Source organism: Saccoglossus kowalevskii, chromosome 22 (genome assembly GCF_978046115.1).
Source record: "Saccoglossus kowalevskii chromosome 22, keSacKowa6.1, whole genome shotgun sequence".
Taxonomy (NCBI): Eukaryota; Metazoa; Hemichordata; class Enteropneusta; family Harrimaniidae; genus Saccoglossus; species Saccoglossus kowalevskii.
The window spans coordinates 23766753-23838841 of NC_140662.1; the positions used below are offsets into that span (position 1 = coordinate 23766753).

General features: G+C 36.5%; 2 protein-coding genes across 2 annotated transcripts; both read left to right on the plus strand.

The window, feature by feature from the left end:
- The first annotated feature begins 15742 nt into the window (after positions 1–15742).
- Positions 15743–33579, plus strand: LOC102800973 (solute carrier family 15 member 2-like). The gene is made up of 20 exons (XM_078011071.1): positions 15743–15836; positions 20716–20783; positions 21507–21588; positions 21946–22087; positions 22357–22449; positions 22743–22842; positions 23325–23493; positions 23707–23795; positions 23918–24004; positions 24177–24311; positions 24593–24625; positions 25426–25596; positions 26318–26533; positions 27205–27372; positions 30179–30225; positions 30570–30731; positions 31414–31531; positions 31677–31817; positions 32298–32405; positions 33334–33579. The coding sequence occupies exons 1-20, from the start codon at positions 15743–15745 to the stop codon at positions 33577–33579; spliced, it is 2469 nt and encodes an 822-aa protein (XP_077867197.1).
- Positions 33580–35869: 2290 nt separating this feature from the next.
- On the plus strand, positions 35870–52755 carry LOC144356213 (solute carrier family 15 member 1-like). The gene is made up of 20 exons (XM_085495837.1): positions 35870–36005; positions 41463–41542; positions 42118–42199; positions 42467–42608; positions 43040–43132; positions 43658–43757; positions 44069–44237; positions 44699–44787; positions 45201–45287; positions 45706–45840; positions 46114–46146; positions 46630–46800; positions 47350–47475; positions 48184–48366; positions 48512–48558; positions 50336–50476; positions 50731–50863; positions 51059–51199; positions 51746–51853; positions 52513–52755. Exons 1-20 carry the CDS (start codon positions 35870–35872, stop codon positions 52753–52755), a joined length of 2439 nt encoding a protein of 812 aa, XP_085351963.1.
- Positions 52756–72089: the final 19334 nt, after the last annotated feature.

The following is a 72089-nucleotide window of genomic DNA, read 5'->3' on the forward strand; positions in this document are numbered from 1 at the left end:
CAAGATTCTGTTAATTCCAGGCAAAGAAAGTACAGTCCAAATAGTCTGTAATGAAGAAGTTAAACCGGAATTATTGTCAAATCAGTCACATTAATATTTAAACTGATGACAAGACATGACATATAATAAATTGGCAGCGATCGCCACACCAGCTTAGAAGGATACAAATCATGAACATTATGATGGGGTGAGTGTGGGTGTCAAGAACCGGTCGATAGTTTGACTAATATAATGAATAATTTCCAATCGCTAGAAGAACGTTGAACCATGGTATGTGAATGCAATATAAGGTTGCGTGAACCTTTATAATGTTTCGTCTATTTACTAAACTACCATTGTATTCAGATAAGAATTGATTGGCATATGTTACTTTGCTATCATTTTATCATCTCGAAATATGCCTATTTCGATTCAAAATAACGAAATATGCAATATCTGAAAATATACTGTAGCGTTATGAGCTGCTAAATTGTATCCCATCTCCGCATTTTCATTCCTCAAATTTTCAGTCTCTCGAAACATTACCTGAGCAGTGAACCCACTCCCCAATGCTGGTACGGTCCTCACGTGGTTTTCCCATGCTCTTTACAAAGAACTTTCGTGACCTCCTGTATGCAAATAGATATAATGTAAAACTGAATCATATGATTTAGTGATGATTCCATCTACCTAGGTAGACTACAGCAACATAATATAAATTGACATTCGCTCAACACAAAACTTTACCAATAACGTTACCTACTAGATGAGCTCGTAATTTCAGGAAAGCAATATTTGAATAAAACATCTTAATAATCAAACACGACGAGCACACTTGTTTCTATAAATGTTGCGCATTGTGATTGAGGTAAATTCAGTGATGAGAGATTGTCTGGGCATAGTCAAAATATATTATTTATTTTCTTCACCTATTTTTGAGCAAGATTTGTTTCAGCTTGTTTTCGATTTATTCTACCTAACTTTCAACTTATCTACCAAAATCTAAACATAGTGCAACTATTACCACTTTGTCCACATGTATCGTATTAATCTCAGTAGCCCTTTTAAAATGCCATAACATGAATTGTATAAATGTTTCTAAAAATAACAGTACAGCAACATATTTTGCAAGAAATAAACTAGCTAACGTGTTTCTCAATTAATACTACACACACTATATTAATCTTAATGTACCTCATAAAAAAGCAAGGCATACAACATACTATACTACACTTATACAACTGGCAGATCTTGGAGAAAATATAACTAACACGTGGTTCTCCTTGTCGGCAGTATGATTGTCTTCATTTTTCACATTTATTGCTACGTCTGAAATGAAATTTAATGAACATCTTGAAAAATATACAGAAAATATTTATTGCAATTTAACTTAATCGATCACACACTGGTTAATATAACTACAACAACAAGGATAGACATATTCCCTCTTATATGCCTTGCTTTTTTGTTCACGATCATTGGGCAAGGTAAAACACATGTACAATTTATGGACAAATCTTAAATATACACGATTGACAGACTAATTCCACGTAATATCTTTACCTGATTATCACCTCGGTCAGTCACTGTGACACATGTTTACCAGACGTAATTAAGATATGGATACAATGATCTGTTAACTCCAGATGATTGTTCACCAGTATACACTGATTGTTATCCGGATTTACTGAAACACAACAACACAATATTGGCGATCCGTTCTGCTAGGATTGCCCTTAAAATCTCTTTTGTGTGTGTGATTTTCTGTATCTTTCGCTTAAACTTGGCAGGCAGACAGGTCACACCTTTACTCTTAATTAGGTGATAAAATATGGACAAAAATTCCCCGGCCTACCGTTGCCATAGCAACGGACAAAACACTGATTTTGTACCTCCTCCTACAAATCTAGGATTAAAAACTTCGGACTTGGCTCATTCTACTCAGCTTTTTATTTTGGCTAAATTGTGTATCGACGAGAGACCACTTACGCCGACATTGTTACACTGCATCAACTTAAGTCTTTGAAACGCAACTTTGACCTTTGAATGAACTGTAAATGCTGAGTTCAATCAAAGAATAGTCTTTGCGAACTTTATATATGGGGCCTCGGTTTTAGTTATAAACCGACGCTATCTTCACATTCCTACCATGGCAACAGCCGAAAAAATTTCGTTTGTCAACAACACGTAGCAACCATTGACTATCTAAATCCGGACATCATTTATATGTTTATATATAACAGTTTGAACACTTAGATGTGGCTAAAGGGCGGTGGTCGTCGCGCAGCGTGTGTTCGAATTTCATGTAAACAAACAGTGTATTTATTCACGTCGCTAGAAATAATGTTAACTATTGTCTGTTCGTGATGGCAAACAGACGGGTATGGTATGTGGGGTCATGTGACAAGGGGTATTTAAGTGGAGGACAGAAGGTTGAATGTCAGTCCAGGCCAGTTTCGCTACAGTGCAGTTTTCGGCGGTTTCCTTTTTTAGTCACACTTTGTTCATTCCTGTGCTTCTCGTGTGAATCATCATGAATCAGGCAGTGCGGCACTGTCAACCCAGCAGTAAACCTTTAACATCACGACTAGGTTTTTTCAAGCGCAAGTAGAAAAGACGGTTGATGGAACTAGCAGATCACGTAGTGTCGGGAATGCACGACAACGTTCACTTCGGTTAACCGATTGGGAAGACCTTAGACGAGATGTCAAAACATAAAAGACATACATCTCGGCCTATGTTTTGAACAGCAAAAAAGCTGGCAAGAAACATTCTGAAGCCAAGAAGAAACAGGGGGCAATATTAATTTTATTTACTATGCAGCCTCGTTGGCATCACACCCGGCACCACAGCAAGATTGCTAACAGATCACATCGAGTACTGTTTCGAGGGCGGAGAATTCAAAGAACTCATGAGCATCTTTCACGTGCCGTATTCGGTCATAGGCGTTACGTGTCCTCCAACTTCAAAGATGTCGAACATTAAGTTAAGTAACTCTTTATGTAACTATTTTAACACTTATGCCGATCTTGATTGTTTGTTTTTTGAGGCAGCATCCCTAATTTATGGGGTGTTAATTGTCGCGGCAAAAAAAAAAAAAAAATCAATCCTGTATGCATTGAGTTGTACGATGGAAGTGGTGTTACAGTCACTCCACTATTTGACTGACTTACTATTTTATGATTTGCGTCCCTTTGCCAGTGACTCTTGTGAGCAGGTTTAGAGTTGCGGTATTTTGTTTGTAAAGTGACAACCACTTGATCTCAAGTGTTGGACGTGTATGCCGTTTAAGGCTACTTCTCCACGGTATGTATTTGCGTCAACCGAAATTGATAATTGTATCTTGGAGGGGAGTACTGAAGAGATATGCATTCCCCCACGTTATTTGTCCATTGATTGTGGATATAATAAAGCAGGTAAGCGTCGGCTGGTGTTAGATTGTAGGAACGTTATTTTTTTCCTTGTTCAAATTCAACGTTCGTTGTTAAGACGTGTCTCTCGCTTGACAATTATTCGTTCGTGTGGATCATTTAATTACTTTTTATATTAAGTCCACGTACCATAACATCACGATCATCTGGAAACATCAGGGCTATTTTGGATTCTCCCAAGATTCAAGTTACGGTCGTAAGTATTGTGTATCCAAGGCGTTTAGCTTTGGAATTCGGCATTTCCATCGCGCCATGTTTATTCACAAAAATATCAAAGCGAAGGTAAGTTGTTGGTCAGTTGCGTGTGTGTGACTAGGTTATTGGTAAGCTTGCATCATCGTATTGATGAAATCAAAGCTGGTAACGGTCTATTTAAATCTAGAAGATAATATTTGGTAATCGTAGTCCTAAATAACTATTAAAATAGCTAGACGTTTCGAGCAATGGCTCTTTATCGATAGCATAGAAGAAAATGTTAAAACGTACAGGTAGAACATATGAACGTAAGAACGTGCATGAACTATAAAATAGAATCACAAAAAATTCCACAATAGAACATATAACGCGCCTTAGGTAGTAAGCTCAACAAATGAGTTGAACTGTTTGTTAATACCATGGGGTTCTTTAGTTCCAAGGCGGAATATACCTTCCTCATCGACACGCCTGAGCTGATTTTCGTTGCCATTGACAACACATTCACTAGAAATAGACATATCTGTAATGTTATGTCCACTAGAATTAAAATAAAGTGAAACCGGATAAAAATGATTTTGTTCTGTCTAGTTTGCCGTAGATGCTCAGCAAACCGATCACCCAATCGACGAACTGTGGAACCAATATAAAGTTTCCCGCATTTAATACATGAAGTATACAACATTCAAGGTAATACAACCGAACAAATATTTGACCTTTTTATATATCATATTTATCAGTCCGAGCAGCGTTTATTAATTTATAAACTACTTTTACTATTTAAATCTAGGGCTCTTTCCTATCGTGCATGTTTGAAGGAATCAGTAAAACACTGCAATTCCACAATAGGTATATTTGTGCCTGTTTTCATCATGTTAGATAAGCGAGTTAAGAATTCAATGCGCATGAATGGGACTACGCCATGCTTCAGTACATGACGGCTTTGGTGGTTTTTAATGTTAAACAAGAAGGTAAGAGTATGCGTGGTAAGTGTTCTGTGTTGCATTGTTGAAAGTTCAACCTGGCGAGCACTCGTTGAAGCTCACTGTATGTTATTATGAAAGATTGGAGCGGATAACCAGAAAGTGGTGAAGATTGTATGTAACAGTAAATACTTTGAAGGTGTTTTTTTTCATACACCGTGTGTGTTTTTATACTGACACGTCCTCAATTGGCTATGGTAAAAGTATTGACCAAGAAGGTAAGGAGGCGGGTGTAAGTGGTCTTTATAAGAACAAGTTGAAAGTTCAACCTGGAAGGAACTCGTTGCAGTTCACCGTATGTTATTATGAAACAGTAAAAGTTTTGAAGGTTTAAACGTGCAATTGTGCACAAATAACTAGATCGTGGCGAAGATTGCGAGAGTCGAAAGTAGAGTACCTGAGTTATAGGATATAGTGTTATGCGGTAGCATGTACGCTGGTATGCCCAAGGTGTGCGCCTTTGGGGCAGAATGTTCTAGCCGATGGGCTTAGTAAACATGATATTTACAACGATTAGATTGGAGTATTGGAGTATTGGAGTATTGCTTTTGACAGCAACAGCAAATTACGGAAGGAGTATCAGTAATGATGCTTTCCAGGAGCTTGATGCCCCGTGGGATCCACATTTTAGTGGATATATAGGTTTGCTTTTGACAGCAACAGTAGATTACGGCTGGAGAATCAGCAGTGATGTTTTCCAGGAGCTTGATGCTCTGTGAGATCGACATTTCAGTGGATGGGGTTGCTTTTGACAGCAACAGTCAACGACGACTGGATCATCAATATTGATGCTTTCCAGGAGCTTAAAGCTATGCGAGATCTACATTTCAGTGGATGGGGTCGCGTTTGACAGCAACATCAACAGTAAATTACGACTGGAGCACCAGTAGTGATGATGCTGCCCAGGAGCTTGATGCTCTGAGATCTACATTTCAGTGGATAAAGTTGCTTTTGACAGCATTAGTACATTATGCCTAGCTGAAAATGTCCCAATACTGAGACAATTGATGTTCTTTCCCAAGTTGGGATGGGGACAAAAGCTCTCAAAAACGGCTTTACAAAATTAATGAACGAGGTATGTGCGAAGTTGAGATGGGAGCCAAGCTCGTGGCACATTATTCATTCCCATGTGGCAGTCGACCTCTTTCGGACAGTGATATGGCCCGGCTGACAATATATATGCAATTAAAGTGGAACTATTGGAAAGATTACTACTAGTATCACATGTGAATACAGTACATGGTACAAAACAAAGCCACAATGGCGTATTTAATGACACTTTCAATTTCTATCTGGTGGCGTTACACATTTGTTTTGTTTAAACGATTTGGCATGAGAAGCCATGATGTAAGAGTTATTAACCGAGTGTTTTTTGTTTCAGGTCTGAGCCTGAGCCTGGAAGACGTCCTATTAGGCTGAAGAAGTATTACTTTGTTTAATCGCGCAGCGAAAATACTACTGTAACAATCAAGAACTTTGCGTATATCAAGAATGGAAACACAATTATCGGCAAGGAAGGGTCACTTTTGTATTTTTTTTCCTTATTTGTTTGAATGTTTGCTTAGAGTCATGTTTATACAATTACCCGGTCGCATGTTACAGCGGGTTACGGTTATCCAACCATCCATCTTTTTTTTTGATAGTCTATCCCAGCATAATCTTTGTTGAATCTAGAAAAGACTCTGTATCTGTAGAAATGTTTTGAAGTCGCTTTGTATGAAATACTCATTATGTACAGTTTTGTTAATTTTAAGAGTTTTTAATTTGCTATGTTATTTACGAAAACCACAAGTTATTTTTAGCTCCGCTGTCGACTTTGTCGAGCGGAGCTTATCATATGAGTGATTGTCCGTCGTCGTCCGCCGTCGTCGTCCGTCGTCGTCGTCCGTCGTCCGTGTCAATGTTTTACTTTTTCGACTTCTTCTTGAAAACTACAAGCCTGAATGCTTTGATACTTGGTGTATATGTACCTTGGGTAGACCTCTCTCAGATTTGTTCATTTCATGATGATATCTTCAGTTCTCTAATTTTGGTGAATAATTTTGTCATTTTTAGTAAAAAGTGATATGTTCGACTTCTTGTTGAAAACCGCAAGTGCAATTGCTTTGATATTACATATACAGGTACTACATGTGGACCTCTCTCAGATTTGTTCATTTTGTAATGATATCTTTAATTCTCTAATTTTGGTGAATATTTTTGTCATTTTTGGTAAAAAGTGATATTTTCGACTTCTTGTTGAAAACCGCAAGTCCAATTGCTTTGATATATTATACATATAGGTACTACATGTGGACCTCTCTCAGATTTGTTCATTTTCTAATGATATCTTCTGTTCTTTAATTGCCATGTGCATTGCTAACAGCGGAGCTATCTCAGCCGACAGGCTGCTTGTTTATTTCTCAGTTAAAACTGAGCAGTACAAACAGGGTAATACAGTCGTTATTTCTAGACTCGATTGAGTTGCGTGCCCTGTAAAAATGTTACGGAGATGTGTCGACACTGCATCAGTTATATTCACGTCATCTGAATATCTATTTAGGTCAAGCGTCTTCGTGAAGTGCGTGGCGATGATGCTTTAGAGTTCGGCATTCATTCTTTGCGGACAGGAGGTGCAACTGCCGCATCTAACGCAGATTTAGGGCCAGGGCCGGTCATATACCGCCAAAGTTGGCGTTGCTGTTGACTCGCTGACTAGTCATTTGTCAATTTCGCAAACTTTGTAGGTGTACGGGCCCGTTTTTTTTTATATCTACGTGGCCGCACCTGGCATGAACCTTACGTTATGTAAGTGTGTGTGTTGTACATTGTCGGATGTGACGAGTCTAGTAAAGACATAATGTTAACCGCGTTTCGCAGTATAGCGGTTAACTATTGTCTGTTCGTGATGGCAAACAGACGGGTATGGTATGTGGGGTCATGTGACAAGGGGTATTTAAGTGGAGGACAGAAGGTTGAATGTCAGTCTAGGCCAGTTTCGCTACAGTGCAGTTTTCAACTTGTTGTTTTGTAAGTTTGTTGTATAATACAGGGCGACACCCGCCACCTTCCCGGCCTGGGCACGTTCGACAGTGCGACGGGTACAGGTTTCCAGGTATTTTTTGTCCCCAAAGGGTTTCGTTTTATTCCTGGTTTTTCCTGGGCGGTCGGCGTGCCAGTAACGGGGGTTACTATTTTGTCGATGTTTTTGTCAGTTATTTTAAATGTTTCTTTGACCGAGTAATGTTAATGCCATTTGCCGAGCATCAATAGTCGATCTTTTTTGCCGTCCATGCAAGTTATTTTTTCTCTCATTTAGTTTATTTCAATTTGAACACTACATGCAATGTAATGGCAGCCGTTTTTAGTCGGCTTTTTTTAGTGTGTTTTGTTAAATAAATGGTTCACCGGACCGACTGCACATACGTGGCCGCACCTGGCATGAACCTTACCTTATGTAAGTGTGTGTTGTACATTGTCGGATGTGACGAGTCTAGTAAAGACGTCCCATATCTAACAGGACGCGGCGTTACGACCACCGCCCTCTAATTAACTTAGTATGTACACCAGGGGCGGCGGCACGAAATGTGCTCACCAACCAACCTGAAATCTAGACCTTCTGAAATGCTATTTCTTATTGAGGGGCAAATTGTGCTGACAAGGGTTTCAGCTTGATTTGGGGGAGAGAGACCCCCCAACATTTGTTATCACGTGAATGGTGTCAACCCTGCGTACTTATCACGTAATTAGGAGGGACAACACAAATATATTCATGTTTGAAATGCGTGACTCTGTGTACTGCGATTAGAAAGTTCGTATTTTATCGTTGTTTTTGTACATAACAGACACATTTGAATTAGTGAATAGGTGGTCAATATCAACTACTTTTTCGTGTTTGAATAATATTCTCTTTAATAACACCTCGTGATTATTCAAATTAGGTAGGTGATCGACACGTGGTAATATTCAGTAGTGACACAAGAGCCCGATTAAATCACCAGTGTACCAGAGATGTGTATCTCGCAAATCGATGATTGTTTTGATTATCATGATTACCATGTTTATTTTTTTTTCAAACACGATTTCTTATAATTATAATGAGAGCAGTAGTAACTCTGCCAGATTTTGTTTTTCTGAATCTGTATTACGTCACTTCCTCCACCACACTGCCACCAACGTTCATCTGAATTTATGCCCACATGTTGATATTGTTGATGATTTAATAGAAGCTATTTTGAATGCAGTATTAACAACATACTCAGTGGCAAAACAGAACACAAAAATTTCCATAGCTCATCGTTTTTGTTTCGTGGCCACAATTCGCAAAAACATCGAGTCATGGATCAATTTGATTTAACATTTTTCAAAAATTCCGTGATTCTTCTCGTTTTATATTTCGTTTCCCAATATTCAACGAAACATGGACAATCAATTTGTGAGTGAGATAAAGGAACATAAACTTATTCTCAACAACAGGTGCAACAGGTGGTAGACAATGTTTTCTTGTCAGATGAATTATCAAAAACGTTATTTTTAATCTTCGCAGAGGAAGTCATGACTGACAGCGCGATATAGTTGATTAGATATGATTATAATGTTTATAAACATATTAACATGTGGCATTACATTGATAATTCATATGTATAATATGTCGACACTGTAAACGTTAAAAAGAGTACGTCATTATCTTTTATAATATATGGAACATCTAATAGGTAATGGTATTTATTCAATAGAATAAGAAGTTTTGGACAAAGTATCCCTGGGAAAGTACACTCCCAACAATCAGTAATGAAGAAGCTAAAACGGACATATTATCAAACTATTCACATTAATTGTTAAACTGATGACACCACATGCCGTATAATAGATTGGCAGCGATCGGAACACCAACTTAGAAGGATACAAATCCGTGAACATCATGATGGGATGAGTGTGAGCGGCGGGAATCAGTCGATGGATTGACTTATTTCTAATTGCTAAAAAACCGTTGAACCATACTGTCTCACTAACATACTATTGTATTCAGATATGGGTTGATTGACAGATGTTACTTTGCTATAATTTCATGTAAATATGGCTTTGAAATATTGCGATTCAGTACCTGAAAACTTTATTTGCTTCAGCTGATGTCAAAAATAATGTGTTGTAAATATTGCCCAATGTGTTTGTTGTTTATTGTAGTATATGCTGTAAATAGATCGATATATAGTTGATTTTAAATTGTTGTTAAACGACTGGAGTACTTTGTGCTTTTATACGTAGTTTCAAGGTTATTCAAGGTCGCTGGATCAAGGAATTGGCGCCACCAAGTGATAAGTCAGTGACAAATGTTGCCATGTAAATTGTCGTATCTGTGCCAAAATACATTAGTAACTACAAAATAAATCATAAAACTTGATATCCGCCACTCCAAATGAAACAATGTAATCTATACGAACCACTTATTTAACCTAAACAATCCGCCTGTTTAGTGTAGCTTTGAACCAAGAAATGGTTTAACTGAAATAAATAAATAAAAAAATAAATTAACTAACTAATAAATCCACTCAATACATGCTAAACATGCCTACAAACACACGGTACAAACATAATTAAAATGTGATACCATGTCGTGTCACACCGGCATTTCTGTCGCCGGTTTAGCGATAAGAATAGTTTTCATAGCCACCAGCAATCAGTCTCAGATATAGCTGTGTCCTATTCCAAATCGCATTTTTTGTCACCATACAGAATAAATGACGACATCTCTCAAAGACGTCCGTCCACAAATCACTTTGACAGCCATCGAAAATACAATAAATACATTTTAATGCATCTCACAACGTCTGCCATTTCATTTCAAAAACTTTTAAACCATCATGACGTCCAGTCTCTCCAAATATTACCTAAGCACAGTTGATGCCTATTCAGTGCAGTCCTCAAGTGGTCAGTGCACTTTGTCTTTACTTACTTGACTTATTGATTTCCGAGTGTCCAGTATCGTTCTGTAAATAGTAACAGTGTCCATCTGAACGGGTGATTTAGTAAGATAATGCCGTTCTTTTGGACATACGTATCTAATAGGGCCACAGGAAATAAATTCATTGTTTCTTGAATTCTTCAAATAAAAAACATTTACCAATTACGCACATTCAAGTAGCATTTAGATAAAAAGTAACACTACATTGGATTGGTCGGGCAAGTAGGTTATGGTATTGCAGCGTACCGCCGAATATATTACACAGAACCCACTATATAAACCTGTTTATTTATTGTCTCTCCGTGTCATTAACGTCAGACATCGCGGGAATTTAAAATTACCAATTTACTTTTTACATAACTGAAATACCGTGTTCATTTGCGTCGTCTACGCTTTTACAGATTATTGTAGTGTTATATATTCTTACGTCACAGAATACAAAGCATTGCTAGCAGTTTCAAACAACAAACATAACTATTGTTTTTCACAACTTTATTTTAAAAAAATATCCCCCAAATGCTCACTGTGGTTGAAACATTTGCAATATTAAGTAAATAATACTGAATTGACATACTAAGTGATACACTGACTGTTTTCTGTACTCACGAAACAATACAATATATTAGTATGTCCCACTCTAATACAAGACAGTGACTGTGTCATTGTGACTTTATGAATCCGTACACAAATTCCATATATATATACGGCAAATTGAAAACTGTAATTCTGAACAACAACGTTAAATTTGAAATCATCATTTTAGTTGAGAACAAGTTCTGTTTTTTATGGCCCAAATGCTACTGATATCAAAACCACAATCGCAGATTCGCTTCTCGTGAGTGTAGGCGTGGTTTTAATAGTAGCACATGAACGAGGTCGACTATGTAATGTCGGGCAAGCACGAGTTGATTCATAATTAAAGTGTGTGACTAATATGTGATTGAATGAGTGGTTAGCAGCATTTGGTAAACCAACTTTTGTAAATTAGTAAATTTGTCCAATCATATCCGAAACGAAATCGTTGTCGTAATTGGTGTGAAATATTTTTTCTTGAAACAGATAAGGGTTTGGTCATTTATAATCGAGGAGGGATGTTTACGCGATCATGTATCCAGAATTTGTTTTTTACACTTTTTCGCTTTCATTACAGCAGTATATGCATTTCCATACCACGTTTTAATTAGTAAACGACTCACTGACTTTTAGATATAACTATTAATAAGCACCTTTAAGTTACTCTTTAACTACCCTATTTATGTCAAAGTATGGGCCCTTATCAGTTGTAAGGGTTTTATCCCATGAGTCAAATTTTGCTGACTTGCACAGTTTTACCGAAAATGCTTGCTGACATTTTGCCCACCAGTTACCTACCTCATATTGAAACATTACGTTAAACAAAATATGCACTCAAACGAGGGAGAATCCGCGTTTAGTATTATATTAGGATTGTCATTTATTCAAAAAACGATAAGATAATAATACTGACGGTAAATCTTCATTTCTGAAAATCTGCATTTACGTCACTTCTTCCGTAGCCTGTCCTTAATTTCCATCCAAATTGTTAAAAACACATGTTGATTTCACAAGTCGATATCGTGGATGATTTAATGAATATTGAGGTCAACTCAGTATTTACAACTCCCTAGGCTGCTAAACAAAACAATAATATAGCTGTAACCACTCGTACCAAAACATTGTCAACTTTCACAGCATTGTAAAACTTGATGGTCATTAGAGAATAATATTAGCTGATTGTACTCAGAACAAACAAAGAAACAACATATATCTACATCGACGAATTTTATATAAAAAATGAGCTATATCTAAATTGTTAGATTTCACGTAGTCTACATATCATTATCGTCAACAAATCTAGGCGCTGAGTTATTTGGTGATGTCAGAGAACCACAACCCAACGAGAATAACATTTCATGACTAAAATAAATACGATGTATCATCCGTGGACTTACTAGTGTTAATATTACTATGACACAATGGTATTACTATGATTCAATGAGGGCGTAGTCTAACATGGCGATGTTTGTAAACATATTCCGGGTGTCTTATTGTCATGGTGATCACAATGACGATGTTGTATTTCATCGATTTACACTAGAGAACGGATTTAGACTATTGTATACGTTAAAGCAGGTTAATCGCAAAACCATTGGGCTTACTTTTAAATTAGTGACAGTAAGTATCAAATTGTAGGCGTCGCGACATATCTTCCAATAGATTAAACAGTGACCGTCCAATCAGCGTGGATATCTACGACTCTGTCAACAAGTTAATGGGGCAAGTGTGTGTTTGTAGATCAAGTTGATACTACAACGATATCACTAGTGGAAGATTGCAAGAAATTACATGTTTGTAAAAACGTCCGTGTATCGTATTGATTTGCAAATAAAATATCTAACATAAAGGTGCTCTCCCTCAATAAAGTCACTTTTAGATTAGATTAGCTTACACGGAGCCAGAAATAGAGAAATAACGTGGGTAGGTTGTCTTGATATCAAGATATGCCTAATTAACTTATATACACTCACTTAGATAAGATAAGAGTAATGCCCACGTGACTGTTTTACAGCAAAACTCAGAGGTGTGTCACGAGACATGGGAGTTGTCCCGAGAGTTGGGTTTTTTTTTTATTGTACCTAGATAGACGTGCCTTAGATAGATTGAAATCAAAAATATTGTGAAAATAAGCGATCCAATTAACATTAATATTGAATTAATATCACTGAAACATTATCAAGTTACAAGATAGCCGGCACAGTCCCAGCCTCCGTACGATTTTGTTAAGCTCACCTGTACCATCGTGAGTATTTGGACAAAAATAAAAAAGACGGTCACCGACCTCTTTTGACAATGGTTATCGGCCACATTATGCCCCAGATAGTACACAAGGCTGTTTTTCAAATCGATTATTGAATGTGTTCATAACAACAGGATTTCAAAACAAACAAAAAAGGTCACCTACATTTTAAAAGTTATTTTTAGGTTTTTCCCTCTATTAACTTTGTAATTGGCGATATATCATATTTTCACATACATTGAATGTGACGTAGATACAGTAGCGACCACCTTCATATTTGTCGGTGAAATTCAAATAATGCAAGGACAAATAAAGGCTAGACATCTAGATCTCAAACTATATTTATTTCACATCAGCATTGCGTGTATATAAAAGAAGTGTTGCATCATGACGTATTGTACTTTGAATTCAAGGCAAAATGTTCGGGTTCCCAAAGCGTTGAATTCCCGTTTGGCATGACGCCACCGCGATTCTTAGTTCAATGCGAAGCTACTTGAAAGATTGTACGTGATTGGCTACCCAACCCGGACGCCTAACATTCAGACCAATAAGAGAGCAACTTGTTTTTAGATATGATTTTCAGATACGCGTATTGGCTTTGGCAATATGTTCCGACTTAGATCATAAATATTCTTTAGTGAAATGTACATCCCAACCAAAATTTCAGTATGCACATTTTATGAGAACAATGAATACAAATTCAGAAGGTTCAGTATCTGTGCACTCCGTACTCCATTAACGAATTGCGTAATAAAATGTCTAAGATTTTGGGGCATGCCCTCTTTGCATTTTGTGCAGAATTATAAGTATACAATATATAATAATATATATAATCACAGATGGTCTGAAACGGTGGACTCTTAAGTCAGATAACACGCTTTTACGTAATGTATTGCCATTGCTCCAGTAAACGGTTGGCGTGCCATGTCCAGAAATTAGTAAAGGGAACTCAATATTCATCACTAAAGCAATTAGCCGAGAAATATTTCCAGAAATATTGGGAAAAAACACAAAATATTTATCAGAATCATCGTTAAAGTATTTTACGGAATGCAAAACGCGTTATTTAAAAGCGGAACAGATGTCATATGATTTTCAAAGTACGATCTTTATGTTTATTCATATAATTTGCGAAAGGAGCACAGTCCGCTGACATGTGCATCGTTATGCACTACATTATGGGGACGTTTTACATCGAGGTTTTTAACATTTCAAAAAAACAAAAGCAAAAACTCGCGTTTTAAAACTATTGAAATAAGTATTTTTTGAAGGATATGTGTGCTTTCGCGATAACCAAAACTTAAAAAAACAAATACAAGCAAATAAATTTGAATGAAATAAAATATATTTGAAAAAAGCCCTAACTGGGATCTTATTTTGATCAAATTGCGTTTATCAAAAAATCCCGATAACCCACAGCGAGGTAACGCCGATGAGATTGAAATTCTAGTTATCGTATTCCCACGTATTTTATTTCAATTTGTGACGATGACGTCGTCTGCTAAATAACATTGTCACGTGTCCATGTCCATATAGACCATGAATTCTATGAGATTTGAATATTTGGCTATGATGCTATTTCTATTTTATGCATGCATTTATAAAAACGAACTTGCCAAGAGTTAATTTCTAGTTTTGTTCCATGCAGCAGAACGTACGGATATACCAATATGTGTTTCTTCACAACTTCGAACAAGGAAAATAATCCAGTAGGAAATACTGTATAAATTGTAGCGATAATTGAAACCAAATGATGAACTACAATTACAATACATTTTATTTTATAAAGTGTCCCTCCTCCTTTAGTGGTCACCACCCCTCTACAGTAATAAATTCTACCAGACAGCCTATTATCAGATTATGATAGTAACCTAGATCTGTAATATTAGGCGCAGAATAAGCGAGAATAACTGATCAGCAACCGCAGTGGCGTTCAAGCGGCGTTCAAATTCACTCACTTTCGAACAAATCATTACGAGTTACGCTGTATGTACTGTGCTTGTTTGCCAGCATGCTCCGTTTTTTAAACAGATCTTGATGACACTGCGTTGATGGGCTCATCGAAAAATAGGTGATCTATTATTTAGGGTTAACTCGTTAGTAAATACTACAGAAATACGTAACTGATAAATAAATACTATCGTAATAGAATATAAGACTGCGCAATTGTTGAATCCTCTTTCCCATCGAGGTCGGCGAGTAACACGCAGGACAATTTCGATCGTCTCTACGACGCGCGCACGGAAAGGAAACACAAGTAACAACTCCCTGCCACAACGACAAGCGGTTCAAGAACAAAGCGGATAGAACAAGTACCGAATTACATAATTTCAGATCGTTTAATTTTTAATGTTGGATCAGCTTGTTTATAACACGGTACATTGCTTTAACTGGCTACGACATGGGGAGAAAAGGCAAAGCAGATTTCTCAGCCCAGGCGGACATTGCTGGAGACCCGCCGCCAAAGTATATAAGTGAAGACGAATATAAAGACAGTAAGTTTGTACCTAAATCTGATTTTACGTTAAAATTGTAATTTTGGGTCAGATGTGTATTGGATACTGGTACTGACAATCAGAAATTAACTTCACGGAGAAGCAGTGTATTCATGTAAAGCGTCATGACAATTGACAATATAATATTAAGTAATTTCACTGCAATTTATTTAGGATGAATGTTCCAATGCATCACGTGACCAATTTTGTAGCACGTAATCTGTACGTCGACAGGGTGACCTAAAGAAATATGGAAGACAAATTTAATATAAACCAATAGTTTTCAGACAATGTTATTATTTCTAAAAAAGAAAAGTCAATCTCAGAAACGCAATATATATAAGTTTCTATGGACCCCCCCCCCCCTCAAACCCTGACCCTGCGACTCAAATTGACTTATTATTTGTTGACGGAAAAAATCTAGTGTCACGCAACTAAATATTCTACGAATTTGATGTTATATAGGGGGTTAAAATTCAAATGGTTATGTCACGTGAGACCGATACGATTCTAGTGCGAATGATGCCACATGCAGACCTGTTTTCAGTGCTGTCATCTGGGGAGGAATGTTTGTTTACCGGGCATGGGGCGGCATCAGCATCGCCCAACGTCTGAAACGGTAAAACCGACATTCTCAAATATAAACATCTTTTGGTAAGCAAGGCGCTTAGAAGTTGTCAACCTACTAGTTTGTGATAATATGTAAACACAAACAAAAATATACAATGGAAATTAATAGGAGCGAAGAAGATTCCCGACTCTAAGTTGGTTGAACAATTGACATGTAAAGTACATCTCTGTCAGCCCTAGGAGTAACGGCCTACAATGTTATCGCTAAGGTCGTGTGACGGATCTGTGGACGAACTGTTGCATCAGACAAGATTGAAAATAATGATGAAATACATATTTACGAAAGATGATTATCACAATAAATCAATATATTGACATTTAGGCAGGGGAAAAACCAATACATAAAGTGCGGTTATAACTAGTCGTATGAAATTTCAGGAATTTTACCATTAGACGATCAGCATTCTGTTTAACGGTTGTTATGTTGTTTCTTCAACGCCATCACAAACTGAATCTACGTTTTTTCAGCAAAAACTACTACGAGTGTGTTTAATTGACATGTGACACAAACACGCAGGCTACACGGAAAATATTTATTCAACATCGATGATGGCTAGTAGTAAACAAAATCAGTAGTACATTTCAAGCCGATTTTGTTTATTCTGGTCCAAACAATTCAGCTCCCTGGCTACTATAATACTGAAAAGTTCAGACAAGTAGTTCAAATGTTCAATTTATAAGCAGTGGTTATCTGTTGAACTTTAGAATTTAGAACTCTTCAAAATAAACCCTCTGCCACCCATTGTTGAAAAGCACGCGGCGGAGTGTTATCATTACTAGCTGTAACACGTATTTAGTTTGCCGCTGATCACACTACAAGACAGACAGTCTTTGATTTCAAACACTGTAACATTAATGATTTTACTCGATATAGTGTACAAATTGCAAATTGGTTGTGTCCAATGTCCAACACCAAATACCAGGAGAGGAGAGGAAGTTGGAATGGAATGGGTTTTTTTTTCAGAATAGACTCTTGGTGTTAAAAATTGCTACTATGAATTTGACCATATTTTCACAGACAACACATTAACAAATAGGCTTATTTTCAGAGTGTTTTCTGATGCTCATGCCTACACATGTTCGCGGAGGGATACCCGAAACAATCACAACGCTTCAATCTGAAAACATCAACATGTTCGCGGAGGGATACCCGAAGCAATCACAACGCTTCAATCAGAAAACATCAACACTGTTAATTTTGATCTAAAAAATTAGTCCGACACTTTACCAAAAATATACAATAGTTTAAACTCGGATTCATCGTTGCATATTAATTTAATGCACTTTCATATTTCGTTGTGGTGCATATTGAGCCAAAGTGGTTCCAGTGCCGCTGTGGTTATGCCATGCTGCGATAATACTTTAGTTGAAAACTTAACAAGTGTGTACAACGTTATAAACATTCAAAATAACCTAATAATGATATAAGTATCATAATGCAAGAATAATTCACAGTAAATGAATTAAAGCGCATCCGTTGAAATTTGTGACGTATATCGACGCGTTTTTTTTTTTACAAAATCGAGCACTCGTTGCACGACGAATATGACGCTTTAAACCGAGCTTTGTTCATCTCCTAAATTATTTTTATATTTGCGATCATCTACGAGCAAAAATTCACTAAAGATAACCTGTTTAATGATTAACGTTGACCTAGTCTTGTTTGAGTTGATAGAAGAATGTTTGTTGCAGACATACCTACGAGAGCGTAATTTCATCTAAACTATTAGAAATGAATCACGGTTTCAGCGAATTCCTTACATCTCTATCACTAATCCAATGGCCAATCTTGTACTCCTAACCAAACATCTAGGATACCGAAACAATCCTGTAAATTTAAACAGAATATTGAGTTTTTGAGGTTTAATTCTGTTTAGACCATGGTATGCAACGTTACCCAGACAACGATCACCCCCATTGATGTCCGTGAACTTCATGTAGACTGTGTTGTATGACAAGCTTTGATGACAGCGTTGTCGTGTTCAAGTGTAGATTAGCGATCAAGGCGTATCTTTGCCCGCCAAATCAATCTTAATTAGCATTCAATTTTGTAGTTAAAATGTGAATTTCCAACCCACAACCCAAGGTTCAGAATTTAGAGCTCGCGAGCTCAAGAATTCAACTAATGTAAAACATTGCTTAGTCATTCAAGTTACATACAGTATAAAGGTCAATCGACTTATCAGGATATTGTTTGTAAACAGTGTATAAATGTTGACAAAATAAAGAAGGAAACAAACAAAGATGACAGAACTGACTCATCCGAATCAACAACTACTGATATAGCCAGTTGAGTTAGAAGCCATGATATCAACAACAATTTTGCAAGTTGACAACAAGTTGTAAAGTTATTGAAATAGAACATGCTCCAGTTACAAGTTGTTAACACAAAATGGCGCACACCTCCATGCCGAACATAAGTAGGTTAAATATACAATGTGAGCATTACTATTTTAAGATGTAACTTGATTATTTGGAAAATGTTTTTTATTTAGAAGTTTCTAAATTAGACACAATTTTGATTCTTATATAGTGCAGGTCGTACTCTGTACTCTGTAATAACATTTGAGACCTACATATGGTTACCTATATGTAGATAACGATCAACACATCAAAGTCAAGGTATAGACATTCTTCGCTTACGTGGCAACAATTATAGAGCACCTCATCGTCTGCAGTGCTTTATATTACAGCAACATTGAGGAGGTTCGTTGCTACATACCATTTCAGCACAGTGCTAGGACAGTCTAGATTTGAGACTATTGCAATAAAATGACAACTTGTAATTAATATTAATTAAGTAGAATGCGATCGAAATATGTCAGTTTATAGTAGTGATTAAGTCTATATTCAGCTTCACGATAGACAGTGTCAGCCTTTATTACAGTATTTGCACGGAGCGACGAATATTGTTATCTTCATGGTATGATAAAACATACATATACACACATATTCTCATAACTGTAGTTATATCTCTAAGCGTGTCAACATGTGTGAACCTAACAAATGCACTCTGGGATCACTACTTATCAGCTGGAAACGCATACGCCCAATACATGAGTGAATTAAATAGTTTCCGTTCATTGACATGTGTTTGAGATTATATTTGTTTGAACGTGTTTGCCAGCCAAAGCCAGACACTGCAATACAATGCCACTGAATCATTTACTCATACATATATCTGTAGAGTAGGATCATAGGATCATGAATATTCACTAGTAAGGCCATTATCTCATTAAGAATAATTCACAAACAACGCTGGCAAGTAGTGTTATCGTAGCAAACACCGTGGTTCAATGTTAGAATTGTGATACGCCGGTATAGCAACAAAAACGTTATTAGTGATTAGTATCCGACACAAGCTATTCAAATGTGAACTTTTTCATTTCACATCGATATCCTAACATCAATTTGAAAGAGAATAATTTTAAATCTTAGAAATACGAACAAATTAGTCACCTCCATACAAATGAATTCTGTCTTTAATGGGATACTTCAATAATCACACTTTCTAATGTAACTGGAATTATATGTTAATTACATATTACAAAACAACTGGAAAGTGGTGAATGCTGTCTACAATGCTCGTCCACATACTTATGTTGTTAGCAGACAATTATATTAACAATGCCTTATCTTACCAACGAAGCATCTTTGATTGATCTGAAAACCAATATGTCTAGAGGACAATGATCTTCATTGTAGGAGGAAATAAATTGAATCGATTGCTGACTTAAACAGATTTTCTTATCAAGGACATTTGTTAACATTGATTGGTTGGTTTGATTGGCGGATCAAAAGAACCATTGTCACGGCAGCAAACCCCATGCATATTGGCACATGTGAAGTAGAAATAATATCTTATAATCAATAGTTATAAGTGCTAAAGCAAAGATACACGTCCAAAAAACAATAAACAACAAGTAACAATAAATTTGATATGAGAACCATATGTAGACAGACCTCAAGCACTACAAATAATGCGTTTCCAAAACAGGGAGCACATATAGTGTCGTGTAGTACCATGTATGGTACACCAGATAATGACATGAATGACTTCTGAGATTATCTTTGTAATACATTACTTAATTGAAAACATATCATTTTGGGCATTTGGAATATTGATCAGAATTTGCAGCAATTCGGAAGGCTTCATAGTGTACATCGAACTGTGAAAATGATGACACGTGTCTCAATTATATTTCTAAACACAAAGACTAAATTTTAATATATTGTTGTGTTTCTCTAGAAGACAGTGTTAGTGATCTGTCGTCTGTCGCTGAGGTGATAGAAGATATGGAGGGAGAAAAGGCTTCGGTAAGGAACATCTAGACTGGTGATTTAACTATTAAAATGAATGTATTAGTATGGACTATAGAATTACTATTTGTTATTTTTGTCTACACATAGATCCATCTGTTCAAGTGGTGTTTTATTAGTCTATCTATTCAGATACTACTGTTGAAGGATCCATTGCTTGAAATGTCTTTTCATATTGGATAATTACCAAAAATATACATAATATATTCAACGGTTCTAACAGCTGTCACCAATTTTTAGAGTGGTATATTGTTCATTTCATGTTAGTAAAACAATATGTCAATTGTATATTTTTCATAGTGATTAAAAGGAGAGAATTCATTATAAAATTAGCGATTGAATTATGAAGTTTATATAGCAATCCATCATTTCATTTGTGGCATGGAATAAATAAGTAATCTGAAGATATTTTTTTTCTTAGTTTTATCTCCTATCTTGGAATTGTGCATCGATTCTACGACTCGAATTGATACATATGCCTGGCAGTTATCACTCGTGTCTGATGACAGAACATATCGCGAGATTTTATATTCTGTATATTGTTGTGTTGATTGGTGCAACTAGACCATGTGACCTTTAAAAGCCACAAACGTTACCACACTCACATAATTATAAAAGACCAGTGGTAATATGTATTTTTGCTTTTTTGTTCTATCGTTCCCAAAAAAACGTCCCCCTCTCGTACCTTATATATATATATTGTAATATTTAATTCGACAGTGCTCTGAGAGATATCCAAAGCAAATTTATTTTATTCTTGGAATGGAATTTTGTGAAAGATATTGCTATTATGGCATGAAAGGTAGGTCGATGTTTATGCTAACAAACCAGTCAAGTCCAATACTCAACTGAATTAGTATTGTATTAAATAAAAATAGAATTGACTTTCATTGTTGCACAATTCAAGGTACATAACAAATGTGATTTAATTTAAATAAATGTGATTTTGCCATGTTTTTGGTAAATTTATTTGTTTTCTACTCATAAGAATAAGTAACTTTGTCATCGTACTGGGATTTAAATCACTCGAATTTTGTCTAAGAAGTCACATTTAAATTGGTCAATACACAAGAAAACAATTCAGGGTATTTATTATTTAAGAAAACATGTGATTTTTACTTGATGCATTCATGTATGTATTTGTTCGTTTGTTTGTTAGCTATTCTGATTCTTTACTTCACCGAAGTTCTTCTCATGAGTGACAACGATGCTACTACTCTATATCACACATTTGCTATGTTATGCTATCTCACGCCGATTGGTGGCGCTATGCTCTCAGATGGATTCTGGGGTAAATACAAGTAAGTTAATTATTTTTTATAATAATTTCAGTAGACATACAACTGACCCGCCATACTGGTTGTACAATAATACCCAGAAACTAGCCAGTTTAACATTTCATTATTCAATAATGAAGTATTATTTCAATTGTAGGCGGTGTATGGCAAAATTAATGTGGCATAAAATCAATCAAATTCGAAATATGGCTTTTGAGTTACACAAATAACAATAGTCGATACGAACAAAACACAATGAAATAGATAAATAAATGTTATACATTTTTTTCCAGAACGATATTTAGGCTCGCTTGGGTATATCTTCTTGGTTGTGTGCTTTTGTCTTTGTCTTCCATTCAGCAAGTACAAGCCGAAGAACCAACATTGTAAGTATTGTACATCGCCGAGTTTAGTACATTACATATAACTGAAAATAAATGACAGGAAACACAGAATATTAACGAAAGATACATGAATCATGGTCTTCATGATAATAACATTCTAGAAAAAAATTGTTGATCTGTGTAATTTTTCATGGTTTATAACAATATTTCATTTTATGACATACCGCGCATTGTATCAACAATATCACGTCTTACTGACATTATACTACTATCACTCAAATAATTTTCTATCAGTAGGATATTGCAATTAATGCACTTTGTTTTCCTTTACTAAGGGGTGGATGCGTATTTTCCTTGCTACTGATTGCCATCGGTACAGGAGGTATTAAACCATGTGTTGCGGCTTTTGGTGGAGATCAATTCAGACCAGATCAGGTAAAACTCAATTCTCAACAATTTAGTATAGAATTCAATTATTTCGATGAAGGAAACTGTGTGTAGTTGAACTGGTAGAAAATCTGATTAATCGCCCCCACAGATGATATTGGAGGATATTTAATGTCGTTTGTTCGAATACAGAAAACTAAGTGATATATGACTTTTAATATAAAAGTATGAACAATAGGAAAATATCAAACAGATAATATAGCACAGTTAACACTATGATATCCCCATGTCTAGCTTTTATTTTTATTATCAGTTTGTATTAATTTGTACACAAGATTAGTTCATTGTTTCAACAATAATACAATGTGTTTTAACATCAAAAATTTGTTAGCGTTGGGGAGGATCGGAGGGCGGAATCGAAATCAACTTATATGCAATATATCCTGACTGAACAGTTCTTGTGATAATCGTAGTGACAGTAGCAGTATCGACAACACATGGAATCGTGTAATTTCTTTTCTTTTCATCAGGTTTTGGAAATCCAAACATTTTTTCTGATTTACTATTTTGCCATCAACTGTGGAAGTTTATTGTCAACATTCCTAACGCCAATCCTCCGAGAAGATGTCCAATGTTTCGGCGGAGATTGTTATCCATTGGCGTTTGGTGTTCCTGCTGCCTTGCTTCTAGTCGCTATAAGTATGTCAACCATTAACCTATGAAACTCTCTTCCGTTTTGCCCATGCTACGTATGGATATAGATGTTTGGAAACTATTACATTGAAAAACGTCTATTTTTTTAAATTTCATTGTACAAAAATTACGCAATAATGGACAAGGCGTTGTTGTTTATTCTCTAAAAGATATTTCCAGTGATATTTAGCAATAAACACTATTATTATTTTTTTCTAGTAATCTTTGTATGTGGTCGATACACCGTTGGTTATATAATTCACCCAGGAACTGGCAACGTCGTTTGGGAATTCTGTAAAGCCATTGGGGTAATAAAATAATCTAATTCTTTTCACGCAGTCTCGCGCTGTCAATCACCTGTATAAGGTAATTAAAAAAGAAAAGAAAATATACATGTATGAAAATTAGTTAAAGTATATGTATATTTTAGCATGCAGGGGTCAATAAAGTAAAGTACAGAAAAGAATGGAAAGGGAAATATAGCCATTGGATAGAATGGGCGTCAGATACATACCCGGTAAGTTTATGAATACCATCTGTACCGCCACCGCCACTCACCTCACACTATACCGCTTTGTTCTCATGTCATGTACATATAAACAACGTGATGACCATATATATGTAAAAGTAATTGAGACGAATATACAATCAGCGGATTCTATATATCTTTCTCTTGTATGATCCTGTAGAGACAATTGATACTGGATACCAAATGCGTGCTACATATCTTGATTATGTATATACCACTACCCATGTTTTGGGCTTTGTTTGACCAACAAGGATCGCGATGGACATTACAGGCAACGCAGATGAACGGCAATTTTGTAAGTACCTTCACTAACATATTTTATCACATATTTGACCAGAGACTGGGATTTGTATTGTGTTATAAGCCGCAATTCACTCTGCAAATAAATCGTATAATTAGTATAAAAGTACGAATATGGAACGTTCATACATGATAGTGAATCGTGTGTCTATTCAATTCAATTCTATTCTATTCTATTCTATTCTATTCTATTCTATTCTATTCTATTCTATTCTATTCTATTCTATTCTATAAATCTATGAACTTTTTAATTAATTTAAAAATGTTTTATTCCAGGGAAATATTTCAATGAAACCTGACCAGATGCAAGTAAGTATATTTCGAGATATGTTTAATGGTGCATTCAGGGATTTGTTTCTAAACTTTCAATAATTTTACTAATTTTATTTTATTGTTAATTCCTTTCTTAATTCCGGTGCACATGTACCTTTGGTGGATGATTACTGCATAAATCCTTGCTGTAATATTCATCAACCTAAAAGCCGATAAACTAAAACTTGAGTAGGAGCTAAACTTGAAAGGAAATTATCTCTATATGTGTTCATTAACATATCCTACATACGTTTTCATATCACAATGCTACTGTTATTTGCTGAAATATCTGTTGTACATATTTGTAAATAGAAGTTATTAATCCTACCTAATATTGACTATATTCGCCTTTACTTGTCAGACAGTCTGCAAAATAGTCTTTCTGCATTTAATCAATTTGATTATTTTTTATTTACTAATACTGTATCAATATACTACGCTGCGAATTGCAAGCGTAACATCAGTTATTTATCCTTATAAATGTCTTACTTGCTGGTATTTTTGATTTAGAATTTTCTGGGGATAACATACTAGATATAAAACAGAAAAAAAAATTCTCGTAAATCAAGCATTTTTTCATGTGGTAAATTCTCATGAATGAGTAACAGAATATGTGACCTGTCGGGTCATGGATAAGGATGTATGCGACGTTTATGGATGCACGACTTTTTGTGTGCTAATTTCTAATATCATTTGAACAAATGATGATACAAATTGCCAGGCAAATGCTTGAAATCAGTTGTTTGAATTAATTAGTAAATTTAAATTATTTTCATAATTCTACATTATCTTTTCAGATTATGAACCCATTGTTTATATTGCTGCTGATTCCCATATTTGATAACTGTATTTATCCGCTGTTACGAAAATGCGGCATACGATGTACGTATCTACAACGTATGTGTTGGGGCATGTTTTTCGCTGGATTTGCCTTCTATTGTGCTGGATTATTACAGATAAAAGTAAACGTAGGTATTGGATTTATTCACGTTTTCGATACTTTGAAGATCGAGTGACAAGGTTACGAGGATTAGGGACACTTCTGTACCACGGTCACGATACAGTGTCACAAATGTGAGCTTTAAAATTAAATATTTATATAAAACATCTAAAACGTTAACTATTACATAAATACCAGTCTATAGTAAGAATTCTGTTCTCGGATATTTAATTCAGATTTAGTGGCGTAAATAAAATCTGAATAACTAACTATATAAACGTCTACTTTATTGGCTAGTCGGGAAGTTTGATACACCGGTTTTTGAACGCAATTGATTGTAACGTAAAATGCTCGGAATCGTGCAAAATAGTTCGTTCCACTGGGATTTGATCAACATTGCATACTAATACCCGATCTCTATTCGGTTATCCGTCGCTCGCTGTCATTTATCCCATCTATCAAAAGTCTATAAACAGAAACACGTGCAAGTGTGGACAAAATATACGGTCCGTACTATAAAACAAACGTTTGTGTACCTGCAGCAATATAACATCCTGTCATGTTCGCGTGTAAAGCTACCATAAAGCAACATCTAGTGTGTATATTATTGTATACGTGAGAAAGTTTTGATGGAGTAGTAAAAACTTTAAAGCAAAAACAGCAGTGAACATGCTCACTGATTGAGATTGCCGATTACACACAGTCATTACGACATTTCTAATCATACAATGCTGATGATATCTTTGCAGGAAACCAATGTAGTTACACCATGTATTATTGAAGAGTCGGGTCAGACCGGTATGATTGTTTTCAATGCAGCGTCGTCTAATATCAGTGTAAAACAAGGCGATAATGAGGTGTTTGAAGTGCCCACCAGAATGGTAAGTATATTACAGAGTGTTCGTATTATTCGCAATTCAGAAAGAAAGAAAAAACATAACGAGACATACTATGCTGCAAACTCAGTAGACAGAAGGAAAACATAAATATCAGTCAAATACTATGTTGTACAAAAAAAACAAAGAGTAAATTCATTTTAACGGGTTAAGGCTTAAAGTGGCATGGTCGTCGTACAGAGATTGTTCAAATTTCGTGTAAACAAACAACGTATATACGTCGCTATGGGTCCCACATCTGGCGCGATGCGACGGCTCTACCTGGTTTAACAAAAGCCGTCTCTTAAAAAAGGAGGAATAGCTCCCCGAATTCAACATAAATAACCGGTTATGTACTCAAACCGGAAGCAAATACTAGTATCTGTCTAGGCAGATTAACACCAATTGAGTAAGTTTAACGATAAATCAGAGATGTTTAGAATAAACTACTGGTTACGTGATTTATTGCGTGCAAATTGTCGAAGAACGTCGGTATTTCACGAGTTTATGATTTTCTACCTACTCTCCACCCCAAATCAAGGAAGTCATTAAGTTTATTTTGTTTGTTGGTAAATCAATGAGAAGTTGTTTTTATTTGAATCGTGGTTATGTGTAACCATGCGCTTTATAGTAGTTATAACCGTAGCGCTTCCCAATCGCCATAATATACTGACAAATGTTGGCGTAGACTGAATGTTCAATGAAACGTGAGTGGTATAATTTGTTCTCAGCGTTAAGCATTTTTTTTTCACTATTAAAAGAATTCAGATCATATCGAGACAACCCCGGGTATCTTCCAAATCTCTGTAAGCAGTGACACCAGCGATCAAATAGACTTCTCGATTGACTTGGTAGATTGCTCGTCTAACAGACTTATTGTCGCCGATTTTGAGGACGCTGACGGAGCTCTCATTCTAGACGCCATTTTGGTAAGTCAATGTTTATGTTTATATTTTTTCAAATGTATCGCTTAAGTAGCTAATACTCATTTCCAGAAGCTGATCACATTTTATGCAACCGATCTGACATAGTAGTCATAATTCAAACGCGCCCAGACGTTACCAGTTCGTGGTAAAACCGTGGGATCAAACTCAACATCATTGTCAATTATAGTTCCTGATGTAAGATAAGACAATTTGGTTTTACAAGTTATGTTAGATCATATAATGTGGTTTACAAGTTATGTATGGGTAGACAATTTCCATATGAACACCTCGGTATTGATTGGAATTTTCATATGAGCACCACAATATCGATTTATAATCTATATTTGATCACATCAGATCGGTTTGCATCCGCGATGAATACAACCGTATGGGTTAGTAACCTACATATGAATACTACCGTCACAGTTAGCAATCTGCATATGAATACAACCATATCGTTTTGCAATCTGCGTATGAATACAACCATATCGTTTTGCAATCTGCGTATGAATACAACCATATCGTTTTGCAATCTGCGTATGAATACAACCATGTCGTTTTGCAATCTGCGTATGAATACAACCATATCGTTTTGCAATCTGCGCATGAATACAACCATATCGTTTTGCAATCTACGAATACAACCATATCCGTTTACAATCACCGTATGAATACAACCATATTGGTTTGCAATCTGCGTATGAATACAACCATATCGTTTTGCAATCTGCGCATGAATACAACCATATCGTTTTGCAATCTACGAATACAACCATATCCGTATATCCGTTTACAATCACCGTATGAATACAACCATATTGGTTTGCAATCTGCGTATGAATACAACCATATCGTTTTGCAATCTGCGCATGAATACAACCGTATCGTTTTGCAATCTACGAATACAACCATATCCGTTTACAATCACCGTATGAATACAACCATATTGGTTTGCAATCTGCGTATGAATACAACCATACCCTTTTGCAATCTGCGTATGAATACAACCATATCGTTTTGCAATCTGCGCATGAATACAACCATATCGTTTTGCAATCTACGAATACAACCATATCCGTTTACAATCACCGTATGAATACAACCATATTGGTTTGCAATCTGCGTATGAATACAACCATACCTTTTTGCAATCTGCGTATGAATACAACCATGTCGTTTTGCAATCTGCGTATGAATACAACCATATCGTTTTGCAATCTGCGCATGAATACAACCATATCGTTTTGCAATCTACGAATACAACCATATTGGTTTGCAATCTGCGTATGAATACAACCATATCGTTTTGCAATCTGCGTATGAATACAACCTTGTCGTTTTGCAATCTGCGTATGAATACAACCATATCGTTTTGCAATCTACGCATACAACCATATCCGTTTACAATCACCGTATGAATACAACCATATTGGTTTTCAATCTGCGTATGAATACAACCATATTGGTTTGCAATCTGCGTATGAATACAACCATATCGATTTGCAATCTGCGTATGAATACAACCATGTCGTTTTTCAATCTGCGTATGAAAACAACCATATCGTTTTGCAATCTGCGTATGAATACAACCATATCGTTTTGCAATCTGCGTATGAATACAACCATGTCGTTTTTCAATCTGCGTATGAATACAACCATATCGTTTTGCAATCTGCATATGAATACAACTATGTCAGTTTACAATCTGCGTATGGATACAACCATATGGGTTTGCAATCTGCGTATGAATACAACCATACTGGTTTGCAACCTGAAAATGAATACAACCATATCGTTTTGCAATCTGCGTATGAATACAACCATACCTTTTTGCAATCTGCGTATGGATACAACCATGTCGTTTTGCAATCTGCGTATGAATACAACCATATCGATTTGCAATCTGCGTATGAATACAACCATATCGGTTTACAATCTGTGTATGAATACAACCATATCGGTTTTCAATCTGCGTATGAATACAACCATATCGGTTTACAATCTGCGTATGAATACAACCATATCGGTTTGCAATCTGCGTATGAATACAACCATATCGATTTGCAATCTGCGTATGAATACAACCATATCGGTTTACAATCTGCGTATGAATACAACCATATCGGTTTTCAATCTGCATATGAATACAACCATATCGGTTTACAATCTGCGTATGAATACAACCATATCGGTTTGCAATCTACGTATGAATACAACCACATCGATTTGCAATCTGCGTATGAATACAACCGTATCGGTTTACAATCTGCGTATGAATACAACCATATCGGTTTTCAATCTGCGTATGAATACAACCATATTGTTTTGCAATCTGCGTATGAATACAACCATATCGGTTTGCAATCTGCGTATGAATACAACCATATCGATTTGCAATCTGCGTATGAATACAACCATATCGGTTCACAATCTGCGTATGAATACAACCATATCGGTTTGCAATCTGCGTATGAATACAACCATATCGGTTTACAATCTGCGTATGAATACAACCATATCGATTTGCAATCTCCATATGAATACAACCATATCGGTTTTCAATCTGCGTATGAATACAACCATACCGGTTTGTAATCTGCGTATGAATACAACCATATCGATTTGTAATCTGCGTATGAATACAACCATATCGATTTGCAATCTGCGTACGAATACAATCATATCGATTTGCAATCTGCGTACGAATACAACCATATCGGTTTGCAATCTGCATAATAATGCGTCACATGGCCAAGAGTGAATTAAGTCACAATGTATAGTTATAACGAAATGTCGCCGTAATTTTCAGGTTCCTGACAAATACGAAAAACCTGACAATGGCATGGTGTTTGCGAGGTAAGTAACTCAATTTGATATTAATTGGATTTAAGTAAAGGCGCATGTAAATATGAATGTTTTTCGGGATCTAATACGCAGATTATTTCTTTACCTGCTCCGTTGTTTTATTTTTGTTGTATTTTGACATGAACATGAGTTTTCATAAAAATAACGATATAATATATTACCTGGTCTTTCGCGTAATTCTGGAGACTTGTCTGTTACTCCTTGGGTTTCTAAAACGTGGATTGACAGCGAGGAATGCATCTCTGGTTAGGATCTGCCCAGATATTCATTATTTTGTATACATTACAAAAATAGAAATATTAATATGTAAAAAAATCCGTTTGTTTGTTTTTTAGTTATGTGTTCACACTTGTACTTGGGGATGGGGATCTCTTAGTAGATTTGGATAGTGAAGATTATGATTATCATGATATAAATGCAACACTTACACCAACCTTGATGAACTACCCTGAATCTGAGTTCCGTGTGACGACGTGGCTAGAAATAGAACCAGGAAGGTAATTGTCATTTGTATTCCAAAACTTACTACATCAACAATTTATTAAAACACATGAAAAGCACATTATTTAAAGCGCGGTAGTCGTCGCGCTGCGCATGTTCGACATTTGTGTTGATAAATATTGATTTTCCCACAATCCAATGCGCTCTTCAAATGGAAATCACAAGTATGAGGTTTGACCTGGGCGCGACTATCACTGATTACCGCCGGTGACTCCGTCGATACCTTCCAATCACATGAAAATTACTTAATTAAAGCTTGGAAACGTGTCAGCTCGTACTCGATGATCTGCGCAACTGTCAAAGTCGCCATCTTTGTTTATATGAGACCCACATATCTCGCACATGCGCAGCGCGACGACTACCGCGCTTTAATAAATTGTGAGAAGTGAAATAAGAGTTGGAATTTGATGCCTGAACACTGAACATAACGCCTTGTGAATACATGTATATTAAAGAGCGGTGGTCGTCACGCAGCGCGTGTTCGAATTTCATGTAAACAAAAGTTGTATTTTATACGCGTTGATTACGTCGCTATGAACCCCATGTCGAATCTGACGCGGCGCGACGACCACTGCTCTTTAAAAAGAAAATAAATGCATGAAATTCAAGTGCCTGCGATTTGAAAGTTTACAAACAATTAATACTAGTATTTGTTTATGTTTGTTTGTTTGTTTGCAGCTACACTGCATGTGTACACGAGGTCGATAGTGAAGAATGTAAGTCAGCGGAGGGGCTCGACATTTATAATGGTGGCGCCTACACTACCATATGGCATCCCATAACTCCTGGAACGGAGGTACACTATCTGTAAAAAGGCGACAAAATCTAACAATAATTTGTAGTTGTCTTTTTACTAAATACGATAGCACATGCGATAATGCTTTATATATGGAAAACAAAATAACAGAATGCCTCTCTTGTTTTCTGTTTTCTGTTATCAGGAGAATGGTGTAATTATGGACGAACACGAAACTGTGCCGGCCAACGCTGTGCCTATGCTATGGCAGATTCCTCAATACTTACTGATCACGACTGGAGAGGTCATGTTTTCTATTACTGGTCTAGAATTCTCATATGCGCAGGTGAGTCATCTCATTATTTTGCATGAATAAGTTGTTTGGTAAACTATTGCATTACGTTGTTTTGCTCGAAGTTGTAATATGATAAAATCAACTAAAACTGGGATCACAGACAGTTGGGAATATTGGGAGTTAAAGGAGGGGTGTTAAAATCAAAACTAAGTATTTAGTAAAAGGAATTGAGCCCCAAGCGACGACAACAACGCACGCTAAAAACGCAAAGACTCATGGGTATAGATCTGCCGCATGCGCAGGTGACAAGTTCCCCGCTTTAATAGTGTGATGTTCAAACTGTCTGAATTTTAAAAACATACGAACCTGCATCAATACATAAAAGCACCATACCGCGCCGTGTTCGATATGGCTCCCACTGCTCTCCAAAACTCAATAGGACGCCATGTTTACTATCGTGGGACCAGTTACACACGAATATCAATGAATATTTGCCATTCATATTGTATGTTTCTTTCCTTCTCTCACTAGGCCCCGGCCTCTATGAAATCGACACTACAAGCTTTCTGGCTTCTGACCGTCGCTGGCGGAAATTTACTCGTAATTATTCAGACCTCCGTAGTTTCCCCCAGGAGTATGGTAAGTACGGTGGCCACCATCGCACACTGTGACCCTCATCAGACCATCAAAACGTACATCACATATACACTCTCACCAACACTAATCATATTTGCTGGAAGCGGTGTTTCATTCATTCATTCATTCATATAAGGAGGAAAGTAGTGTAGCTCTCATTTTATCTCATTTATTTTAGTAAAAATGCTTGTATTCCATGAAGTTTTATTAAATGTCAGTGCTACCAAATATTTCGAATACAAGTGCATTGTAGATATGGTGTTCGTCTGAAACATATTATGCTACACTGTTGCAATGAGTATATTTCGTCATGATTTTGTTTGATATAATATCTTGATATGGTCCATGATGTATCGTACAATAAAAAACGGTTTGGTTGCAAACATTTTCGTAGATAATACATACGTTTACGCAAAGGCAAATCCGGGACGAATTCGCATGCGCTTTTTTCAGTAATTACGTACGCTAAATAGACAAAATGAATGCGACTATGATCACCATTAATTAATTAATTTATTTATTTATTTATTTATTTATTTATTTATTTATTTATTTATTTATTTATTTATTTATTTATTTATTTATTTATTTTAAAAAAATGTTGTAGTCATTTCTTTTTATTGTTACTCCAGTTTCCCACCGAAAACGTGATTTAAATAATTATGTTCATTTTCACCGATTACAACATGTAGCATGTAGCACCTTCTCAAGACCGAAGGCTGAACTTTAGGTTGACCCCTTTTCAGAAAAGTTACTAAAATAATGACTCTATACTGGAGAAACACACTCCTATCAATGTACTTTCCTAATAGAAGTGGCCTCTTGAGTTACATTCGTAATCATCCGCAACATCAGGAGCATGCAACAGTCATTTTGTTTTGCATAGCTTATATTACCCATTGATAATCGTAATTTCTAACCCATTTTTCAGCACGTCGACTTCTTTATTTTTGCAACCTTGATGATGATCGTAGCTGTGATATACGTTGGAATGTCGTACTGGTACACGTACATAGAACCAAGTGACTATATATTGGAGGACGAAGAAGAAGACGACGAGAAGAAGGAGCCAATCGATGGGGATGATAGATCATCCAACAGTTCATTACCTGAAAAAGAAAACTCTCTTGGAATGACAAATATGGCAATGGATAAATCAGATTCAGATTCAGACTAATACATCATTGATAGTCAGTGGTGATAAATAAAGGGGTACTGAATAGTATATACCCGAAACACTTCGCGGTGCCAAACATTGTTTTCAATTAAAGCTATGAAGAGTATTGCGACGTATGACTATTATATAATGCATTACATCAGAACAACATCTATGCTACTAATGACAATGTCTGTTCTGTGCTTCATCTAAGATTTACCTAACCAACAGCCTCGGTTTTACTTTAAATGCTGTGTTAACTCTCAGAATTATGTCATTTTTACGATATTCATGATTCCAATGTAACTCGGAAAATGTGTTAAATCATTGAGCATTTAATTTTACTGTGCATAAATGCCTGAATGTGTTGGCAATGATTGTTTACGTAATTAATGATATTTTTAAAGTGAGTCGCTATTTTTGTCTTTGGGGTGTGTTTTCTTATGGGTAGACAATTCTTCATAAATTAGAGTTTATAATTTCCTGGTGTTAAATGTATCTAGTTCTTAGGGTTTTAAGTAATTTGCGCTATGTTAACCGTATTATGGTCTTTATTGTTTTATATTCTTGTGTCATATTGGTGAGCGCGTGTCACATTATGACTGGTAATATCGTCAAACTGTATTCTATACCTCTTCATTAAAAAATAAAAGAAACATATTTTTAATTCATGTGACAAGTGTTTTGCTGTCTTATCGTTGCGGTAGTCTGGTTTAGGAATTGGAGAAAGATTGTTAATTGTTTTATTTGTTTTTAAATAAAATCAAAAACTGGAGTGAAAAACGAATGAAAAATGTTTTTATTCAATCTGATTGAAGAATTGATTTACGCAGAAAAAGTAAAACACGATCTTCTTAATTACAACAAATAAAGTCACATATGAAAGGAACTTCATGTAACAGTAAACAAAATAGGTCGCGTGTAAATATCTTTCCGTTTGAACAGTTTGTTATACATGTAGTAGATAAAGCGTGATCTCACGTGTCAATTTCATATCTATCCATTTCGAGCCCACCCTCGTACATCAGAAAACTTAAATCGGAACTTGTCACTAGATATCCTTCACTTTTACCATATAGTTTTATGTTAAGCTGTTTGCTTACAAAATCCAAAAAATAAACTATTGTTCACGCAAATTACGTGCCACTCTTATGAAATCAAATCAGCGATTTTTGAGTCATTCATCATACGTCATAACTCAAAATACATATAATGAAAAATGCAATAATCATTTTGTAGTTATAAGATAGGTCCTCATGGTTGTCCCAATTTATTGAAAAATTCGGACGAATACTATTAATTTTTTGATAGGTATGCAGCGTACAACGTGTTAACGATATCAGACAGGTTTTCAAATAATGTTGAGATAATAAAAGAAAGTGACACCATAAACATTATAATGAAAAGGTAAACTAGTTTTGTTTTTAATTTATTTTTACTGTGACCACATTTTGACAAATGTTTTGTTGTATCAAAATATACGCCCTGTCCTAAATGACAACACTGCCCTGAAACGTCACTTCTAGGTTTGCACTCCTCTCTAAAGATGACATTTTTTATCTCTAGCATCCCCAGATAACAACAAGCCTGGTTCCGACAATCAAGAGAAGTTGTTAAAAGCGTTTTCTTGTTTTCTTGTTCTCTTGTCTTGTTCTTAGTCGATGTACAGGATTGGCGAGAAATAATACGAGAATGATCGAACATTCCCGACATTACTCATCAACAGTCGCTTTCTCCCATGTGTATCAGTATATCTTGGCAACTAAACCGTTTTACGTCACACTATTTAGATGAAATATTTGTCTAAGGCAATTTGTTCATGCCCTCAGACGTTATTCACTGCGTAGTAGAACTTTTAATATTCAGTTGCTCGGCATCTTCTGATGATTAAGCCTGGTTAATCATCGCCGACATTCGCTGACTATCAAAGTCGTATTCAATGTCAATGTTTGAGGTCACGAACTTCTGATATTAAAATGAACATCCCAGTAAATAAATACAATTATCAGTAGAAACATCCTCGACCGATAACACAAATAAAGTCTCTTGTCTTAAGGAGTTCTGTGCATTTTCTCTGCTCGTTCATGGTTGGTAAGAAGTGTAGTTAATACTGTCTGGAAACTCGCGAAGTTTCAACAATAAGAAAACGGATTTTGGACATTTCTATCAAGTATTTATTATAAGTACTCAGTTTGGGACGAGGTTTGAAAATTATACACTTCTATGTTGTTTGAGATCGTCTTCATGTCCATATAGTGTAAAATTGGTGTCTGCTGCAATAAAGACCTCGGAAAACCATTTGCTTTAAAAAATGGCAAAAGAGAAAAAAGACTCGTGTCAGCAGGCAGATTTTCCAATGGAACCAACAAACATAACGGAAAATGGAAAGATGTCTGTCGGTGATGTGAAAGCAGTTAAGACAGCTGATGTTGTAGTGAATGAAAAAAGTAAGTAAACATGTCACTTTGTTAATACCGCGTTAAGAATATAAGCTGTGCGCTGTGTGGAACAATCTCTAATTTGACTAGAATTGATTCATGTATGTGAGATGTGTCAGCAGAGAGGAGAAGGGAGACGTAATGATAGATATAGAATGAGAACAGGTGATGAGAGAAGAATTGAAAGCATGGAATATATGTTCCCTTTAGTTCGTTTTCCCTGTCACATAAAAACTGTAAAAAGATGGCGATACTGATGAAGACGATGTATGATTTTGCTTTAAAAAAATGTAATTTTTATATGTAAGACATTTTAGGTATGGCTCAACATTTCAATGATGCTTGACCTGTTTGTCGTAAAACTAATAACAACCCCGCCTTGTTTTGGATAATGCCGTTCATGGATCAATAACGTGGCCGTTCAGTGCTACAGGACACGTGCGGTGCATTGTGGGTCATGCGTGTCTTCTTCATTCAACAACCACTGTATATATCGAACTTCGGATATTTTCGTCTCATTAAAAACTATAACCAACAAATCGATTTAAAACTAATTTTAAAATAATAAACTATTCATATGAAGATGGTGGTGTTTGGTAATTAAAGGACAACCTTGAAAATAACTTTTTCGATTAGTTGCTACTGTCAACGTTGGTTTTGATTTCCATTATCAAATCAGCTTTTCACGTATATATATATATATATATATATATATATTTATCATATTCCAAATACTTTTTCATTTAGTTTCCAAATGCCACAGGAATTCTAAAGATTAATTCCTTACAACATCCGGGTATTTATGAGTTGATTTAAACACAACAACGTCTTGTCTGACCTATATAACATTTCCCGCCAATTAGTGTTGAGAGACGCCGTCAGCTGTATACTTGTGTATTGGCCTTGGCGGGCAATATCGCCTACACGCATTGTCCAACAGGAGCTAGTTACTATATACAGGGTCCAAATAGCAGATACGTACGTATATTTGACACACATAGATGGAGTTTATATTTAAACAACGCGTTCCTTTCTTATCGAACTAAAAAAAATGAGCACCTGAGATAAGAAAAACGCCACAGTTACTCCGACCTAACTTTACAGTTCAGATTATAGATATGATAAGTCATGTGACTGGCAACATATGTCGATTTCAAGCCTTTCCGTTTATTACATGTGATGAACTCCCTATCTTTACTTCCACTACAACCGCCTGATAACGGGGACATCATCGGATAAAACAATGAGCGTAGATGGGGCCTCCAATGGGATGTGCTGATTGTACAACTGATTTTCCAATTGTGTTATCCCACAAACTTGGCGTTACAAGAACGCGTCTTAAACACATAGGCATATAGGTATTGTATTAAAAGTACGTACGAGTAATCCAACGCGCATGCCCATTTGCTTATTTCATTGATTATTGGACTGACACGTGTCCGTGGCCAAAATAAACTGTATAGTTCACAACAATTCACAAGCTGGAGAAATGATTAAAGGGAGGTGGTCGTCGCGCTACACATGAGGGAGATATGGGTCTCATATAAACAAAGATGGCGACTTTCATTGTTGCGCAGAATATATACACACTGTGACGTTACCAAGCTTTAATTAGGTATTATAGGTGATTGGAGTGTATCGAGGGAGTCGGGCGTTAATTAGTGCAAGTCCCGCCCAGGTCAAACCTCATAATTAGAACATCCGTCAGAGCAGCGCATTGGATTTTGGGAAAAAGCAATGTTTTTCAAAACAAATGTCACCAATGCGCGGCGTGACGACCACCACCCTTTAAAATACAATATCGGACACAATATTGGGAAACTATTCAACACTATTTGTATTGAATCTTTAAGGAAAATAGCAACATCAAGTTGTAGTTGTTTGTGGACGTTAATAGTGAATGTCCATGTCATCTAGACCTTCACAAGGTCGTAGCGTGAATGACCTAAATTGGGTTTACTGGACTCAGTGTTGAGACAATGGGGTTCAATGTTCACTGGTAACTATTCCTACTTGGCGCAAAGGTCAACATGACAGCCCTGTCTAAACCCAGCGTCACTCGTGTAAGTGTCGATCACAAGGGCACTGGTCAATGCATATGGGGTTAAGAAAAGAACGATGGCGTCTTCTGTACGGAGGAATATTCTCCAAAAATACATAATTAGGAAAAACACTTTCTAAATTGGCCACATAAACATTTAGCAAATTTGATCAGCAGAATCTAAAAAATACCTATAATTTAGTTCAAAACATTCAAAGACAGGAAGACCTTATTTGATGATGGACATTAATTTTGTTCTTGAGTGCCCCATACTAGACAAGCGCCACTTTCCCAGGAGTTCCACACTTACACTCCACACCATTCTACTACAGGTTCGATATGAGAACGATGCACCTGTTCAATCTCTATCTCTTATCATGATTAATTATAGCTAAGGAATTAACATATCAGAGAGGGTCTTAGTACTATGTCGATAGCTCACGGGATGTGACAGAAACAGTATGAGGGAGACTAACAACGACACAGTGGAAAGGGCTGCATTTACTATGAATGATCACTAATCAATTCGACTCAGCACCCATCACATCAGATTTAAAGGGCGTCGTCGCGCCGCACCGTGATCGACATGGGACTCATAGCGACGTATACAACGCGTGTAAAATAAAATGTTTATTTACATGAAATTCAAACACGTGATGTGCGGATACCATCAGACTATAACAGTCAGCTCAAAAATAAAAACTTTGTTATGATACTGTTATATGTAATACACTATCTTCGGAAAAAAAGTGATGTCGATATATAAGTAACATCCCGTTCGTGTTGTAGACACACATGCGGGGGGGGGGGGGGTGATCGCGTAACTCGTTGTAACAGCGATGTTTCATTGCGCTTCTGTCGATGTACATCACACACATAACTCACGATGGTCTAAGTAGATGAGAAACGAACATTCACTGTTTAAACTACTGTTCAAAACGTCAGTGCTGTCATGTTCAGTGTGGGTCCCATGTTACATTTAAAGTGTGTGTAAGGTACGTTGTTTAGTTATACAATATTCAAACACGCTACATGATGACTTGACAAGTTCGTAAAAGGAAATATTAATATGTATTTTTTTTTCATATTAAAGTTAATATGTAACATTTTTCTATGTTTTTGTTATAGCTATACGTTCACAACAGACCATTAACAATGAATTCAGTATTGCCGGTATTTCTCTGATAAAAAAAATCTGCATAATGAGTTAGATTAATTACGACACCATGCTATAAGGCTATACTATTAACACAGTCCTCAGTTTGTAAAGTCGCGTATGAACGCAGTTTCCATGTGATAAGGCCAGTCACTCAGTGAGCACGTGATTTCTGGCGTACCATCACAATCTTGTTTGTAAATATGCAAATACGCACGTGGCCCTTATAAATCGTTGTCGTTCATCACTCTGTGGCGTACTCCATATTATACAAGATTTCGTCGTGCGAATTAGAACAAGATTCAAGTTCAAGACTCACAATTGCCGCGAATGTCTTGTTTTATTGAAAATCTCAAAATTGGCAAACAGAGCTAATAATGGACAATTAAACTAAGTGTACAATCTAAAAAATACAACAACCACTTATGCACATTAGTAATCTAACTAGTTAGAACAGGTTAACCAATTAGAGCAAGTTAAATATTAATTAGGTTAACCGGTCAGGCTGGATTATCGAATTATGACAGGTTGACTAATTAAAATAGACTAAATAGTGAATGTAGAAATTAACTGAGTGGGTAGTCAAAATTGTGTAACAATAGAGTGATTAAAACAAGTTAACCACGTAATATGTTACTAGTTATGGTAGGTTACTTTGTTCCGTTTTCCATTTTTTATGTGTAAATGAAGTGTATACACAATTGACTATAGGATATTCTCACATCAAAATTAATCTCTGCTCGACCACCTCTCTTTTTGTCGACTCATCATCTTTAGAAATTTGTGCACCTCCCCCGGCGCCTTTCACACCCCCCCCCCCCCGCTTGTTGACATCTAATTAATAGTTTGTTGCGTTTTAGAATACCACCACAATGACCGGTGAGTGGAAACACGACTAACAGTCTATTAACACTACACATGAACTCAGCAGATGAGAATCCATATCTAGCGCACTGCTAAGTTGTCATGGTACTTGTTTACTTTTTATAAAACAGTGCTTGTATATTAACATGGGCAACGGAATTTGAGTGGACCCCGTGTTCAACTCGTGATCCTAAGTGTACATGAATTGATCGTTAACTCTGGTATCTGTATTGCACACAGCACCGAAATAGCTAGCATAAATCTGCATACAATTTGCATATAGTTAGCTGATGATCATAACTGTGCGCACGTATTAGAGCAAGATGTAACGAAAGAATAAATAACTCAAGTTCAGCATTTTCTTCCAATAATTCATAACGTATACAGTACAGTACCAGGCGGTAATTAATAAAAATGTTATATATTAAAGCTATGTGATTAAGACACAATTGTCTGCATTTTTATGTAAAACTGTTAGTTCTATTTTTTCAAGATTATGGAGAATTAAGTACCCCCTTTTCAGCGTTACGTGAAACTTTCATTTTAGTCAAATTGTGGAATCAAGGCCCTCCCCTTTTAGTCAATCTGTATAATTAAAACGCCCTGTTTTAGACAAAATGTAGAAGGTATACTATTATATAATTTCCACGAAGCCTGATCATACTTTGTGAACCTGGGTACACACAATGAGTATACTGACTATAATTGAGACTTCGCTGTCAATAATTACGACATTGAGCTTAAACTTGGCCAATCACATATTGGAAAACAGAAATACTAATTGGGTAACAGATATCAAAGAAGCTGACACATTTGTAAGACAGCGCCACCATCGATTTGATAATGTTTACGCAGCTAGCCGGCAGCCCCGATGCAAATGAGGTTTAAACTAGTTTTCATCTTGAAAAGATACGCGTTACGCAAGCAAAAGTGAAATTCAAATCACGATAACTCGATGAATAAAGGTCGTATCGCTATACAAATTTCAGAACCGCGATACTTTTTATGGATCTCAATGGGACTGAATTTTTGATCTGTGGAGTAGAAGTGTAGATTTCGGGATTTGGGTATGTGTTCGGAAATAATACCTCCTGACTTATGTTTTTAGGTTTGACTATTTTCCTTCAAATATATGAAATATGAAATGTCAAACTATAAGTCATGTGAATGGCAATTTTCTGCGATCACAAATAATTATGCTATCGGTCGGCGAAATGATCGAGAAAAAAATCATTGCGCAAAAGTGACAGGGTGGCCTCGTCCGTCACATATTTTTTTGAATACAGCATGTATGTACCGGATTATTTTATTTCAGAACTTTTTGCTTTCTTGCTTTTCCCTATAGCAGCACATATCAACGCAATGATCGTAACTGTTTTTATTTTTATTTTTTTTGCAATTTAAGATGACAAACTGTTTTTAGATGAAAAAATTGATAAAGAAATTATGATGGAAGAGGATCTTGAATATGATGAAACAGCTTCAGTAAGTATATTGTCAGTCAATTTACTCAATAAGTTTTAATCAAATTATACCAAATTATTGCGATATTAAAGTTGACTCTGAATTTCGAAAGAGATACTCAAGCAGTAAAACACGTCTCAGGTAGATAATTCATATGACAATTACTCTTATAAATAAATTCGAGCGCTGAGGGCGTAATTAAAGAGTTTGATACTGAACGGATTGATTTCTTGTATCCGTATATGAGCTGACAACTTGGGACCAAATTCACTGTATTATTGGGTGGTTTCGCGCAGTGCTACAAACTATGTGTGGCATGATGATAGTTGGAAATGGACAACCTTGCAATATAAGTTACTATTGTTAGCAAGGAGTTGCGTACATTTGAGTAAAAAAATGCAATCTTTCACAATATAATTGTGAACTTATCGCATTCCCTCCAGAATAAATTTTAGTAATAATAATGCAATAAATCACGTGATAAACTTGGATGAAATGCTCGGTCGTATATCTTGTTCGTGAAAGATCGGACAATTTCGGCCAGATGAGTTCAATATCATGAACGCGCACACATTTATCCGTTTATTGTCTTTCAGTGTACGGAGCGATATCCCAAATCTATTTATTTTATTATTGGTATGGAATTTTGTGAAAGATATTGTTATTATGGCATGAAAGGTAGGTCAAAGGTCAACACAATATCTTGGTATTTTCTGTATTGTAAGAGTACGGATGATGTTTTTAGGAGGGGAATTGCACTGATTTGTCAGTCGAGTTTCCGATTCAGTTTTTTTTTCAGATTTGAAAAAAAGTATTATATTATTGTTATTAAACGTACAACATTGACCTTCGTATTCAAAACACGCCGTATTAAAATATACCGCCGGGGTATAATAATTAACATTTTTGTTCATTCGTGATTTGTAATTTTTTCGTATTTTGCAGCTATTCTTATTATTTATTTCACCGAAATCCTTCTTATGTCCGATGACCTTGCAACGGTTCTGTATCACAGCTTTGTTCTCCTGTGTTATCTTACACCCGTTGGGGGCGCTATGATATCTGATGGTTTCTGGGGAAAATACAAGTATGTACAAATAATCCTTCTTACTATTATTATGTAATCAGGTTTTTCTCTGTCTAGGTATTGAACGAATAACTAGAAATATCCAGTCAACATCGATTCGTCGTGAGGAGGATAGTATTTTACATCGTTTAATTTACGCATTCATGCCGCAAAGACGAGATGTTGCGCGAGACAATTGTTATCGCTTTCATAATTATCGCTAAAAGACTACGTAAGGAGAAGTTTATGTCATAAATGATTATATAAATGAATATATATTACGTATATTTTATTGATATATTTTTGTTATATATTTTGTTCATATATTTCTCCCGTGTCAAGTGGTACCGACACTGGATCCCGCACTGGATGAACAAAATGTCTGATTTGATGACGTAATCACTGCAAGCCACGTCAGCTTCAATGATTGTACTTTTCTTCTTTGATTGCAGGACCATATTCTGGATATCCTGGATTTACCTAGCGGGTTGCGTCCTGATGTCACTGTCGTCCATACCAGCGGTTCAGTCAGATGACCCTAATCTGTAAGCAACCAACATCTCACCTTGTGTTGTAGAATGCAAAATAATAGTATATATTTTATAGTTGTTTTTTAGGCGTAAAATGTCAGTAAAATAATTGGTGAAAACTTTTGGTTGCTAAAGGGCGCATTTCATGGAAAGGGGTTAATGATTTCCATTTAAATTAATAGTATACGCTGAATTTTCCGATATAATATAGCGGTAAATGGTCACGTTATATTTGAGCATGCATGACACAATATATCAAACACATTCAAACAACAAAATATTAACAACGAAAGCAGGTGACTTAAAGTCAATGAGCAGTTTCAGGATAAATTCACCAACAAGTCTCATTCAACCAATCAGGACACCTGTTGCTTGATTAGTGTGATTCGTAACCAATCACAATGTTGACCTAAATTTTGATCTAGTACGATTTTTTTTTTAATTGGGAAGTTCTATATACTAAATTCCAACTATGATTGTATGTTCTTTATATGGCCACATGAGGGCGTCGTTTTCACTGCCATATTTTTTTTTTTTCAGTACTGGTACAATGATAAGTTTATTACTCATCGCTATCGGTACTGGTGGAATCAAACCATGCGTAGCAGCGTTCGGTGGTGATCAGTTCAAGGAAGGTCAGGTACGTCACGTGACCTCTTGGGCACTACGTACTGTGAATCAGTATTCAGCACATTTTTTGAGGTAGTGAAAATTGATCTCGAATTTTAATTTAACCGTCAATGTCAGAAGATGGCACAGTCACCCTATAACTGAATTTTGAATTTGTTGAAATTTGCAATATTTCAACAACAACAAAACTTGAGCAGCTCACGTTCATTGTCGCGAAACGTCGTGTTTGGTATGAAGTACTCACGCTGTGAAGTGTAAGCAAAAATCTGCACTATCTGTGAATGCGAAAACATACCACATCAATGTGTTTTATTTTATCAGACGTTGGAAATTCAGACGTACTTTTTGATGTACTATTTTGCCATCAACTGTGGAAGTTTATTGTCAACATTCCTTACGCCAATCCTCCGAGAAGATGTTCAATGTTTCGACAACGATTGTTACCCGTTGGCGTATGGTGTGCCTGCTGCGTTGTTGTTTGTCGCTATAGGTAAGTCGACAATGAGCCGCACCCGACAACGTATACGACACGACACTACATTATACTACGATACGCTACGCCACACTACGCCACACTACGCCACACTACACCACACTACACCACACTACACCACACCACACTACACTACACTACACTACACTACACTACACTACACTACACTACACTACACTACACTACACTACACTACACTACACTACACTACACTACATTACACTACACTACACTACACTACACTACACTACACTACACTACACTACACTACACTACACTACACTACACTACACTACACTACACTACACTACACTACACTACACATTATTCGACGCATTGTCTTAATATGTGGAAACACTTTGCTGGCACATTTTAGCATTACATTTCAGATTGTTTCGTAAACACTTTGATCATTATTCACAATAACCTGCTATAATTATTAATGCAATTCGTTTCAGTCATATTTGTGGTTGGTCGATACACTGTGGGATACGTCATAAATCCGGGCAAAGGAAACGTGGTATGGGAAGTCTGTAAAACCATCGGGGTACGTATAGAAAGGGACAGCTGTTGTCATTGCTTACATTTCGTGTTTTTTGCCTTTCTAGGAACTAATACGGAACGAAGCAGTTAATTTTCAAAACATTAACAGCGTCTGCGTAAGCGGCTTTTTTTAACTTTCCCATGCTGCAGCACATTTCAGCGTGCATGTTGGGATACAAACGACTTGGAAACAAGAAAACCGATAAAATAAAATATACAACTCTAAGTCATATCACAAGAAATGGTCCGCCATGGTATTGTCTTGTGACCAGAATGTCTTGGTTAAAAACAAACAAATAGCACGTGCAAACAATTAGATCGGTCCAGATCCCAGTTTCTGTTAAAGATATGTATCCTGCCATGTTTTCTTCTGTCGACTGGGTGGCATACTCACATATTATTATTTTTTTATTTTAGCGTGCGATTATGAATAAAATAAGGTACAGAAAGGCATGGAAAGGAAAATACGAGCACTGGTTGGAATATGCCTCGGACAAATACTCGGTGAGTATGTGCACATGGTTTTAACGCAATGTGCTTGTGTATGATAAAATGTAATAGTGTGTATTTTAGTATGTGGTCGTATATTGACTCACAACGTTGCGGATTGGTTCGTGCTAACTCTGTCTGCGTAAATACTGAAAGTCTTGGCCAGGAATTCGTTTAGGAATATATATCAAACATCTAGCGTATTCATAGAGAAACAACTGAGAGATATATTTTGCATATAACGTCTATATTTAAAATGACCTTCAAGTTAAACCACCCAATGTTCTACGTACACTTGGTGGACAATGAACTAAACAAATAAATGCCCAATGTTCTCTGACTGACTTTTGTTTATTCGTCTGGATATACTGCTACAATTCCGCCTTAAGGGTACGGTGCATATATTTACACATTTATGTTGTTCCTCCCACAGAAACAATTGATAAACGACAGCAAGTGCTTACTGCATATATTGGTCATGTACATTCCACTTCCGGTATTCTGGGCGTTATTTGACCAAGTAGGCTCGCGATGGACTTTGCAGGCAACGCAGATGGACGGATCAGTAGTAAGTTTATGTACTACAGTGTTTTTAATTTTTTTATCTTCAATATTTGGAAAACCTGGAATATAGATCATTGGTATTTATTGTCAGTCGTTTATGGCAAGAAATGTGTATTGTCGAATGGAATTCAAAAACGTGCGTGAAGAAGTAATTATCTAATTTGTTTAACACACTTATACGGCACATGTATGGAATTCAAAGGGCGTCCAGGAGATGTTAAAAATATATGCGAAAACTTAAATTAGCATATAATATTCGTTTTGTTTTTTGTTACAGGGAAATATAACCATAAAACCCGATCAGATGCAGGTGAGTAAATAATTAACAATGTATTAAACATTATAAACAATGACTTTCATTGAATGTGAGTTTACATTTCTTTGTCACATTATACAACAAGTTTCGTCAATGAGTGAATAATTGGATCAATAATTAATCCGATATGAATTATTTAACATTGAATATAATACCAAATATGGTAAATAATTGAAAACATATAATGTGAATGGTGATAACAGTCACATTTAAATGATTATTTTTGAAATGAACATTCAGTTATGAGAATTAAGTTAATACATTTTGCAATGTGCTCTAAATTAGTTATCGGTAATTTCATCTTATACTATGTCAAACCCAGACTACGTCATATAACTACGGTAATGAGAGATCGTATAGTGTGACAGCATTGCTACACTTACAGCTATAGACGCAATTTCTTGGAAACTTGCACAGTAAACCAACAATTTGTCAAGTTCATTCCTGTGACCTTATGTATTCATGTATTACATGTAGGTGCTCAACCCGCTGTTTATGATTCTACTGATTCCAATATTTGATAACTGTGTCTACCCACTGCTCCGTAAATGCGGCATTCGTTGTACGTATCTGCAACGTATGACATGGGGGTTGTTCTTTGCTTCCGCCGCCTACGTCATCGCCGGAATATTACAGGTTCAAGTCAGCGTAAGTATCTAGCGAGAATATCGTTACTATGATCAACCGTGTTCAATAGTTTGTTTTGTTCTACGTCACAGTGTTGGATCCATTATATTTGCCACATACAAAAGATAAGTAAAAAGGATCTTTAACATACCTAGACGTATATGTGTAGATGAACATAGAATGGAAGCAGGAATATTGCTCATTTAAATCTTTGTGTGTGTTCGGGTATTTGTGGCAAAATCTCAAGATCGTTAACCTTCTAAAGGTTCTAGTATGAGGCCTGGGTATGACCTTGTATTTAAAGAAACACATCATTTCTGTTGATCAATGTACCACTTTTGTTGAGAAATATTTCTACTTTCATTAGTACGCACTACTCAACGAAGTGCTTTTAATTCTGGACAAAATGTTGTATTGCTAAGCAAATTTAAAGTATATTGTTTCTTTTGTCATTTTTATAATAAGCCTGGTTCTCTTTATTTATGAATTGTTTTCATAGTTTACTAGTAGAACGTGCTCACTACCACCCTTTTTTACGATCGTGTCTCATACATGTTTTTTTTTATTTAGAAAACCGTGCGTGTCCCCCCTTGTACAGAAAATCCAGGCGAAACTGGTATAACGATAATAAACGCCGCACCCTGTGACATCATGGTGTCCAGCGCAAAAGGAGCACAACTAGTGCCATACGCAGAAGTAAGTGTCGTTTAATGTCTCACAGTACTGATCACAATGTCCATAGTGTTGTTGTATTTTAAGCTAATGTTTGTTTCGGCTTCTGTTTTTTTTAAATTATACTGGACGTTTCCAAATGCAGAAATTAATTGGAAAACATAAATTTAAATTAATTTTTTTGATTTTTTTAAATAAATCCTAATAATCTGACATGTTGATCATTATGATCATAATGTGTATAGTGTATAATGTTACTACATGTTAATTGTTACTGTGTGTCAAATGTTATTGCATTTTATTTATCCAACCACATATCCTCAAATGATTCGAATTTAGTCCAATATCGAACAGGACGACCGCGCTTTAAAGCGGGGGTGTCGTCACCTACGCATGCGTCAGTTGGCCATAGCGTGCCATTGTTTACAAACAAGCGTCTACCTATGAGCCTTTGCGTATTCAGCGTGTGTTGTTATTGTCGCTTGGTGACAAAAGTTGTATATAGGCAAATTTACAGGTCCACGAACACAAAACAAATGATTGACTTCACAATCCACAATGACATTACTAACCAGTACACTACACTGCATGGTCAAATCAGAGAGAAAGATATATCATTGATAGATGACTATTAAATAAATATGACCGCCAAACAAATAAACAAACATCCCCATCCTTAAATACGTTCATCTCATAACTTTCTAAAGTTCGCTTTTTGTGTTATGTTAATAGTATGGCGAATACATTGAGCTGTCTCCAGGTGAATACGAATTTAGTATTGAGAGTAACTGCACCCAATCAGCTACGTATGTATATGAACTAGAAGAGTGTGAGGCATATCGTATGCTTATCGGACAATTCCCGGTGTATGAAGAAAGTAGTAACTCATATGTTCCAGAACTCGATGTTGTGCTGGTGAGTCAAACCATAAGACAACTGACAGTAAAGTCAGATTTAATTTCACTAATATTTGTTGTTATATTCATAAAATACAGTTTGCATTTGGGATCACACATAATGGTTATATTAACATATTAAACGAATATTTTATTTCTCCAAGGTTCCAGACAAGTATGATAAACCAGATAGAGGCATGGTGTTTGCTAGGTAAGTCTCGGATATATCATATTTACGCATTTATCTTAGCATGTCGTTTTTATTTTCTTCTTGAAGCAATCGCTACATGCTACTGAAATATTTGATGATTTATAATCTGCTTCATCAGATTTGACATCGTCGATCTTACTAACATATACATGATCTTAAGTAAGCAAATAACACCGAATAAACGGCAAGGTAAAGACTATGTCTAATTATAGTAAATACGTACTGCGTGCGTGACTCGAACCGGCGCTCGCGTACGGCACCTAATCGCCTAGCTTCACGCCACTACACGTCTTCCCCTCGGCCACCGGGCATCCCCAATAAAGGATGCTTAATAACCGAGCTTATTACGTGCAGAGAACGTGAAACCCGTCCACGCGATACGCGCCACACAGCATGGCCAGAATGCGGCAAAGGCCTTCAGATCTGGCTGTAGTAGGATGGTGAAAGTAACGGTACAGCATTTTAACAGTGAATAAGTACTGAGAAATAATTTTTAAACTCATAGTTGCTGTCGACATAGGAAGTAAAGTAAGCAAATAACACCGAATAAACGGCAAGGTAAAGACTATGTCTAATTATAGTAAATACGTACTGCGTGCGTGACTCGAACCGGCGCTCGCGTACGGCACCTAATCGCCTAGCCTAAATGCTGTACCGTTACTTTCACCATCCTACTACAGCCAGATCTGAAGGCCTTTGCCGCATTCTGGCCATGCTGTGTGGCGCGTATCGCGTGGACGGGTTTCACGTTCTCTGCACGTAATAAGCTCGGTTATTAAGCATCCTTTATTGGGGATGCCCGGTGGCCGAGGGGAAGACGTGTAGTGGCGTGAAGCTAGGCGATTAGGTGCCGTACGCGAGCGCCGGTTCGAGTCACGCACGCAGTACGTATTTACTATAATTAGACATAGTCTTTACCTTGCCGTTTATTCGGTGTTATTTGCTTACTTTACTTCCTATGTCGACAGCAACTATGAGTTTAAAAATTATTTCTCAGTACTTATTCACTGTTAAAATGCTGTACCGTTACTTTCACCATCCTACTACAGCCAGATCTGAAGGCCTTTGCCGCATTCTGGCCATGCTGTGTGGCGCGTATCGCGTGGACGGGTTTCACGTTCTCTGCACGTAATAAGCTCGGTTATTAAGCATCCTTTATTGGGGATGCCCGGTGGCCGAGGGGAAGACGTGTAGTGGCGTGAAGCTAGGCGATTAGGTGCCGTACGCGAGCGCCGGTTCGAGTCACGCACGCAGTACGTATTTACTATAATTAGACATAGTCTTTACCTTGCCGTTTATTCGGTGTTATTTGCTTACTTTACTTCCTATGTCGACAGCAACTATGAGTTTTATACATGATCTTGATGTTTTTATTTTCTGGAAGCATCCGCCAGATACAAACTTATTATTTACTTATTACATTATAATTTTTAATTATAATTTTTATGGCGAGAAAACATCAAAAACACTACAATGACATTACTACTTGTCAGTTCCACTCTGATGCTCATAATTGTGTCGCCAGAAAATAAAACACATCCTTAGCTGTCTAGGTGTTGTTTACACATGTTTAGGTCGAACATCCTAACAATTACCGCGTATGTATTTATTTGGTACTACAAAGACGCGATCATGACCCCCTAACCCAGTTATAATCATCAAAATGGAATATATGTAAATAGTGCAATAAAATTTAAAAACTAAATTTGAATCCTATATCTACTGTACTTCAATTCCGTGGACTCACTGTTTTTTGTTTTATTTTTTGCATTTTCAGCTTTGTTTTTACTAGACCGTCTGAAAGTGAATATTATGAAGTTGATTTTTACAGCAATGATTTTTCATACACGGTTAATGCCACACGGATTCCAAACACGCAATTCCGTATCACGGAGTGGGACGAATACGAACCAGGAAGGTAAACGTGTTAACACTCTCGTGTTTGGGTGCGTTTGACACGCAACCTAATGTTTTGTTATCCCCAAGCTGCATCGCGCGTTCAGTACTTGTTCAACGCTGGTGTGAAGTATTTGCATATTGCGTAATTAATGTTTTATCCCGTGACGCCTCATACGTTAAAGGTATAGCAAACTGTTGAGAAAACACCACAATGACATTCGAAATAACGAAAGTACAAAAATTCATCACGTTCTACATTTTTTGTTTATTCAGTTACTCTGTGTGTGTCCACGAAACAGTCGGCAGTCTGTGTGCAATGTATGATGACTATGTGTACACATATAACGGAGCAGTATACACATTTGTGGCGCAATTATCAGACAATTCAACCAGAGTGAACGACAAAGTAAGAACTAATTTTCCCGCCAAAACGCTGGTACAAAAATTAGTACATATTTAAACTAATCGTTATCGCAATCGCAATATATACTTATCGTATTGGACTCAATTGTTCGATTTATTGCGACATTTTTATTTAGTTAGATTTGTCTAATTTATGATGACTACTATAATGACAATGCCGTCTGTTTCATTTCTGTAGGCGACCAATACTATATTAGTGCAACACGAAACTGTCCCAGCAAACACGGTGAATATTCTCTGCCAGATACCACAATATTTTGTTCTTACTACTGGTGAAATCATGTTCTCGGTCACTGGATTGGAATTTTCTTATGCGCAGGTTAGCATTTTAATAAAACAACATATATTATCAATAGAGGGCGTCGCTTGTCTCCGGGAGGGGGCGTACTTTTATGAATAACTAAATACTAGTATTCAGTTATTAGATAATGAAAAATTCAGTCTCTATATTTTGATTAGCCTTTATTCAAATTCATTAAAAATATATTTCTTGTTTTTTTGTAATTATTTTTTGTAATTATTATTCTGCACTCGTTCAATATAATATATGTATTTGTACAACACATCATTTCATTTTAATGCCACTTTCTGTGTATACCATAACAGCGATTCAGATATTTACATAATAAGAGCCTATTTGCATATTTATTTAAAACGTTTATCGGACTAACTTCTTCAAGAGACTGTTCATCATGGAAATCTTGAAAAGTAGTTAATTAGTGTAGTAAATATTAATTCAATATGACCTTAATAAAAATTTCTTGGAAATACAAGCTGTGGTGCACCTGAGTCTAATTCTACCTACCCGGGGAGGGGTTCGCGTTGATAAGTCAGTTGTACTCACGTGACAAGTTCTGGTTCACAGGCTCCATCAAGTATGAAGTCGACATTGCAAGCTTGTTGGCTGCTCAGTATTGCAGTGGGTAACCTAATTGTGATTATTCAAACTATAGCAGCGCCACCAAGAAGTATGGTAAGTTTATCTATATTGTCAGCATATTGCAAGCTCTTTCAGATACATACACATACACAACTGATTAACATATCCAATTTATTCAAAATTAACCTTTAACCTTTAAACTACATAAGTGTTTAAATGATTAAGAACTGTAGCGAATATAAAATTTTGTCTATTTTGTCTAGAGGTTTTCTAAAAACAATAGATCATTTTCCGTACGTTATGTTTTAAGATAAACACTTCATAGAGAACAAAACATATTTTCGTTGGCACTTATATTCAAACCTATTTTTCTAATTACATTGTTACCATTATAAGTTATTGAGCATTATGTTTATTTTCGATAAAAATCTTGTTTATATTTGATTTGTTTAAACATTTCTGGATTTGTTTTACTTAAAACAAAATAAATTAAAGCTTTACCTAATAGGAATATCGAAAATGGTTACTGTTTTTCAAAACATTTCAGTAGATTTAGAAAAATACTGTTTTCCAGAATAGTTTGTCTTCGTTTTTCCGTGAAACTTATTAAGTATCAACTTCTGAATTTGTTTATTTGCTTATGTTTTATTGAGATCGCGATTTTTTCTACTATTTGAGACAATTTACATTGGCGATTATGTATAAGAAAGAAGCACGTGCGAATAATTCAAACATTCTCACTTTTGTTACAGGCTATTGATTTCTTCATGTACGCTGCTTTGATGTTCGTCGTGGCTGTCATCTATGTCTTCATGTCCATTTGGTACACATATATAGACCCACTTGATTACATTGTAAAGGACGATTCAAGCAGTATCAGCAGTGACAGTGACGATGACGACGAGAAAAAGAAAAAATCAGCAACCAACAGTCTGAACAATTCTGAAGATTTCGCAAGGGACAATCCAATTGACGCAACGGAGGGAGAGGATTAACCACGAACAAACATACAAATATGGCTGACGCCCATAAAGTTTTTGTACTGCCCTTCCATAATTCACGGTTTTTGCTAAAAATGAACTCGAAAACACCTCACCTGCTGAAAAGGGTGTTTACAGACAAGTGGTATTACGATATCCACTGAACTGAATATCACATGATATGTATATACATAACAGCCACTAGTTTTGGGGTATTTACCCCAAAAGTGTCATTCTGAAAAGAAATTCAATGTTGGGTTTCACAGTTATAAAATGCCGAATTATGCATCTGTACATCGTTGTACATTAGAATTTGTCTAGATAACATAGGAGACGGACGTGATGGACTGTGGAATACATGTACTGAATGTAGTGAACAGTATAGAGAGGACGATAGTAGCTAACTATAATCCTTGGTAATTATTTACCTATACGTTTTAGGAAATTTAGACTATCGATTGATGAAGTGTAGATTGCCCGAAACGTCTGGTCATATTGAATAATTAAAGGGCGGTGGTCGTCGCGCAGCGCGTGTTTGAATTTCGTGTAAACAAAAAAAAATTTTCACGCGTTATGTACGTTGCCGCGGATGCGAGTCCTGTGTCGAACAGAACGCGACGCGTCGACCATCGCCCTTTAACAAGAAATAATATCATTAATTCCCGGTTTCTACATATTTTATTTATCGGTCCTAGTAACTCGCTCCTATGTTTCCTTCCAAGCCATTAAGTACCTTCCATTGTTTCAGTTTTAATTGTCAAAGCACATTTCTACCTCTATTGTTCTCACCATTTGAAAACATAGTTAATTACCCGTATGTATGCGCTATGACTTTTCACCAAAAAATGCAAATCATTATTGGGATAATATAGTTTTATTTTCTGCGAGAAACACATGCTATATTGTATTATGTTCATAAAGCAATTTTGACTGTTTAGAGCCCGGTCTTTATAATTAATCATTACTGAATTGTATTTGTTCGTCGTCATTGTAGTTTTATTTTGACGAATATTGTATTTTGTGTCAAAAAATGATACTCTTAGAATTTAGTTGCTTTTGTTGTTTACTCTTCATTGTTTATGTGTTTTTAAATAGGATTAATAATGTAATATCCATAGTCTCAATTATTGGAACAACTGTTTAAAGACGGCATCTGTATTGTCGCGGATAATAATTTCTAAAACAAGGCATGAAATCATCCTGTGTCACGTGTCAAGTGTAAATATCCCAGGGTACACCGTTATGTCCATAATTTATGCTGATGCGCAGAACCAGAAATTTAATTCATATGTTATGAAAAATGTATAACATTTACAATAATTGCAGCTGAAATAAATTGTTGGTGATTTTTGAGTTGTATTTGTTATTACACAGAATGGCAAGTCATCACTTTTACACCAAGAGGTGGACATGCCTCATGCTAACCTCGACTAGTGAGTTCTATTTGAATTGTGGTAAGGTAAATAGCCTACTCCTGAATAAAAATAATCGGAATTTATTTATTTTGCAATAAATTGACCTCCCGATTATTGTAAGGATATTATTGACTTTAAAAAGTTGGGGCCACCAGCCTATTTTTTGAGTAAATTGTATTGTAATTGAATGGTGGCCATTTTGTAAATATTGTAACATTTTTTCCAGTGATTCCTTTGATGGAGATATTATGCCATATCTCAAATTGTAGGCCGATTATATAAAGTGACAGTTGTGTTGTTATTTTCATGGAATTCTATATATGTTATCCCAATTTTCCTAATTACGGGACTATGACACACACAAGAATGCTTTTTCATGTTTCCATGGAAATATAGCCCGATGGTTGTACATAATAAATCAACGAGCATTAACAAGCAATTTCAGACCAAATTTCTCGAAAATGTGTGAAAATACTTCGTAATATTATACTCGAATAAATATATTAAAATGTGAATCTCTTTGCATTAAGTCACTAATATGGTCGCATGAATTCATCTTAGCCGGGTGTCTGCATCGTGTTGAATACTACGTTCACGAAACATATATATTAACGATGATATGTTCAGAAGATTGGAACCAACGTTATTACGTGACAATCTTCGGTGTTGGTCACTCAATGTATTATGTCCTGGGAACCATAGTAGCATTAATTGTTATGAAAACGTCTATTGGTATATTGGTAGATGACTTACGCTTCACATTATTAAAATTTGTATCAAAACTCATGTCACATATAAATTCATATTTATGATGAAAATAATTACTAGTATTTGAAAGAATAACCAATCCTAAATATTCACATTCAGACCAAACTACGTCGGACCTTAAATAAATATACGATAATCTATCAAATCATTATAATCGAGTTTTCCCTGACGTACTCACAGCACCAGTAATGTAAAAACAACTTTTAATTTGGCCCAAAACTTTCGCGAAACTGCAGCGCGTCCCGCTAAAAACTTTACTTTGAGCCTTCCCGCCAACGACGAGTTCATTAATACCTGGGGTTACTCAACACTCGGGAGTTGTTTTGTAAATTACGCTATGTCAGGTGGACTCAGATGGTTATAACAATTTAAAAGAACACTTTGAATGCATATACAACATATAACATGTTAATATATGGTAACCAACGCGTGTCGTTTTGAAAACAGCGTTTTACCCGCATCTTACAAGATAATGGAATGATTCCAATTGTGGGCGTGCCAATACAACAGCGCCATCAAGTCTAGATTGGAAAACCCAAGTGTTTTACAAAGTTCCAACATAAATTGCTAACTGACTGTCCGAATAATTCTCAGAACGCCTGTAATCCGACTCCCGGGCTTATGTACGTCCGATTTTTGAGAATATCGGACAAGACAGCAAATATTGTGGTTTGCACGATCGGCCTAACCGATTGATTTTGTGAGTTGAATTTCAGAGTACGCCAGCTAGATTTGGAATGGTAGGCTGTTCAAATATTCTTGTCGGTGACAGTGGATTCAATCAGCTCGAATATTTGATTTGACAAACTAGACTGATGTATTTAGCCTGTTTTGTAGTGCAACAATTGCGCATTCGTAATAAAATCTCTTCAGTCGAATGGAAGCTTACCGAAAGTTGTAGTGTAATTAGCCTGGCAGTTAAGCCGTGTTACAACCCCAAGTTACCCCTTGTCTGGTAGGAATCAAGACGTAACAGTGGCGACGAGAACTGGTGAACTTACGCGAGTAGAAATGGCAACAGTACATTTGAAAATCCAGCGATGCAGGCGTTTGATTGCGTTGGAAGTGCAACGTCACTTGCTCCAAAATGGCGCCGGCGGAAGAAAAATTGTATGTGGCAGCCATTGGATGCAGACGGTAATGCAATACAGGTTGTAGGCAGGGCTAATGCATGATTACAAAAAAGCACTATGTACATTGGACGCGTACCTTACGAGAGACGTGTTCCGTGCAAAGTGAAACAGAAACTCTTGATCAATTTGTGGCTCGATTAAAGACACAAGCACACTTATGTAACTTTAATAACCCAGATGTTGATATTCGTGATCAACTCATTGAGAAATGTAAATCTGTGAAATTGAAATCAGACTTGACATTAAATCGTGTATTGGAAATTGCTCGAATTCAGGAGGTAGTCGATCAACAGATGGCAGAGCTCACATCGGAGTTAAAAGGGACAGTTGTAGGTAATAGTGATACAGAAATTGTGAATGTAAGTGCAAGTGTCATAAATGTAAAAATATTGGACATTTCGCCAAAATTTGTCATAGAAGGATAAAGCAGCAGCCAGTACATCACGCGATCAACCAAGATGGAAATGGGCAGGTGTCAGAAAATGATTTTGATATGCTTGGAATATATACAGTAAATGAAAATTAGAAAAATGGTTATGAAGTAGATATTAAAATTGATGGAACAGATCTTCGAATGAATGTGGATGCAGGTGCTAGTGTCAGTGTGTTACCTAAAGATCGTGTTCTGAATGATTCCGACAACAAAAACTAGAGTACAGCTGATTAGTAAATTACTAAATGTCTGTGGTTAAATTAGTGCAGACGTGGCGTATAATCGACGGAAAACAGTTTGACATTAGTTGTTGTTAACAATAGGGACCATCTGTATTGGATCGTAACTGGTTAAATAATTTGAAATTAAATTGGTGTGAGATTTTTAGTATTCGTGAAAACTATTATATATTGCTGCCCGAATATGGGCGTTTGTGACAGAGTGAAGGTGATCATTTGCCCGAGGGCGCTAACGCCAGTATTCGGGCTGTAATATTGTTATCACATGCCTTTAATAACATAAAGATTACAGGGTTTATATCTGAATGTTTAAAAGTGAATCTTATTGGTGAAAAGGTACATTTTTCATAAGCAGTAACAAAGTTTTGCATGCAGTCGCGTTAATCGATTAGTTTGGCACTGAGGGTGGATATGTTTACGCATCCTGTTAACCGGCTCCCTCGATAACCTGCAGACGATAAGGCCAAAAAAAATGTTTTGTTGCTCTCAGCGACCGACCGAAAAATATGAAATATCGGGTCGCGGTTTGTTTGTTTTTTTAATATTTAAAAACTCACCATTTTAGGCAGTAAAAAGTGTTTCCTCTAAAAATTAAAACATCCCCGACCGTTGTTTTATTTCCATGGCCCCCGGGGATAAGTGGCAACTTTGAACCTCGGGTTGATCTCTATTCCTCTGAAGTGTTCCGTATACTATGAAGTCCATATACCTCGGCTATTTACGATAAACTTAGTTTTCACTAGTTTAAAAAAAATCCGACCGACCGACCCAATTTTCCGACTTGAGGGCAACATAAGTTTGTTTGTTTTTTGGCCTAATGGCTGCAGCAGACGAAATGAATATTATTCAGTGGTTGCGGTCGATAGGACAGGGCCAACTTGATGGAATTCTTGGACCAGCACCGGAAAATGAAGTACCAGACGAATGGGACGATTTTAAAAGCACGTCAGAAGCAAAGTACCGTTAAAACCACCGAACGTGATGTCCGTCGCAGAACCGAGTGGCTAACTCAGAATACCGGAGAATTGCCGCGCCTCGAAGATATACCACTGGTCGAGTTAAATGAGCTTCTGGGCAAATTTTTCATCAACACAAAGAAGGACGGAGACGAATATGAGCCAGCTTCCCCCGTGTCACACGTAGTATTAGCCTTGACTGGGTACCAGAGCTTACTATAATTCAGTGGTTAAGTGATGTACGAAATGCTGTTTTATTACCGGTTTATTGACAGAGTGTGGCTCATTTTTTGGGGTTAGTATTTATGTGGAAACTGGTTGCCATGGTGTTTCCCCGAATGTTATTTTATGTGGCTTATTTTAGAATTCACCGTGTACAGGAGTGAGACATGGGTTGGGGATGTCTTTCCTAAATTGGAGTTTTTTATGCTAATTGGAGTGACCGACCTTTGACCTGAAGAGACGAGTTGTCGGATTGGTTGAGAAACGCGCTAAAAATAGGACAGGAAAAAGACCGGAGAATCTAAACTTGGTCCCAGTGAGCGGAGAGATAATTCATCTAAATCAGACGAGTTACCGCATTGCTGAACACTTGTGGCAGACAATGGGAATCGTCCGAGTCACCGTTGGAGTCAGCTGTGAGACTGAGGGAGTACTGAATCCTGTGATATGAACATTCCATGATTGAAAGACGTTGCACTCCTACAAACCTAACGCTGGACCCCTATTCGATTGCCTGCTGTTGTGTGGTAAACTTGAGACGTTGACAGGTAACCAGGACGGCGTGGGATTTGCTGGTGGGCGAGTAAGTCGAAAGAAGACTTTGAGGTAAACCGTCTGATTCATGTGTAATAGGCCGACTTCGCCATAACCGAGTATCACATTTGTCACGATAATAAACTGCAGTGATACTCAGGTCAATGACGAGTTGGATGTGATGTAATAACCGTTTATTTGTGAGCTCGAAATCACTCTCGCCCTAGCCCGGGCGCCCTGGGTTATTTCCCCACCGCTCCTGTTTCAGTTTCTCTGGGTTAATTATTATTTCAAAGTTGTTGTGCTGAGATATTGTCCGTGTCGGATCTTGAGCATGCATTACATTTTTGGTTTGCGGTTTATTTGCCGCCAAAATTGTATTCGCCAGCGCGCGAATTTTGGACACTTACTCAAGTTGAACGGAAGATATGTCACCAACACGGTTGATGGTTTCCACTGATTTAGTTAGAGGTCTGTAGACTTTGACATTTGTTGACTTTTGTTATTTTTCTCTATGAGTTGTTTGGGGCATGCGTTATTACGATTAGTAAATATTGTGACGTCATTAAGATTATTGCCATATAAGGAGTTGCACGCAGTTGGTAGCTGATCGAGACTTTACTGGTGCAGAGCATGGTGCTGGCTGATAGTTTGTACAGTGATATCTTCAAGGAGACATTTGATTGTTTCACTGAACTGTAGAGATATTTTCGCGCATTAAAGCTCGGTAGTCGTCGCGCTGCGCATGTGCGAGATGTAATGGGTCTCATATAAACGAAGATGGCGACTTTGACTGTTGCGCAGATCAACGAGTAAGAACTGACACGTTTCCAAGCTTTAATTATGTAATTTTCATGTGATTGGAAATTATCGAAGGAGTCACCGGCGGTAATCAGTGCAAGTCGCGCCCAGGTCAAACCTCATACTTGTGATTTCCATGTTTATGAACACAAATGTCGAACATGCGCAGCGCGACGACTACCGCGCTTTAAGTGTTGTTTCAGTTTCAATCAATGAGCTCCGCCATTTTGTTTGTTGTTTCGCAAATTATGTGAAGTGAAGCAGCTCATTCATGATAAAACGTCTTCAGATTTTTGTTCAATGATAAGGCCATCGTTTTCTGGCAACGGACTGATAATAGTTCAACTTTGTATAGTGTTTTTAGTCTTTTTCATCAGCAACGGCACCATCTTGAATTCCGCTCTACTCATGTTAATCGTATGCATCACTTACATTGTAGTATACAGGTATTTATAAAATAGACATGTTGTTTGTTTTATATGAGGAATTGTAGGATTTATGTACATTGTCGCCTATAAGGAGTTATACGAGACCTATACATTGTATGCTACGAGAGGTTATATGAGACATGGAAGGGGTAAATCTCAATGAAAATAAAACTCAATGTGTTTCATTTTGTTGAGCAGCCTGCTTTTAGTATAATAATGGCTAGTTAGCACATTCATTTAATTGATTTATGCTTGATTTGGTCTCGTGCGTTTACAATGTCATGATCATGAGTTTGGCACTAGCAAACATAAACATACCCGTCAGATAACCAACAACAATACAGGGAAGACTTTGTTGCCATATTTGTTACCGTAATACGCTATAAAGCCTACCAAATTGGATCTGTTTCTGGTCGGCGCGCGCGTCAGTTCCAAAAGCTCAGAAGCTAGGGCAAAAGACAATGTGGCTACTGTTAGGTGCAGGTCGACATTTTGATATTTATTGATAGAAAACGCATGGCATCACTGCATAATTTTTTAAAGAGACATTAGACCAGAAAGAGATTTGTTTTGGTCTAACGCACGCCTTATTATTGACAGTGCTTGTCAAGACGGCGGGAGCTGTATTTTTGTTACGTATTTAGTTTGTCTCTGTTTATTATAATACTAATTTGACCTACAATCTCAGTAATTCTCATGAAAAATCTGAGTCGTTTGGGACATACTAAGGGAAACCAAGACTATAACAAAACTAGTATTTTGCAAAGGTATCATAAAAAAACACAGAGGTGTGTTCAACCTGTTTGGTGTATACAATTCACTGCATGTGTATGCAACGACGACAACCTGTTTGGTACAACACTACGATAAAGGCTATTCTGTTCTTGACATTCTGAAATTCTTTTGTTTATTGGGAGAGAGAAAAACCTGAAAAAAATGATTTTGAAAAGATAATTCAGAGATTTATATTAACAATAATTCATAACGAAATGTATTCCTTACCTACAGTTCACAAACACGTTTTTGCAAGAATGACAACCAGTTTGGTACATACAATTCACATATACGTTTTTGCCAGGATGACAACCAGTTTAGTACATACAATTCACATACACGTTTTTGCTACGATGACAACCAGTTTGGTACATACAATTCACACTCACGTTTTTGTTAGGACGAGAACCAGTTTGGTACATACAATTCACATACACGTGTTTACTGGGATGACAACCAGTTTGGTACATACAATTCACACACACGTGTTTGCTAGGATGACAACTAGTTTGGTACATACATTTCACAGAAGTTTTTGCTAGGATGACAACCAGTTTGGTACATACAATTCACATACACGTTTTCGCTAGGATGACAACCAGTTTGGTACATATAATTCACATACTTTTTTTCCTAGGATGGCAACTAGTTTGGTACATACAATTCACACACACGTTTTTGCTAGGATGACAACCAGTTTGGTACATACAATTCACACTCACGTTTTTGTTAGGACGAGAACCAGTTTGGTACATACAATTCACATACACGTTTTTGCTGGGATGACAACCAGTTTGGTACATACAATTCACATACACGTTTTTGCTGGGATGACAACCAGTTTGGTACATACAATTCACACTCACGTTTTTATTAGGACGAGAACCAGTTTGGTACATATAATTCACATACTTTTTTTTCCTAGGATGGCAACTAGTTTGGTACATACAATTCACACACACGTTTTTGCTAGGATGACAACCAGTTTAGTACATACAATTCACATACACGTTTTTGCTGGGATGACAACCAGTTTGGTACATATAATTCTCATTCTTGTTTTTGCTGCGATGAAAATCAGTTTGGTAAATACAATTCACATATACTTGTTTTTTGCTAGGATGACAACCAGATTAGCACATACAATTCACATACAAGTTTTCGCTAGGATGACAACCAGTTTGGTACATACAATTCACATACACGTTTTTGCTGGGATGACAACCAGTTTGGTACATATAATTCACATTCTTGTTTTTGCTACGATGAAAATCAGTTTGGTAAATACAATTCACATACAAGTTTTTGCTAGGATAACAACAAGTTTGATGCATACAATTCATATACAAGTTTTTGCTAGGATAACAACCAGTTTGATACATACAATTCACATACAAGTTTTTGCTAGGATGACAACCAGTTTGATACATATAATTCACATACAAGTTTTTTCTAGGATAACAACCAGTTTGATACATACAATTCACATACACGTTTTTGCTGGGATGACAACCAGTTTGGTACATACAATTCACACTCACGTTTTTGTTAGGACGAGAACCAGTTTGGTACATACAATTCAGATACACGTTCTTGCTAAGATGACAACCAGTTTGGTACATATAATTCACGTACTTGTTTTTCCTAGGATGGCAACTAGTTTGGTACATATAATTCACACACGTTTTTGCTACGATGACAACCAGTTTTGTAAATACAATTCACACTCACGTTTTTGTTAGGACGAGAACCAGTTTGGTACATACAATTCACATACACGTTTTCGCTAGGATGACAACCAGTTTGGTACATATAATTCACATACTTGTTTTTCCTAGGATGGCAACTAGTTTGGTACATACAATTCACACACACGTTTTTGCTAGGATGACAACCAGTTTGGTACATACAATTCACATACACGTTTTTGCTACGATGACAACCAGTTTGGTACATACAATTCACACTCACGTTTTTGTTAGGACGAGAACCAGTTTGGTACATACAATTCACATACACATTTTTGCTGGGATGACAACCAGTTTGGTACATACGATTCACACTCACGTTTTTGCTAGGGTGGCAACCAGTTTAGTACATACAATTCACATACACGTTTTTGCTGGGATGACAACCAGTTTGGTACATACAATTCACATACACGTTTTTGCTGGGATGACAACCAGATTAGTACATATAATTCACATACTTGTTTTTGCTACGATGACAACCAGTTTGGTAAATACAATTCACATACACGTTTGTGCTACGATGACAACCAATTTGGTACATACAATTTACACTCACGTTTTTGTTAGGATGAGAACCAGTTTGGTACATACAATTCACATACACGTTTTTGCTAGGATGGCAACCAGTTTGCTCATTTGGTACATTAAATTCACACACTTGTTTTTGCTAGGATGACAACCAGTTTGGTACATACAATTCACATACAAGTTTTCCCTAGGATGACAACCAGTTTGGTACATACAATTCACACACACGTTTTTGCTAGGATGACAACCAGTTTGGTACATACAATTCACATACACGTTTTCGCTGGCATGACAACCAGTTTGGTACATACAATTCACATACAAGTTTTTGCTAGCATGACAACCAGTTTCGTACATACAATTCACATACAAGTTTTCGCTAGGATGACAACCAGTTTGGTACATACAATTCACATACATGTTTTCGCTGGGACGAGAACCAGTTTGGTGAATACAATTCATATGCAAGTTTTTGCTATGATGACAACCAGTTTGGTATATACAATTCACATACAAGTTTTTGCTAGGATGACAACCAGTTTGGTACATATAATTCACATACAAATTTGTGCTAGGATGACAACCAGTTTGGCACATGCAATTCTAATACAAGTTTTCGCTAGCATGACAATCAGTTTGGTACATACAATTCACATACACGTTTTCGCTGGGATGACAACCAGTTTGGTACATACAATTCACATACAAGTTTTTGCTAGGATAACAACCAGTTTGATACATACAATTCACATACAAGTTTTTGCTAGGATGACAACCAGTTTGGTACATACAATTCACACACATGTTTTTGCTTGGATGACAACCAGTTTGGTACATACAATTCACATACAAGTTTTTGTTAGGATGACAACCAGTTTGGTACATACAATTCACATACACGTTTTTGCTGGGAAGACAACCAGTTTTGTACATACAATTCACACTCACGTTTTTGTTAGGACGAGAACCAGTTTGGTACATACAATTCACATACACGTTTTTGCTACGATGACAACCAGTTTTGTACATACAATTCACACTCACGTTTTTGTTAGGACGAGAACCAGTTTGGTACATACAATTCACATAAAAGTTTTTGCTGGGATGACAACAAGTTTGGTACATACAATTCACATACACGTTTTTGCTGGGATGACAACCAGTTTGGTACATATAATTCTCATTCTTGTTTTTGCTACGATGAAAATCAGTTTGGTAAATACAATTCACATATACTTGTTTTTTGCTAGGATGACAACCAGATTGGCACATACAATTCACATACAAGTTTTCGCTAGGATGACAACCAGTTTGGTACATACAATTCACATACACGTTTTTGCTGGGATGACAACCAGTTTGGTACATATAATTCACATTCTTGTTTTTGCTACGATGAAAATCAGTTTGGTAAATACAATTCACATACAAGTTTTTGCTAGGATAACAACCAGTTTGATGCATACAATTCATATACAAGTTTTTGCTAGGATAACAACCAGTTTGATACATACAATTCACATACAAGTTTTTGCTAGGATGACAACCAGTTTGATACATATAATTCACATACAAGTTTTTTCTAGGATAACAACCAGTTTGATACATACAATTCACATACACGTTTTTGCTGGGATGACAACCAGTTTGGTACATACAATTCACACTCACGTTTTTGTTAGGACGAGAACCAGTTTGGTACATACAATTCAGATACACGTTCTTGCTAAGATGACAACCAGTTTGGTACATATAATTCACGTACTTGTTTTTCCTAGGATGGCAACTAGTTTGGTACATATAATTTACACACACGTTTTTGCTACGATGACAACCAGTTTTGTAAATACAATTCACACTCACGTTTTTGTTAGGACGAGAACCAGTTTGGTACATACAATTCACATACACGTTTTCGCTAGGATGACAACCAGTTTGGTACATATAATTCACATACTTGTTTTTCCTAGGATGGCAACTAGTTTGGTACATACAATTCACACACACGTTTTTGCTAGGATGACAACCAGTTTGGTACATACAATTCACATACACGTTTTTGCTACGATGACAACCAGTTTGGTACATACAATTCACACTCACGTTTTTGCTAGGGTGGCAACCAGTTTAGTACATACAATTCACATACACGTTTTTGCTGGGATGACAACCAGTTTGGTACATACAATTCACATACAAGTTTTTGCTAGGATAACAACCAGTTTGATACATACAATTCACATACAAGTTTTTGCTAGGATGACAACCAGTTTGGTACATACAATTCACACACATGTTTTTGCTTGGATGACAACCAGTTTGGTACATACAATTCACATACAAGTTTTTGTTAGGATGACAACCAGTTTGGTACATACAATTCACACACACGTTTTTGCTACGATGACAACCAGTTTTGTAAATACAATTCACACTCACGTTTTTGTTAGGACGAGAACCAGTTTGGTACATACAATTCACATACACGTTTTCGCTAGGATGACAACCAGTTTGGTACATATAATTCACATACTTGTTTTTCCTAGGATGGCAACTAGTTTGGTACATACAATTCACACACACGTTTTTGCTAGGATGACAACCAGTTTGGTACATACAATTCACATACACGTTTTTGCTACGATGACAACCAGTTTGGTACATACAATTCACACTCACGTTTTTGTTAGGACGAGAACCAGTTTGGTACATACAATTCACATACACATTTTTGCTGGGATGACAACCAGTTTGGTACATACGATTCACACTCACGTTTTTGCTAGGGTGGCAACCAGTTTAGTACATACAATTCACATACACGTTTTTGCTGGGATGACAACCAGTTTGGTACATACAATTCACATACAAGTTTTTGCTAGGATAACAACCAGTTTGATACATACAATTCACATACAAGTTTTTGCTAGGATGACAACCAGTTTGGTACATACAATTCACACACATGTTTTTGCTTGGATGACAACCAGTTTGGTACATACAATTCACATACAAGTTTTTGTTAGGATGACAACCAGTTTGGTACATACAATTCACACACACGTTTTTGCTACGATGACAACCAGTTTTGTAAATACAATTCACACTCACGTTTTTGTTAGGACGAGAACCAGTTTGGTACATACAATTCACATACACGTTTTCGCTAGGATGACAACCAGTTTGGTACATATAATTCACATACTTGTTTTTCCTAGGATGGCAACTAGTTTGGTACATACAATTCACACACACGTTTTTGCTAGGATGACAACCAGTTTGGTACATACAATTCACATACACGTTTTTGCTAGGATAACAACCAGTTTGATACATACAATTCACATACAAGTTTTTGCTAGGATGACAACCAGTTTGGTACATACAATTCACACACATGTTTTTGCTTGGATGACAACCAGTTTGGTACATATAATTCACATACACGTTTTTGCTACGATGACAACCAGTTTGGTACATACAATTCACACTCACGTTTTTGTTAGGACGAGAACCAGTTTGGTACATACAATTCACATACACATTTTTGCTGGGATGACAACCAGTTTGGTACATACGATTCACACTCACGTTTTTGCTAGGGTGGCAACCAGTTTAGTACATACAATTCACATACACGTTTTTGCTGGGATGACAACCAGTTTGGTACATACAATTCACATACAAGTTTTTGCTAGGATAACAACCAGTTTGATACATACAATTCACATACAAGTTTTTGCTAGGATGACAACCAGTTTGGTACATACAATTCACACACATGTTTTTGCTTGGATGACAACCAGTTTGGTACATACAATTCACATACAAGTTTTTGTTAGGATGACAACCAGTTTGGTACATACAATTCACATACACGTTTTTGCTGGGATGACAACCAGTTTTGTACATACAATTCACACTCACGTTTTTGTTAGGACGAGAACCAGTTTGGTACATACAATTCACATACACGTTTTTGCTACGATGACAACCAGTTTTGTACATACAATTCACACTCACGTTTTTGTTAGGACGAGAACCAGTTTGGTACATACAATTCACATAAAAGTTTTTGCTGGGATGACAACAAGTTTGGTACATACAATTCACATACACGTTTTTGCTGGGATGACAACCAGTTTGGTACATATAATTCTCATTCTTGTTTTTGCTACGATGAAAATCAGTTTGGTAAATACAATTCACATATACTTGTTTTTTGCTAGGATGACAACCAGATTAGCACATACAATTCACACACACGTTTTTGCTAGGATGACAACCAGTTTGGTACATACAATTCACATACACGTTTTCGCTGGCATGACAACCAGTTTGGTACATACAATTCACATACAAGTTTTTGCTAGGGTGGCAACCAGTTTAGTACATACAATTCACATACACGTTTTTGCTGGGATGACAACCAGTTTGGTACATACAATTCACATACAAGTTTTTGCTAGGATAACAACCAGTTTGATACATACAATTCACATACAAGTTTTTGCTAGGATGACAACCAGTTTGGTACATACAATTCACACACATGTTTTTGCTTGGATGACAACCAGTTTGGTACATACAATTCACATACAAGTTTTTGTTAGGATGACAACCAGTTTGGTACATACAATTCACACACACGTTTTTGCTACGATGACAACCAGTTTTGTAAATACAATTCACACTCACGTTTTTGTTAGGACGAGAACCAGTTTGGTACATACAATTCACATACACGTTTTCGCTAGGATGACAACCAGTTTGGTACATATAATTCACATACTTGTTTTTCCTAGGATGGCAACTAGTTTGGTACATACAATTCACACACACGTTTTTGCTAGGATGACAACCAGTTTGGTACATACAATTCACATACACGTTTTTGCTACGATGACAACCAGTTTGGTACATACAATTCACACTCACGTTTTTGTTAGGACGAGAACCAGTTTGGTACATACAATTCACATACACATTTTTGCTGGGATGACAACCAGTTTGGTACATACGATTCACACTCACGTTTTTGCTAGGGTGGCAACCAGTTTAGTACATACAATTCACATACACGTTTTTGCTGGGATGACAACCAGTTTGGTACATACAATTCACATACAAGTTTTTGCTAGGATAACAACCAGTTTGATACATACAATTCACATACAAGTTTTTGCTAGGATGACAACCAGTTTGGTACATACAATTCACACACATGTTTTTGCTTGGATGACAACCAGTTTGGTACATACAATTCACATACAAGTTTTTGTTAGGATGACAACCAGTTTGGTACATACAATTCACATACACGTTTTTGCTGGGATGACAACCAGTTTTGTACATACAATTCACACTCACGTTTTTGTTAGGACGAGAACCAGTTTGGTACATACAATTCACATACACGTTTTTGCTACGATGACAACCAGTTTTGTACATACAATTCACACTCACGTTTTTGTTAGGACGAGAAACAGTTTGGTACATACAATTCACATAAAAGTTTTTGCTGGGATGACAACAAGTTTGGTACATACAATTCACATACACGTTTTTGCTGGGATGACAACCAGTTTGGTACATATAATTCTCATTCTTGTTTTTGCTACGATGAAAATCAGTTTGGTAAATACAATTCACATATACTTGTTTTTTGCTAGGATGACAACCAGATTAGCACATACAATTCACACACACGTTTTTGCTAGGATGACAACCAGTTTGGTACATACAATTCACATACACGTTTTCGCTGGCATGACAACCAGTTTGGTACATACAATTCACATACAAGTTTTTGCTAGCATGACAACCAGTTTCGTACATACAATTCACATACAAGTTTTCGCTAGGATGACAACCAGTTTGGTACATACAATTCACATACATGTTTTCGCTGGGACGAGAACCAGTTTGGTGAATACAATTCATATGCAAGTTTTTGCTATGATGACAACCAGTTTGGTATATACAATTCACATACAAGTTTTTGCTAGGATGACAACCAGTTTGGTACATATAATTCACATACAAATTTGTGCTAGGATGACAACCAGTTTGGCACATGCAATTCACATACAAGTTTTCGCTAGCATGACAATCAGTTTGGTACATACAATTCACATACACGTTTTCGCTGGGATGACAACCAGTTTGGTACATACAATTCACATACAAGTTTTTGCTAGGATAACAACCAGTTTGATACATACAATTCACATACAAGTTTTTGCTAGGATGACAACCAGTTTGGTACATACAATTCACACACATGTTTTTGCTTGGATGACAACCAGTTTGGTACATACAATTCACATACAAGTTTTTGTTAGGATGACAACCAGTTTGGTACATACAATTCACATACACGTTTTTGCTGGGATGACAACCAGTTTTGTACATACAATTCACACTCACGTTTTTGTTAGGACGAGAACCAGTTTGGTACATACAATTCACATACACGTTTTTGCTACGATGACAACCAGTTTTGTACATACAATTCACACTCACGTTTTTGTTAGGACGAGAACCAGTTTGGTACATACAATTCACATAAAAGTTTTTGCTGGGATGACAACAAGTTTGGTACATACAATTCACATACACGTTTTTGCTGGGATGACAACCAGTTTGGTACATATAATTCTCATTCTTGTTTTTGCTACGATGAAAATCAGTTTGGTAAATACAATTCACATATACTTGTTTTTTGCTAGGATGACAACCAGATTGGCACATACAATTCACATACAAGTTTTCGCTAGGATGACAACCAGTTTGGTACATACAATTCACATACACGTTTTTGCTGGGATGACAACCAGTTTGGTACATATAATTCACATTCTTGTTTTTGCTACGATGAAAATCAGTTTGGTAAATACAATTCACATACAAGTTTTTGCTAGGATAACAACCAGTTTGATGCATACAATTCATATACAAGTTTTTGCTAGGATAACAACCAGTTTGATACATACAATTCACATACAAGTTTTTGCTAGGATGACAACCAGTTTGATACATATAATTCACATACAAGTTTTTTCTAGGATAACAACCAGTTTGATACATACAATTCACATACACGTTTTTGCTGGGATGACAACCAGTTTGGTACATACAATTCACACTCACGTTTTTGTTAGGACGAGAACCAGTTTGGTACATACAATTCAGATACACGTTCTTGCTAAGATGACAACCAGTTTGGTACATATAATTCACGTACTTGTTTTTCCTAGGATGGCAACTAGTTTGGTACATATAATTCACACACACGTTTTTGCTACGATGACAACCAGTTTTGTAAATACAATTCACACTCACGTTTTTGTTAGGACGAGAACCAGTTTGGTACATACAATTCACATACACGTTTTCGCTAGGATGACAACCAGTTTGGTACATATAATTCACATACTTGTTTTTCCTAGGATGGCAACTAGTTTGGTACATACAATTCACACACACGTTTTTGCTAGGATGACAACCAGTTTGGCACATACAATTCACATACACGTTTTTGCTACGATGACAACCAGTTTGGTACATACAATTCACACTCACGTTTTTGTTAGGACGAGAACCAGTTTGGTACATACAATTCACATACACATTTTTGCTGGGATGACAACCAGTTTGGTACATACGATTCACACTCACGTTTTTGCTAGGGTGGCAACCAGTTTAGTACATACAATTCACATACACGTTTTTGCTGGGATGACAACCAGTTTGGTACATACAATTCACATACAAGTTTTTGCTAGGATAACAACCAGTTTGATACATACAATTCACATACAAGTTTTTGCTAGGATGACAACCAGTTTGGTACATACAATTCACACACATGTTTTTGCTTGGATGACAACCAGTTTGGTACATACAATTCACATACAAGTTTTTGTTAGGATGACAACCAGTTTGGTACATACAATTCACACACACGTTTTTGCTACGATGACAACCAGTTTTGTAAATACAATTCACACTCACGTTTTTGTTAGGACGAGAACCAGTTTGGTACATACAATTCACATACACGTTTTCGCTAGGATGACAACCAGTTTGGTACATATAATTCACATACTTGTTTTTCCTAGGATGGCAACTAGTTTGGTACATACAATTCACACACACGTTTTTGCTAGGATGACAACCAGTTTGGTACATACAATTCACATACACGTTTTTGCTACGATGACAACCAGTTTGGTACATACAATTCACACTCACGTTTTTGTTAGGACGAGAACCAGTTTGGTACATACAATTCACATACACATTTTTGCTGGGATGACAACCAGTTTGGTACATACGATTCACACTCACGTTTTTGCTAGGGTGGCAACCAGTTTAGTACATACAATTCACATACACGTTTTTGCTGGGATGACAACCAGTTTGGTACATACAATTCACATACAAGTTTTTGCTAGGATAACAACCAGTTTGATACATACAATTCACATACAAGTTTTTGCTAGGATGACAACCAGTTTGGTACATACAATTCACACACATGTTTTTGCTTGGATGACAACCAGTTTGGTACATACAATTCACATACAAGTTTTTGTTAGGATGACAACCAGTTTGGTACATACAATTCACATACACGTTTTTGCTGGGATGACAACCAGTTTTGTACATACAATTCACACTCACGTTTTTGTTAGGACGAGAACCAGTTTGGTACATACAATTCACATACACGTTTTTGCTACGATGACAACCAGTTTTGTACATACAATTCACACTCACGTTTTTGTTAGGACGAGAACCAGTTTGGTACATACAATTCACATAAAAGTTTTTGCTGGGATGACAACAAGTTTGGTACATACAATTCACATACACGTTTTTGCTGGGATGACAACCAGTTTGGTACATATAATTCTCATTCTTGTTTTTGCTACGATGAAAATCAGTTTGGTAAATACAATTCACATATACTTGTTTTTTGCTAGGATGACAACCAGATTAGCACATACAATTCACACACACGTTTTTGCTAGGATGACAACCAGTTTGGTACATACAATTCACATACACGTTTTCGCTGGCATGACAACCAGTTTGGTACATACAATTCACATACAAGTTTTTGCTAGCATGACAACCAGTTTCGTACATACAATTCACATACAAGTTTTCGCTAGGATGACAACCAGTTTGGTACATACAATTCACATACATGTTTTCGCTGGGACGAGAACCAGTTTGGTGAATACAATTCATATGCAAGTTTTTGCTATGATGACAACCAGTTTGGTATATACAATTCACATACAAGTTTTTGCTAGGATGACAACCAGTTTGGTACATATAATTCACATACAAATTT

Bases quoted from the DNA above. Each gene is read 5' to 3' on its own strand.
- LOC102800973 (XM_078011071.1), top strand. From the start codon at position 15,743: ATGGGGAGAAAAGGCAAAGCAGATTTCTCAGCCCAGGCGGACATTGCT. The intron at 20,784-21,506 runs GTAAGGAACATC...TTAATTCGACAG, and splicing joins TGGAGGGAGAAAAGGCTTCG to TGCTCTGAGAGATATCCAAA. The intron at 21,589-21,945 runs GTAGGTCGATGT...TTTGTTTGTTAG, and splicing joins TTGCTATTATGGCATGAAAG to CTATTCTGATTCTTTACTTC.
- LOC144356213 (XM_085495837.1), top strand. From the start codon at position 35,870: ATGGCAAAAGAGAAAAAAGACTCGTGTCAGCAGGCAGATTTTCCAATG. The intron at 42,200-42,466 runs GTAGGTCAAAGG...CGTATTTTGCAG, and splicing joins TTGTTATTATGGCATGAAAG to CTATTCTTATTATTTATTTC. The intron at 47,476-48,183 runs GTAAGTGTCGTT...TTATGTTAATAG, and splicing joins AACTAGTGCCATACGCAGAA to TATGGCGAATACATTGAGCT.